The sequence below is a fragment of the Paroedura picta genome, chromosome 4 (assembly GCF_049243985.1).
Source record: "Paroedura picta isolate Pp20150507F chromosome 4, Ppicta_v3.0, whole genome shotgun sequence".
Classification (NCBI taxonomy): Eukaryota; Metazoa; Chordata; class Lepidosauria; order Squamata; family Gekkonidae; genus Paroedura; species Paroedura picta.
Window position 1 is genome coordinate 28895583 of NC_135372.1, and position 70044 is coordinate 28965626.

Here is a 70044-nt window from a genome sequence, read left to right on the forward strand (position 1 = left end):
CACTGGCAAACCACCCCGTATTGAGTCTGCCATGAAAACGCTAGAGGGCGTCACCCCAAGGGTCAGACATGACTCGGTGCTTGCACAGGGGATACCTTTTATGAAACATGCATGTCTCTTCCTTTCTCCATTGTGCTCGGGGCAGCATGCATGTCTGTCCGTCTTCCAAGGTCATCCTCACAATAACCCTGCAAGGTGGGTTAGGCTGGAAAAGAACTCACCCAGCGAGCATCAGAGCAGGTATCCCAGTTGAACGCTCTAGCCATATGACACCTCAGGGCTTCCCCTACCAAAGTGTGGCTCAGGCATTGAGCAACAAACCACGGAGTGAAAGCAGTAAGAGCCAGCTCAGTGGGGAAAAGCAGCCCTAAAGAGAAGCAAGCCACGGGGAATAAACAAACGTGGCAGAAGCGGAATTTAAAGCCAGCTGTAAAAAAATAGAAAGTGAGTAAACAGGGCAGGAGCTTTCTGTAAAGCTAAAAATCACCACTGCCAACCTCCAGGGGTCGCCTGGAGAGCCAGCATGGTGCCATGGTTAAGAGCAGCAGAGTCTAGTTTGCAGAACCAAGGGAATTTCCACACATTAGCTAAAATAGCGTCATGCCCGTGGAATGGCAAAGTGCAACATGAGCCTTCGGGGAGGGCGGTATATAAATATTAATTAATTAATTAATTAATTAATTAATTAATTAATTAATTAATTAATTAATTAATTAAAAGCCGCGCCTCCCGGGCCCTCCTCACCTTTTTTCTTGTCTCGCCGTTGCCATCTTTTTACCTTCCTCATCTGCTGCTGGAAAAGTTGTAAGAGAGCAACGTGTCTTATACGTTTCACGCTTCCACCTGTCAATCAATCCAGGGAACCAATCCCCTTCCTCCATTTTTTGAATCAATTTAAAGACCCCACGATGCCCGCTAACTTTTTTGTAATTCAGATTTATCCGTTGCAATGCCTATGCATGGAATCATAGATGCGTAGTGCTTTTGAGCGTCACTTTCGAGAGCCACACCTTGTGCCACCAACAAATGTTTCTCTTTATTCACCACTTGGGGGCCCCCACCGGCTTCACTCCCCCCTCCACATCTGTCTCTGCTCAAGGTCTTTTATTTCTGGCATCGCCTACATGCATATCCACCTATTCGGTATTCCAGGCACGTCACCATTTAAAAAAAGAAATTCCCGTCCCTGGGAGAGGGAGGCGAGTGCAAGGGTGGAATGATACAGACAACTTTAGCGTATTTGAGCCTCCATACCTTCCTTCTGCTGGTTGCCTGCTGGTTGCTTTCCGGCCACTAGCACTTTTTAGGGTGGTGAATACACTTTATGTGATTCCCAAAGAAGCGCCTTAAAATGGAGGATGTAGCGAGCTGTCAGCTGGCCAGATGCTGGATGTGGGCAACTTCATGTGAAGGGGGGTGGAATATAACACCTACATTTGACAGGCATGACGCTACATTCAACAGGTGCGGAAATCCCCCAAGTTTGATTCCCCACTCTTCCACACGCAGCCAGCTAGGTGGCCTTGGGCCAGTCACAGTTCTCTTAGGTCTTTTGGGCAGAACAGTTCTCTTAGAGCTCTCAGTCCCACTGACCTCACAGAGTGTCTGTGACAGGGAAAGGAAGGAAAAGGAGTTTGTTTGTTTGTTTGTTTGTTTTGGACTCCTTCAGGGACCAAAAAGCAGGGTACAAAAACACTGCTCTTCTTCCAGAATCCAGACTGCAGAGATCGCTTCCTGTGGAGAAAATTGCCACTTTGGATGGTTATACCTCGCTGAGGTTCCTTCCCAAACAAGGTGGCTAGTTCTGGGTTGGGAAGTACATGGAGAATTGGGGGGAGCGGGGTTTGGAGTTAGATTTGGAGCAGGAGTGCCAGGATTTGGGGCAGGGAGCGACCTCGATGGTGCATGGTGCTATGGAATCCACCCTCCGGAGCATCTGTTTTCTCTAGGGAGACTCTGGGCATTTTGCATCGAGGTCAAAATATCGAGATGCCCCCTACCTGCAATAGCATGCCGTCTCTCCCCTCCACACTTTAAAGCCTTCCTGCCACGCCGTCTCATGTTTCCCCCTTCTCACGTGCAAAAAGCAAAAGAGAGAGCAATGCGTTCTTTCACTCTCCGCTCCTTGGCCGGCTAATCAATGGGGCCAACCAATCAGAGGTTTGTGAGTCTAGCCCTTTTAAAATTGAAACTTACACTTGGCAATGCGTATTCAGTCCTATGTAAATGCATTGCCTTGTTAGTTAAAGCCCCCCCACACACACACACAGCCAGCCAGCAGAGGGTGCAGTGAGGGAGGCAGATCCCCTCCGCCATTTAAACCGGCTCAGACATTGCATGCCATTCCACAGTTGCCAGACTCCTCTCTCTCCCCGCGTACCTCTCCGAGATAAGGAGTCCTGGATGCTGGCTTAAGAGGTCCTTGGGGGGGGGGAGGGAAGGAGTCCTGGGCGACTGTGGAATGGCGTTGAATGTCTGAGCAGCAGGGGAAGAGAGGAGAAGAAGAGACGGGGGTCAGAGAACCGAAGAGGAAGGGAAGGATGCACTTAGTTAAAAACAACTAAAGAGAGACTTAATGCCATTTTAAATGATGGGGGGGGGATCTGCCTCCTTCGCTGAGCAAGAAATGGAGGGGGAGGGCGGGAGCGAGGGCGGGACAAAGCTGAGCAGGCTACATCGCATTTCACCCTCCATATCTCCTTTCCGCTGGTTGCAAGTTGGTTGTTCGCTGCGGGATTGTACATTTTAGGATGGCGAATCCACTTTTTGGAATCCCCAAAGTCACAAGTTAAAATTGAGGAAATCGCGAGCCGGCTGCTGGCCTGTCTCTGGAGGTAGGCATTGTGGAGGGGCCGGGACATGCCACCTACCTTCGGAGGCTGTACGGCTACATTTCTTGCGTGCGGAAACACCCAGAGACTTCCAACAGGGCCTTGATCTCTCTTGGGAGCACATTCCACCAGGCAGGCTGAGGCCAGACGGATGTCCTTAGGGCCAGCCAGGGATCGTCAGCTGGTTTCAGTGCTCGATGGCAGAGCTCTCTGGCGAATGCATTCAGAGAGGTGGTCCCTCAGATATGCAGGGCCCAGACCATGTAAGGCAGTAATGCCTAGGGTACTGAAAATCAGTCTCAGTTTTTTTAATATTCATGCCATTAATTCATGGGTAATTTCCCAGAATTACAGTTGATTTCCAGACACGAGAGAGCAGTTCCCCTGGACAGAATAGCTGTGTTGGAGGATCGGCAATAAGGCATTAAACCGCTTCGGTCTCGGCAATCACCACAGCCTGAGGCATCCAAGAAGAAGAAGAAGAAGAGTTGGTTCTTATATGCCGCTTTTCCCTACCCGAAGGAGGCTCAAAGCGGCTTACAGTCGCCTTCCCGTTCCTCTCCCCACAGCAGATACCCTGTGGGGTAGGTGAGGCTGAGAGAGCCCTGATATCACTGAAGAAGAAGAAGAGTTGGTTCTTATATGCCGCTTTCCCCTACCCGAAGGAGGCTCAAAGCGGCTTACAGTCGCCTTCCCTTTCCTCTCCCCACAACAGACACCCTGTGAGGTGGGTGAAGCTGAGAGAGCGCTGATATCACTGCCCGGTCAGAACAGTTTTATCAGTGCCGTGGCGAGCCCAAGGCCACCCAGCTGGCTGCATGTGGGGGAGCGCAGAATCAAACCCGGCATGCCAGATTAGAAGTCCACACTCCTAACCACTACACCAAACTGGCTCTCTCCAGCGCTACAGTGTGGAGAGGAGGGGTGGCGACAGTGCGCCAGCCAGCAGCTGCACGCAGGCGCAGAGCATGCGGCTGCTGGCTGGTGCACCACACCCACCCCTCCTCGCAACGCTGCAGCACTGGCCTCCTATGGGATGCTTTGGTGGTCGCCGAGGCAGCCGAGCCTAAGCACACAACCGTATACCACCCTTTTGCTGAACCCTGTCTTCCCAAACACACCAGCACACCAGAATTTTCCAGCCTGGACTTGGGCACCTGAGGGACTGCAGAACTGGGGGGGGGGGGCTCTTAATTATTCCCTGGCCAGAAGGACAACCCATGCATCTTATGCAAACCCATGATGTGGCTAGGTGTGGCTAGGTGTGCAAATGAAAATCACTTGATTTTCACTGAGAGCCAGCTTGGTGTAGTGGTTAGGAGTGCAGACTTCTAATCTGGCAAGCCGGCTTTAATTCCACGCTCCCCCCACATGCAATCAGCTGGGTGACCTTGGGTTCGACACAGCATTGAGAAAACTGTTCTGACTGAGCAGGAATATCTTGCCTGTCATCTTGGTGTAGAGCCAGCTTGGGGTGGTGGCTAGGGGTGCGGACTTTGTGAGCCGGGTTTGATTCTTCACTTCCCCTCATGCAGCCTGCTGGGTGACCTTGGGCCCCCCACAGCACTGCTAAAGCTGTTCTGACCGAACAGTAATATCAGGGCTCTCTCAGCCTCACCCACCTCACAGGGTATCTGTTGTGGGGAGAGGAAAGGGAGGGCGATTGTAAGGGGCTTTGAGACTCCTTCGAGTAGAGAAAAACGGCATATAAGAATCAACTCTTCTTCTTCTTCTTCTTCTTCTTCTTCTTCTTCTTCTTCTTCTTCTTCTTCTTCTTCTTCTTCTTCTTCTTCTTCTTCTTGCTGAGCACTCACTTGGTGCACCCTGGGCGCGCTGCTTATACCCAAATTAATGAGTCACACTGCTGCAATTTGAAATTATTGTGATTGGGAGGGGGGACCTTCTGTTTCAAAAGGGCTGTGGGGAGGGTGCAGTGGTTGGTTTGCGGAGCATGGAGCAAGACATGTTGTTGTGAGATCCTGACCTCTGCCTCCAGCGTTCTCACCCAGGCAAGATCTAATACGAGCTCCGAGCTCTTATCCAGCAGCTGTAATTTTCAGCAAAGGAGAGGGAAGTAGAGAGAACAGGAGTATTTCAGACTGAACACAACCTGAGCACAAAGTAGTATTACCATCAAATTAGAGTTTGGCTCCTTGGCTTTAGAAAAACCAGGACATTTCCCCAAGGACTGTTCAGCAATGAAGCCGGGGCCCAGCAATTTCTCCCCTCTGCCAAGACAATCCCTTTGGGATATACTCTGGTGGAGTTGCAACAAGCACATCAGTACAAAAATGAAACCATCAAAAAGAGGAGGGATTTCTTTGAATAGAAAGTGTTTGGAAAGCCAAGTAATGCTTGAGTAAACTGGGGAAGGGGAGACATTCACATGCAGAAAGGTCTCCTGCTTGGAGGTGGGGAGGCTATTAGTTTTTAGACAGATTGGCTCTGTGAGCCATGGCCCTTTTCTCCAGCTGAAAAAGCCTTCCCCTGACAATGGATGGATCTGCGGGATCCAACCAAGGATGCTTGGCCAGTAACTTTAGCACAAAAAGAGAGACTCAGGATCTCCGCCCTGTGTCTAAGTGCACTTAATTAAATGTATTCTAACCATTTTTAAATCCTGCAGCTCTGTCTAAAATCACTGAACTTTTAAAATCCAAAATTGTCTCCAAGAACCTTGGAGTGACGTTCATGATTTCCTGCCACTCCTTTTGCCATCCAAACAACAAACCTGTGGTCAGCCTAAGAGAGAGTGACTGACTCACGGTCATGCAGCGAGTTTCATGATGAAAGAGGTATCATTCAATGAGGGGCTTCCCAGTCATAGGGTCATGGAACCATAGAGTCACGGAACCACAGAGTTGGAATGCAGTATAAGCCACAAGCAGCCTTTCTGAACTTTTTACTTTAAGAAACCTCTGAAGCATTCTTTAGGCTTCAAGGAACCCTGGAAGTGAGGTCAGGAGACCACTCCTCCCTGCCACGCCGCCCAAAAGTCACGTCACTAAAAATGACATCTCCCAGACCTTCCCACTAGGATTGTGCTCTTCGGCTTGGTTCGGCCTCCTCAGCGATCACTGAAGCCGGATGCAGCACATAGAAGGCCAGTGTCATGGTGTGGAGAAGAGAGGCAGTGGCACACCAGCCAATGCCTGCATGCGGCCACTGGCTGGCGTGCCACCACCGCCCCTCCTCTCTGTGCCGTGGCGCTGGCTGCCTCAAGCTGCGGTGAACCAAGCCAAAGCCCACACCCCTACTTCCCACCAGATGTGAAATCAGAAAAGAAATATTTTATTTATTTCAGCTTCCAATCGCCTTCCCTTTCCTCTCCCCCAACAGACACCCTGTGAGGGAGGTGAGGCTGAGAGAGCTGTGATATTCCTGCTCGGTCAGAAAAGCTTTATCAGGGCTGTGACTAGTCCAAGGCCACCCAGCTGGCTGCATGTGGGGGAGGAATGAGGAATCAGAAGAAGAAGAGGAGTTGGTTCTTCTATGCCACTTTTCTCTATCCGAAGGAGTCCCAAAGCGGCTTGCATTCACCTTCCCTTTCCGCTCCCCACAACAGACACCCTGTGAGGTGGGTGAGGCTGAGAGAGCCCTGGTATTTCTGCTCTCTCAGAACAGCTTTATCAGGGCTGTGACTAGCCTAAGGTCACCCAGCTGGCTGCACATGGAGGAGGAGTGGGGAATCAAACCCGGCTCGCCAGATTAGCAGACCGTGCTCCTAACCACGACACCCACTTACTGCGGATCCTCTCCTCTGCCGCCACCATGGATCTCTGCCTAGCCCATTGTTCTATCCTCCTGCTGGTTCCCAAGGCAACAAGGACTGCATATAGGAACAAATGTTGATCCATAATTTGTAGGAATGGGGACATCCTTCCTTTTGATGAGGTGTAAATGTTTTCTTTCCTGGACTGCTTCATAATATGGGGGGAGGGGGACTGCTATACATCTAAAATGTTCCCATATATTGGAAAATATTCCTTTTTACATACAGACCTAAGATTGGCTAATATAGCCTAGCTGGATACAAAGTGTTAAAAATAAATTATTCTTATAAAGGTGACGTTCCGTCCCTGCATATCCTCAGCATCCAGTGGGCTGCCTCTGTTACCAAGGATTACATTTAAACGGCCCGAGCCACGGGATGACCTTTGGATTTTCCACCCTGTTTTGGAGAGCCGTTTACACTGGGAGTCATCAGCTCGTTAAGTGAAGAAGAATCCCACAAGATAATTATGCCATGCATAAAAGTATGCTTGTCAGTGAGGAGGCTGATCCAAAGTTCCTACAAATTGACTTCACTGGGGAGCGGTAGTGTGCTTTCACACTAATAATTATGGTTTCTCATTATGGGAGCATTCCCAGGGAAACTGTTGTCGGCACCACAGCATTGTGAACTTATACACTCAAGTGGATCACACGGTGTCAATCTAGTTATCAGGCTTAAAAGAGATACTTCTGAAGGTCTCGGATCCCAGTGCTCCAGCCGTTCCTATCCCAAATGGATTACACTGATATTGCAAAGAATCAATTTTTGAGCAAATAACCTGCCGCTCAGAGCAACTGAGCCGGTGATTTTATAGAGAACTGTGTTTTTCCACACATTCACACACGCACCCCCATTTCTTTGGTGCGGAATTAATTGGCTGAGATCAGTGACTGTCATCCAACCGGTAGCTACTCCTAAACTGGCAGCCAGGGTGGTGTGAGAGTGGTTGTTGTGAGCTATGAGCCGCAAACTCGTGGGTTCAAATCTCAGCTCAGTCGCAGACTCTTATACAGATGGATGTGCCATCAAGTTTCAGCTGACTTACAGCTAACCCAGCAAGGGGCTTTCAGGGCAAGTGAAAAGCAAAGGTGGTCCATCTACTCTCTGGCTTCCATCTCTCAGCTTATGCATGCCCTGGCATGAGGTAAGGAGCATTTACTGACTTGGTTTACGAGGCTGCTGCATGGATTATGAAGAAGCTGGATCAGGCGTCACATGAGAAACCACACCTTATACTGAATCAGACCCTTGGACTGGCAACAGGTCTCCAGGGTCTCAGGCTGAGGTTCTTAATATCACCGTGTGAGTAGAAGGCTAGGAGAAGAAAAGTAGAGCCAGACACTTCGATGTCCTGAACTCCTAAGGAAGTTAAACCTTGGTCCAGTACAGAACCTTTAGATCAGGGGTGGGCAAACTGTGGCCCTCCAGATGTCCATGGACTACAATTCCCATGAGCCATCTGGAGGGCCAGTTTGTCCACCCCTGCTCTAGATCAAGAGTTCCCAATGGCAACCATTAACACTTGCCCTGGTGCCCGCCAAGTGTTTTAAAGTGGGCAGGGCCAGGTTGGGCATTTCTACAGCAAGGCCTCTGATTGGAAATGCATATTTAAAAAAAAACGTTGCTTTGGCAGCAGCTGCCACCACAGCACAAAGGTCTTCACTCTGTGACTGAAGGTAAGCTATGTCAGCCATTTTGTGACTGGCTCCAAGACCTGCGGCAGCCATTTTGTGGTTGCATCCTGTGCTCTCACGGATTCCTGTGGCAAGGAAATTTCATGACCTCACATTTTCCTCCACCCACTGACCATGTCAGCAGGATTGAAAATTCATTTTCCATCCATAGTCCATTAGCCTTCTCTCTCCCCCCCCCCCCCCCATTCCAGATCACATGGTTAAAAGTTGCCACTTTGAAATCTTCCAGGCAGAAGGGCATTTTGCCACATTCCTCTGACACTATATCAGAACTCCAGAGGCCCCCTCTGATTCAAAAGGGATGTGTTCTATTTGGGGGCATTTGGGCTCTGACTAAAAGATTTGGCCACTTCTGCCAGCCAAGGAACTAACCAATCAAAGGAACATGTTAAGGTCCAACCAGATTGCTCTGCTTAGAGCCAATTGGATTGCTCTGCTTAGGGCCAATCAGAGGTAGCAGCCGGCTGCCTGACAGGTATAAAAGCGCATGAGTTTACCTGTTTGTCTCTGTTCAGTATTTGGAGTTTGTTGCTAGAGTTGCTAAATAAAAAGAGCTGTTCTGAAGAATTGGAGTCTGTGTTCACTGAACCTGCAGACTTAATAGGTTGGGAGTTCTGGCTTTAGAGGCAAGCCTGTTAACTGCTGGAACACAGTGTTCGTCATTAAAAGAGTCTCCAACATTGTCTTTCTATGATGTGATTGGGCCTTATCAGACAGGAAAGGAGGCAGCCAAGGTGGTGGAACACATTATGGGTTTATAATATTTGCCTAGAATATTTGCCGCTTTGAGGCTCCTTTGGGTAGTGAAAAGTGAGGTATACAAACCAACTCTTCTTCTTCTCTCCCAAGATTCTAGACCTGGGATCCAGCATCTAGTTCTGCAGTTCACACTTATCCTTATCCTCGGTTCCTCTATATATTTGTGAAACAGCCTGGGGGGTGGAAGATGTCCGGCTGTCCAAGTTGAAATAGGACCAATCAGGGTGCAGCCAGCTTTGGTCCTGCCCCTGCAGCTCCCACCCTCTGTCCCTGGACTCTAGCCACTTTGCTCTCAGATGCACCTCAGTGCCTGGAGCCAGCAGCAGGCAAGGGGAGAGGACCCTGGGCAAAGGGTCATGGTGGAGGGCCTACTAATGAGTGCCTCCCGGCGGTTAAGCAGGGCCTGCTAATGACGGTAGGGCCTGCTAACAAGGGCCTTTCGGCCTGCTGACTGCCTGCTAACAAGCTCTGTCCTGAGCCTGCTAACGAGCTGGCCAGCCCCCACCCTCCCTACTTGATCCGGCTGAGCACTGCGGCCCATAGCCACCTTAAGCTGCCTGGACGGGGGCCAGGGGAGGGGACCCTTTCAAGGCCCGTTCTTAGGAACGGGCTTTGAAGCTAGTCTTGCTATAACATCAAATTTAAGTCTCATCTGAGTTTGCTGAACTGGTTCTGTCACAGGGATTTTAAGTGAATCAACGTAGAACACTTTGCATTTACTTAGGAAGGAGTTCATGCAGCCAGCTGAGTGACCTTGGGCTCACCATAGCACTGATAAAGCTGTTCTGACCGAGCAGGAATATCAGGGCTCTCTTAGCCTCAGCCACTTCACAGGGTGTCTATTGTGGGGAGAGGAAAGGGAAGGCAAATGTAAGCTGCTTTGAGACTCCTTCGAGTAGAGAAAAGCGGCATATAAGAACCAATTCTTCTACTTTTTCTTCTTCATCAAGGACTTACCGTAGCCTCCCCTTCATGCCTCCGACTTCGCCTCTGCCTCGTTCAGGGACAAGTGACTACTGGCATGTGTGTTGAACTGGTGTGGAAGGAGTGGCCCAAGGACAAGCCCACAGGGGACTTCGCCCCTTTTGCAGTGCAGCAGCATGAACTATTGGCCCACAAGGGCTGCCTGCTCTGGGGGAACCAAGTGGTCATGCCACCCAAACTCCAGGCTGCATGATGGCCACCCCGGGATAGTTTGCATAAAGGCTTTCATAAAGGATCCATGTTTGGTGGCCTGGCATTCACAGGGACATCAAGACCTGGGTAAAACGCTGCACCCCCTGCTAGACGAACTGCCCCAAGATGCCACAAGCTCCTGTCCAGATTTGGGAGTTGACTAGGACGCCTTGGTCCCGCTTACGTTTTGACTTTGCTGGCCCCTTCCAGGGGCAAACATTCCTCTTGGTAGTTTATTCCTTTTCCAGTTAGCTTGAGGCGGTGCCAGTTCCTCAATGAATTCCAAAATGGTCATAAAGGCATTATAGAGACTTTTTGTGACACATGGGCTGCCAGACATGCTGGTCTCAGACAATGAGGCCCATGTCATGTCCAAAGAATTCCAGGCATTCACCTCCAGCCAGCTGATCTGGCATGTCACCTTGGACCCTTTCTATCCCTCTACCAATGGCATGCTGAACGAATGGCTCAATCCACAAAGGACACATGCAGGCAGATCATTCATGGGGACTGGCACCAACGCCTCATTGAACTCCTTTTCCACCAGCATATCACCCCTCGGCTGCCATCGGCAGAAGCCCAGCAGAACTACTGAAGGGCCACCACCTGTCATGTCTCTTAGACTGGCTCAACCCAGACCTCACTACAACTCACCCTCCCGGGTCCTTGTGGGTAGCCAAGTAGTTGTGAGTTCCTGAATTGTGGACTAGATGACCCTGCAGGTCTCTTTCAACTCTATGATTCTATGATTCCAAATTCTCATGCTTGCTTTAACAAGAACATCAAGGGACTGGCTCCTACCAATTTGTGTTCCTGCGAGGCCATCTGCGTCCTTTGTCCTAGGCCACAGCACCTGCGTTCATTAGATGGCAAACCCACAACAATATTTTATTCCCCTCTTGCCTGTCCCCATGGCTTCGTCCTTCCTCTCAAAGACCACATGAGGGGGTCTTTGCTGTTGTGAAGAATGCTTGTTCCAATTTTAAAAAATGGTGAAAGCGGAACATCAAAATACCAAGAAGCCTTTGACATCCGAGCCCCAGGTGGAGAACAGAACAAGCAATGAGAGCTAATGGCCAATTAAAGCATTCCATCCGCCTTTTAAACCATCGATTGCATTTAAATAAGTTTGCAAATCACCAAATTTCACCACAGGTGCCCTTTTGATGTCTTTAAAGAAATGCAGATTGCCAGGAAAAGGGGAAGGAGATGGATGGGCTCCATCAAGGAAGCTTGAGGAACCTGAGCACAGCTGTTAAGGACAGGGCAGTCTGGAGATGGTGGCCTCAGGGTCACCATAAGTCAGAAGCAGTTTGATTCCACATCATACACACACACACAAACAAGGTTGCTTAGAACTTATCTGGCTGAGTGAGGCCTGGCTACCAAGAACATCCCAGAACCCCCTTCCCCTCCTAACATTCTCCTCTTGGACATCTGGGTCTGACTGTCAACATGGAAGGGTAATGTGAGAGAGAGGGCACTGAGGTTGTTTTAGATCAGGGGTAGTCAAACTGCGGCCCTCCAGATGTCCATGGACTACAATTCCCATGAGCCCCGGCCAGCGAATGCTGGCAGGGGCTCATGGGAATTGTAGTCCATGGACATCTGGAGGGCCGCAGTTTGACTACCCCTGTTTTAGATTTTAATAGATTTTAATCCGAGAGGGGCGGTCTTATAAATCTTATAAATTGAACTATAAATAAAATAAAGCACACACAAAAAGGCAACAATCATAGTTGGGGGAAATGCCACCTTCTATCATTTTTTTCGTTCTCAGTTACAGAAATGGACCAGAATGTAAACATGCTCAAAATAGAAGCAACAGCCTGGCAGCCTACCATACAGGGCTGTTAAAATGATGACAGCAAAATGTATTGATGAGCTTTGAACACACACACACACACACAAATACAAAAAATACAAGTACAAATACAAATACCAGTATCCACATGGTAAATATGGTGTTTATTATCGGGTAATAAATGACAAAGAGACAAAGAAACTCAAAAACCGTCACCAATCATGCTGTTTTAGAATTTTTTTTAATTTTTGAAACATGTTCATTTATTTAGAAAGATTTCTATGCTGTTTTCCCCAAAACTTACTTGAGTTGGCTCACAAAGTAAAATAACAATACAACAAGTACAACAACAACATAACAACTGCCAGAATCAAAACAAGCCAGGGAAACAGAAAGTGAGATAAAACCAGCAGGAAAATAATCCCCAACAGCCTAAATGACCTGGTTTAGCAGAGCATAGGTGGGTCCCAGGTAAGCCCCAAGGGGGGAGAGCATTCCAAAGACAAGGAGCCACAATGGGAAAAGCCCCGTCTCCAGTTGCCTCCTGCCTCACCTGTGCAGGTAGGAGTAGAGAAAGCAAGACTTCAAAAGAAAATCTTAATTGGTTAAGAGCAGCGGCCTCTAATCTGGAGAACTGGATTTGATTCTCCTCTCCTCCTCCACAAGCAGCCAAGCGGTTGACTCTGGACCAGCTACAGAACTGTTCTTGCAAAGCAGTTCTGTCAGGGCTCTCTCAGCCCCATCTTCCTCGCAGGGTCTCTCTTGTGTGGAGAGGAAGGGAAGATGATTGTCTTTGACTGGGGTAGTAAAAAGTACGGTATGAAATCCCAGCTCTCCTTCCTCTTCTTAACTGGAGGGCTGGAAATTGCATGCATACTTGCCCTTCCCCAGTCAGAAGGCTTCCAGGCTGCGGTGGCAGCTCCAGTTTGGAAATACCTGGAGGTTTAGAAGGGAATGTAGGGAGGGAAGGGACCACTGTAGAGCATAGTGAACTAGAGTCCGCCTAACAAAGCAGCCATTTTCTCCATGAGAAGGGCAATGAATGAATGAATGAATGAATGAATGAATGAATGAATGAATGAATGAATGAATGAATGAATGAATGAATAAGTGGCCTATGTAGTCTGGAGATTAGTTGCAATTCTATAGGACCTCTGCCCCCACCTGTAAGACTGGCAGACCTACTCCCAAGACAGTCCACTGACAATGATCAGAATAAAAGACAGGTGACCATTTTTTTAAAAATCTCAAAAAACTGGTGCTGTTTATCTAATCAAGCCGATTAGAGGGTTTTTTTTAAATAGAAGAGTTGTTTTTTACACCCTGCTTTTCACTACCCAAAGGAGTCTCAAAGTGGCTTACAATCACCTTCCCTTCTTCTCCCCACAATAGATATCCTGTGAGGGAGGTGGGGCAACAGTGGTATCAGGACTGTGACCAGCCTAAATTTACCCAGCTGGCTGCACGTGGAGGGGGAGTGGAGAATCAAACTCAGCCCCCCAAATTAGAATCCTCCCCTCTGAACCACTACACCAAACAGTTGAATATCATCCAAGAAACAGAAATGAGATTACTCCCGCCCCCACCCCCAAAAAAGAAAGACTTTGAGTCTTCATGTGAGTAAAAATGCTTTTCCCTGACATCTGAGCTTTACCAGAGAAGGAGTCAGCTAGACTGTGGAGATCCACTAGCAGTTCAGAGGTGCTGCCTCGCCCGATTATCAAACAAAGGATCAATGGGTGAATCTGCACTGGGCATTTTATCCCCGCTGACCCCAAATTAAAGGAAGTCATCTATTTGCAACACAGTATCTCTATGGAAGGATAGGAAGAATTATGATTTAAGTTACCTAAACTTACCAAATGTCAATTTCTAAGAGAAAACTGGTAAAAAATATTTTACCGTTGCTATATTACACCTAATGTTATAAAACTGAGAATGATTACAATGATATGTGTTGGAAATGCAATGTGAAAACTGGTTCTTTCTTTCATATGTGGTGGAGGTGTAGTAAAGTCTGTAAATTGTGGGCTAAACTTCACTCTGTATTAGAGACAATATTAAACTTTTAATTGCCTATGACAGTGATCCCCAACCTTTTTATCACCGGGGACCACTCAACGCCGGGGACCACTCACCGGGGACCACTCAACGCCTTTTACTGAGGCCCGGGGGGGGGTAGTTTACTCCTCTACTCTCAACCACTGCCCTAGTGCTCTCTGATCGCTATGGTAATGTTTAAACATCCCTTCAAAATAAGATACAGACACGCCACAACAATGAACATAAGGAACATTTTATTTTCATGGAAATTTTAACTCATGACAATGGGAACCCTGAGCTTGTTTCTCTGCAACGAGATAGTCCCATCTGGGAGTGATGGGAGACAATGACACCCGAAGTGTGTTGTAAAGGGCCGGGGGGGATGAAGTAAAGGGCTGGGGGGGGAGAGAAGGCGTCCTTTGGGGCCCACCTCCAATTAGTCGAAGGACCGCATGTGGTCCGGGGCCCACAGGTTGGGGATCACTAGCCTATGAAACCAGAATATATATTGTTAAGTATCTTCCCAGAGGACCTACCACATCAAGCCAAGGTCTTCTTTTTCTATGCTACAACATCATCGAGAATGATTTTGGCCAAGGTATGGAAAGCCTCAACTTTACCGACATTATCGACTTGGCTTGATAAACTGGCAGAACTCTCAAAAATGGCCAAACTAACCAGCCAAGTAAACAGTAGAATAACACAAGAATTCCAAGTACGATGGCATTATTACATAGACTTCTTGAACAACACAGAGTAAACTATGGGGTCAGGGAACCAAAATTATACCTCTTCAGGGGATGTTTATGTATACTGTATCTAATTTCTGTCTTTTCTGTACTTTATAAATTTTAATAAAAGAACAATTACAAATTAAATACACTGAAATTTAAATGTTAAAAAAGAAAGTCATCTACACGTTATTCGATTTCCATTTTGATATTCACTTTAAATTTTCCCTCTACAATGTCTATGATTGATCCACAGTGATACTACCTTTATCCCACAATATCCAGGAGCGGATCTAAGTTGCTACATTTGAGGAAACCACTCCGAGAGCCCCAGTATTAAGTGTAGATCTTTTGCTGGATTAACTTCCTGCCTGGTGCCTCCAATGCTGATGTAGCAAAGCAGTCTGTGGCTGATTGGTCAGGGCATCAGTTCTAAGACTGCCTGGTTCCCGGTTGCCATTTCATCACAATATTTATTTTTGCCCTCATTTGGGGATCTGTTCTAAAGTGACTGCGCTCCAAAAGCCCACACTTCTATGAGCAAATATTTCCTCTTGGATTTACTCTCCTCTCCTTGTTCTCTGTGAGGCTCCTGCCTCCCTCCCCTCCTTTCCTCGTTCCTGCAGGAAACAAAGATAAGCAGCCTCCTGCTCCACTTGCCCTTCCACGGGAGTCAAAAGGCAGGAAATAAAGCACTTTCTAGCCTTGTGCTCCTTTAACCCCAGCTGGAGCTTCACCCGACACCCCCCCCCCAGAAAACGGGAAGGATACCGAAAATTGGGACGATGCAAATGCAGAAGGGCAATGTGTTTACAATCGGGAAAAAGGAAGACTGTAGATATAGAATCATAGAATCATAGAGTTGGAAGGGGCCATATAGGCCATCTAGTCCAACCCCCTGCTCAACGCAGGATCAGCCCAAAGCCCAAAGCATCCTAAAGCATGGGTTCAAATTGACCAGAATTTGGAAAGATTTACAGTGGAAGAAAATGTGAGTGCAGATTCTACCAAGGACAAACATTCAGAGTTTTAAAAATATCATTGCCCATGTTTCCAAATCTCTCCCTCTCTCTTTCGCTGCTGGTTTTGTAAATTGGTTGTGTACCGAGAGAGCATGGTTTTCATATAGACCTGTCATGGCACCATGATGGGCAGCCAAGCTGAGAGTGGGAATCAGGTTTCCGCAGCTTGCTGGTCTGGAATGCAAGGTCAGGTTGCAGCACAGAGACGGCATCTCTTAAATTGCAGTCGTTTTCCGTTCCATGTCTAAGAGCTAGAGAATGGTCCTTAGTCAATCCTAAGTCAGGGTGCCAGAAGGTGGTGATATCCGGTCCAGGCAAGGCTCGAGCCAGTGGTGAGCAAAGCAAAGTGTGCAGCTTCCTCCACCAGAAGCACTGCCACTTGAACATTCTTCTTGGGCCTCCTCTTGAGAAGACTCAGCTGTTGGGGGAGCAATAAGCCTGATGGCTCACGGCTGGCCTAGAGAGGGCTTCTATTCGTGCTCCTGGCTCTGTCTGCTTGCAAAATGGCAGGGCTCAGGGGAAGCAGGCCCGCTTTCTGGTTCTCCCCCTGCTCTTCTGCGGTCTCTGGCTGAATTGCCTGCTCTTCCAGCTCCCCCGGTTGAGGCGCTTCCCCACAACTCAGATCGTCCTCAGCAGCTGGCTCATGGCACATACATTCATGTATGATCCTGATCTATCAAGACACAAAAAATTATGGGAAATGTAAACATTTTGCAAGAGAGACTGTACAGAAATGCAAACTCCTCTTTAATCCCGAGACAAAGAGAACAAAAGAACATAAGAGAAGCCATGTTGGATCAAGTCAATAGCCTGTCCAATCCAGCATTCTATGTCATATTGTGACTAAAATCCAGGTGCCATCAGAACTCCAAAATCCCTCAAGCACAGGGGTGGGCAAACTGTGGCCCTCCAGATGCTGGCAGGGGCTCATGGGAATTGTAGTCCATGGTCATCTGGAGGGCCACAGTTTGCCCACCCCTGCCTAAGCACCTAGCATGGTTGCCCCCCAAGCAACAAGAAGACAGAACCTCACTGCGCCAGATGTAGTGCTCCATCCCTGGGGCTCAGAGACCCTGATGGGCCTGTGCTCCATCCATTGAAGCTGCCTCTGCTTTTAGCCACGACCACTTCTTGCAGCAGGGAAGGCCATGTGTGAATTACTGGTTGGGTGAAGAAGGGCTTCCTTTTCTCTGTTCTAAGCCTCCTGCTCATGGATTTCCTTGAACCCAAGGGTTCTTGTATGGTAAGAAAGGGAGAAGAGGACTTTTTTCTCCACCTCCTCTATCCCAGACTTATGTAAGCCTCAGTCATGGCCACCTCGGTTGTTGTTTCTCCAGCTAACCTCTTTAACCTTTTTTCTTCGGGAAGGTGTTCCATCCCCTTCATCCTTTCAATGGCCCCTTTCTGTCCCTTTTCCAAGGCTATACTATCTTTCTTGAGGCGCGCTGACGAGAACAGAGCACAAGACCCCCAAATGAAGCTGCACCTCTATTTCTGCAGGGGCAGTGGAAGACTGGCTAATTTGTTTTCAAGAACTGGAACAACCAAAGGAAGGACACGTGAGATCACAATTTAAAAGCAACTTTTGTGATTGATTCAACTATCTTTTTTTTTTAAAGGAAGGATGTTACAACACTAAGGAAACCTGCTCCGCCTGCCCTGCTCTTCTCCTCACACCCCTAGAGCCTGAAATCCCTCTTTTTCGGCTGACAGCTGGGTAAAACCATCCTGCCTGGGCCTGCCTTTATCTCCAAGCAATTTGCAGAACAAACCAATGGAGAGAGGGTGCGGCCACAAGGAGGGAGCCAGACGGAGACACCTCAGCAGCAGCAGCAGTGGCCCAGCCCTCGGAGAGTCTGCAGCAGTCAAAACATCTGTCCAAGACCCATTTGCAGGCCGCAGCTGGCACTGGGCAGGGGCTGCAGCTGCCTCACCGTGGCATCCTCGCCCTTGGCCAAGTGAGTGAGCAAAGAACAACAGGGATAGTCACCTGGGTGTGCTCTGGAACAAACAGCCCTGTTCGAATAAAGAGCATATTCTGGCAGATTGAAGTTTGGGTGCAGGAATCAAGGGTTCGGGGTCCAGCAAGGCAGTGTGGTTTGCTGAGGTTGCCAACTCTGGATTTGGAATTCAGGAATTGAGCCTGGAAGGTGGAGACTCTGCCCTCCAAAGCAGTTATTTTCTCCCTAGGATCCAATCTCAATAACCTGAAGATCAGTTTTAATTTTGGGAGGCATCCAGGCGATCAGATGGGTGCCATTTCAGCCCTAATTAATCCCTCCACAAAACATTCACAATAAATCCCCTAGGTACATGCATAGTGGACGGCTTCACGGTGATTCATTCAGACGGATGGAAAACAGAGAGGTGAACAAAACATTTGATGACCTCAGAGACCCACAGCCCTCCATTGATTTCTTCTGAGATCACAGAATGTTCATGAACATTCTAACACATGGTGAGAGTGGCTTTGTCATAGCATGTTGAAAGTCACTGAAGCTGCTATGGCAAAAGGTAGGTCAGCCAGGCTAGGGGAGTGGAGGAGTGGAGGAAATGCAATTCCCCTAGCCCACCAGTCAAATCTGCTCTTCCCCTACCCCGGCCACCCAGGGACTCTATCCACTTGTATTTGTAGCCTACAAAAACAGAATTTCCAAGCACCTGGCAGGCTGTTGTCCATGGATAATACTAGCTCAGGGGTGGGTGTCACAAGTTGTACATTATTAGAAACAACCACCCAAATGTTAACTTGGCAGGCAATCATTGGAAAGAGTCCAAAGTTTCTTGCATTTCCAAATCACTTGGGGGACAGAAATAAATCTCTCTAACCTGCATAGCGCAGGCCTCCTGATCCCGTCAGATCACAGAAGCTAAGCAGGGCCAACCCCGGCCCTGTTATGCCTGTGGGCATTTGGCCACTGATGCAAATGAGGGTTTCTACCAGCCAAGGAACTAACCAATCAAAGGAACCTGTGAAGGTCCAACCAGATCGCTCTGCTTGGGGCCAATTGGATCGCTCTGCTTAGAGCCAATCGGATTGCTCTGCTTAGGGCTAATCAGAGGCAGCAGCTGGCTGCCTGAAAGGTATAAAAGTGCATGAGTTTGCCTGTTTTTCTCTGTTCAGTAGTTGTAGTCTGTTGCTGGAGTTGCTAAATAAAAAGAGCTGTTCTGGAGAATTGGAGTCTGTGATCACTGACCCTGCACACTTAATACCTTCTGTCCATTCCTTACCCTGGAGTGTTTCTTCGGAGCTTTGAGAGATTGGAGAATTCGTTTTCTCCTGCAGGAGACAGATCATCTTCCTTCCTTCTGAAGGATGGCTCCGTAGCAGGCAGATCCTCGGCTTCCGAAGACAGCATCACCTGCATTAGGGGAGGAGACTGTCAGGGGGCACACAAACACCAGTCAAAAACTACAACCCAAAAGGGGTGGTGGTGGGGAGAATACCTTACAGCAGGCTGCTTCCCCAGGCCACGTGAGGAAAATCACTCTTCCCTGAGATCCCCCCTCCCCCCAAGAAATAGATCAAAACAGAAACAAAGGCAGATTCCACAGCTACAGAGAGTAAGGTAGGATGATGTTTACCGAGCCTCTGCTTTGGCTAAAAAAATTAAAAGCTAGGAAATCTCTCCATCTCGGCCACTGACTGAAATGCTGCAGTGTCACAGCATGCTCACAAACATTCCAAGAGGGAGGGAAAGAGAAGAGACGGCAAGTTAAGCATGAGCAGCCTGGAGCACAGTGAGAAGCAGCAACCTGCACTTGCTTGTGAGTTCGCCCAGTGACAGGCCACAGACAAACTAGAATGACAGAAGTCTTGAAAAGAGCAGGTGATAAAGGAGATAGCCCTGTGGACTTCAGGGGTTGTCTGAAACACAACCTGACTCTTCAGACCTACACAGGTGCTTCATTGTACCAGGTGATCGGCAAACTCTGAAGAACAACAAGTCCTGCCAGATCAACTTGGGTTTCCTTCTTTGACCAGGTGACTGGGCTTACTACATCATGGAAAGTCAGTGGATGTTGTTTGCTTGGATTTCAGCAAGGCTTTTGAGATGGTTCCCCAAGATTTTCTGATGGGTAAAATGGAAGACTGCAAACTGGATTTTCAGATGGCTAGTTGGAACTGGCTAGAAGACCACACCTAAAGAGTGGTTGTCAATGGTAAGGCATCAGAGTGGAGAGCAATGAGCAGCAGAGTGCCACAGGGCTCGATACTGGGTCTGGTACTTTTCAACATTTTTATCGGTGAAAAGGTGGAGGGACTCCTCATTAAATTTGCAGATGTAAAAGTTTAAAAGTTTTAGCTGCTTTCTGGTCTGTGACTATATAAATAAACTTGAATTTGCGGATGACACCAAATTGGGAGGAGTAGTGAACACCCCAGAAGACAGAGCTAAAGTTCAACGAGATCTGAACACACTGGAAAAGTGTGCAACTGAGAACAAGATGCCATTCAATAAAGAGAGGTGCAAAGTTCTACATCTGGGTCACAGAAATGAGAAGCAGGCATCCTGGATGGGAGAGACACTTCTGGGCATCAGTGTGTGGGAACAAGATCGTGCGGTACTTGTGGACTGTAAGCTAAAGATGAGCAGACAGTGTGATGCGACAATAAAGAAGCACCTAATTACAAGGTCCTGAAGCCTGAATGTTATAGCACGCCACTCAAGGAGGGGGAAGCAGGGGAGACCCCTGTTAATGATTAACAAAATGGTGGCATAGCGGTAAATAACATTTTAATTTGGGAATCCCTCACTGGGAAACTGCAAGTCAAGATGCAAAGGATCATGTATGGTTCATGTACGGTTCATAAGTTCAATGTAAACCGCCCCGAGCCTCCGGGGAGGGCGGTATATAAATATAATAAATAAATAAATAAAATAATCACTGTAAAGGTAGATTCAGAAACTGTGCAGTGAAGAGATGTGAAATTTAGATCTACTCCTGGGGTGAGAAAAATTTGAGCTGAAAATGTTGCTTTGTTCGATTCTTTAAGAATGCTGATGCAGGAGTTTGCTCTTGGGCAGAAATTATCTTGGTTAGGTACAAATCAGAATATAGATCCCTGAGTCTTTATATCCCAGAAGGTGAGAGGGGAGGTAAAGATATGGGATATAAGGACTCAAAGATCTGCATTCTGACTCATACCTGATGAAGACCAGGTTCACTCTCAAAGGCTCATTTCTAGAAAATTATTTTGTCTTTAAGGTGTAACCAGGCTCAGTTCAAGATGTTCTATTGCCAACCCCCAGGAAGTCCGGAAAGGATGCATTGTTTGTCCTTGGAGCGGAAGGAGGTGTTACAAAGCCCTCGTTGTTCTCTTCTCTCCCACATTTCTTCTTTTGGGAGCTCTGCGCTTTTTCTGCCTAATGCTAGGGGAACGTCCTTCCACTCCCCACTCAGACAAGAACTTTAAAAGAATTGCAGCAGTGGCATCTCCCTCACACACACACTCACACTCATACTCACACACTACTTCCTCCAAGTTGCTACAACTCCCTGGCAAGAGAACTGCCACTCCCAGAGGAACACCCTCCTTTCTGTCATCATGTCAGCCAGTCGAACTCGTCCGCCCTCCCACCTGTCAGCCCAGCTGCTCCAGCCTTCCCACTAACATGGCCAGCTGCCAACTCCACCCAGGGCCTCCAACCTGACAGGTCAAATTCTACACCCAGCAGGTTCTCACAGGTCACTTTTTTGCTGGATTATGCGAGATGTGTAGTTTGCATGCTTGAACAGAATACAGGGTATGTCCTGCAGGGGGCATTGGAGGAGAAGCGTAGTTAGCATAGTTAGAATAGGAAGGAGCTTCCTGATGTTTTTCATGTAATCTACTCCAACGTCCAGATTGGCTCACTTGGAGATTTCCTGCTCTCCTGAGCACATTTCCTTCCAGCTTGTTTCCAGAACAGAACAGCAGACAGGATGATCGCAGACGGCTATTAGACAGGGAGTCGGGAATCTCTCTCTCCTCTCTGCTGTGTTTTTCTTCACAATAAAAAAACACTCCTGCTTGCAAATCTGCCAGCACATTTGTAATTCCCAGCATTGATGGGAGTCAGGCAACACCCAAGCATCCCTTGCCTAAGATGTGACAGGTCCTGCCTTTGCTGGGGGATCCTAATTCCCTTCCTGGGCCCTTGTTCCCCCCAGCTGCCCAAGTGGAAGTTCTGAACTGAAGTTCAAAGTAGAAGTTCTGGACTACTTCCCATGGGGTTGCTCAGTCCCTCCTGACCACCAGTGGAGCAGGGGGCAGCTGCCGGATTCAGCTTGCGGAACTCCTGGAGATTTTGGAATGGAGCCTAGGGATGCAGGGACTTCAGCGGGGGGGGGGGGAGCAGTGCCTCACAATCCACCTTCCAAAACATCAATTTTCTCTCATCTGTAGTCTGCAAGGGAACTGTGATTCTGACTTCCCTTGGAGGCTACCCCCTTTTAATGTCACAGGCGAGGCTGATGCTGGGGTGGAGAGGTCAACCGCTTTGCCCCACTCAGGATATAGAAGCCAAGGCCTTCCTAAGAACCCCAGAAGAGCCCTGCTGGACCAGACCAATAGTTCATCTAGTCCACCATTCTGTCTGTCACAGTGGCCAACCAGTTCCTCTGGATAGCCAACCATAGGATAGAGAGGCCTTCATGAGAACATGTTATGTTGTGAATTGCATTGCGTATAAAACAATTTTGCCATTGCAAAACATTACAAGAATATCAAAAAAGCCCTGCTGGATCAGATCCAGTCCAGCATCCTGTCTCACACAGTGGCCAACCAGCTCCTCTGGAGGGCCAGCCACAGGGCACAGAGGCTGAAGCCTTCATAAGAACATCAGAAGAGCACTGCTGGATCAGACCAGGGAGGGTCCATCCAGTCCAGCATCCTCCCTCACAGAGAGGCCAACCTGTTCCTCTGGAGGTACAACACCAGGGCAGAGAGTCCGAGGCCTTCCTCAGGACATCAGAAGAACCCTCCTGGATCAGACCAGTGAGGGTCCATCTAGGCCAGTATTCCACTTTACGCAATGACCAGTCGGTTGGGACCACAAAAGGGCACAGAGGCTAAGGCCTTCTGCTGAGGTTACCGCCTGGCACTGAGATTCAGAGGCTCAGTCCCTCTAAGTGTGAAGGAACTTAGTCCCTCTCAGTCACCATGCCGTAAGATCAACAGTTCAAGCTTCCCCTCTACACATAAACTTCTGTCTTTTAACCAATTCATACACAATGGATGTTCAAAATCAAATGCTGAAACAGAGGGAACTGAGGGAAGAACGGTGTGAAGAAAAATGAAAGATTCATTTCTCAGGCATGGTAGGAGTCTTCAGACAGTTTTCATAATCCAGCCTAAATAAAAAACAACCTACCTCACAGGGCTGTTTTGTGGATCACACCGAGATCATGTACTCGGGAGCACTGAGGCTCAGTTGAGGCCCAGCTGCTGTTGCCAGTGATGGGTCAGCCTGGAGTCGCCTCCCGTGAACGGCTCCCACACCAATCCGTGGCAGCGGCACTTGGAACAAGAAGTTCCCCGTTTCCTTTGGCACCCTTCATCAGTCCCAGCTGCTCCAAAATAGGGCAGAGGATGGTCCTCGCTGCCAAGCCAGCACCCGGCAGGGAGCTCACTGAGAAACAGGCTCCCAATCTCCCCATCGGCTCCTCCTTGGCCTTCGTCGCCCCTCGCCATCTCTCACCTCCGGCCTCGGCTCTGCTTGTGAGGGAATTATCTGAGGAAGAAACAAGAGTTTGGCTCACAACATCGCACAAAGCAAAGGCACATGGCTGGGGGGGGGAGGCCACATTTGAGCATCTAAGTCAGGGGTGGGCAAACTGTGTCCCTCCAGATGTCCATGGACTACAATTCCCATGAGCCCCTGCCAGCGAATGCTGGCAGGGGCTCATGGGAATTGTAGTCCATGGACATCGGGAGGGACAAAGTTTGCCCACCCCGGATCAAAGTTGATTAATCAGACCAGCAAGTGGGTTAAATCCGCATACATTTGCAGTCAAAGCAAAACCATAGCAACCAGCAGTGGGAAGGCCACCAGTTTGTTTAGAGATGACATGCTACAATCAGACTGTAGGCTTGCCAACTCTGGATTGGGGAAGTTCCTGGAGATTTGGTGGAGTGAGCCTGGGGAGAGTTGGGCTTGGGGAGGGGAGAGACTTCAGTGAAGTCTAATGCCACAGAGCCCCCCCACCCCCACCCCCCCCGCCGCCCAGCAGACAATTTATTCCGGGAACTGATACCTGTGCTCTGGCCATCAGTAATAATCCCAGGGGATCTCCAGGCCCCACCTGGAGGCTGGCAACCCAAGATGCCAACCAGGCAGCACACAGTGGGCTTCTGGACCTCAGATTATTCCTACCTTAGGCTACTTGGGATCACACCAGACAAAAGAAGAAGAAGAAGAGTTGGTTCTTATATGCCGCTTTTCCCTACCCGAAGCAGGCTCAAAGTGGCTTACAGTCGCCTTCCCATTCCTCTCCCCACAACAGACACCCTGTGGGGTGGGTGAGGCTGAGAGAGCCCTGATATTACTGCTTGGTCAGAACAGTTTTATCAGTGCCGTGGTGAGCCCAAGGTCACCCAGCTGGCTGCATGTGGGGGAGCGCAGAATCGAACCTGGCATGCCAGATTAGAAGTCCGCACTCCTAACCACTACACCAAAGAGCTACTGATGCTTCTCCCCCATATTCCTCTTCCAGTCAAGGACCCTCCACCTTCTCCCTTCCTCTCTTAGAACATTTTTGTGAAACAGAAGGAGAAGAAGCGGTACTTTTTCTGTCCCTCGCTTTTCACTGCCCGAAGGAGTCTCAAGGCGGCTCACAACCAGCTTTGGCAGCTGGGGGGGAACGAGGGCCCAGGAAGGGAACTGGGATTCCCCAGCAGAGAAAGGACCTGCCACTTCTTGAGCAAGGGATGCTTGGGTGTTGCCCCTGCCCTGGCTTCTGCCACTGGCGACCAGCAATGCTGGTGCCTTGTTGGGAATTACCTCTTCTCAGCCATTATCTGTTGCCTAACCTACCAAACACCCATTTAAAAACGCATTATTTTAGTCAAATAATCAAGCTAATTGCCATAAGTCCAATGGGCCTCAGCAAGCATGCAAAATGTGTCCCTCCTGGCCCTTGAGGAGTATCGACCGTGGTTCTTATGCCCATCAGAGGCAGCAAGATGCCTGTCCCTTTCACTCAAAAAGATTTATTTACCAGAAACCCTGGGACATGGATTGAATGATGCCATAAATAAGTGGCACTTATAATATTTAAGAACCAAGCTGGAGTCCAGGGGTACTTTTAAGACCAACAGAGTTTAATTCTTAATTAATTATTGAGTCTCCCGGACTTTGTTCTATTGCTTCAAACCAACACAGTGACCCACTGGAATCCATAAGAATATTTTAGTCAAACATCCACCCAAAATAGAAATTTGACCAGCAGCAAAGGGATCAGAACAAAGCAGCAGCCCTAGGCAAATAGGGACAGAGCATAAGAACAGGGCAGGGGGATCCAATTTGTCTCCCTTTCTATAACCTTCCGAGGTATCAGGACATTACCTCCCCAGGTGGAGGTTCCAGACATTCGGCACTGAAATAGAAGGCCAGTCACTGGACAGAGGAGCTTTGGGAGGCAGTATTTGAAATGCACAGAAAAACGCCGGATCTCATCTCAGAAGCCATAAAATACACTACAAGATTTCTCCCCTGCAGATTCATGACAACTTGTTCTCCATGTCTAAATCTGCAAACTTTAGAGCTGGCTTTCTTACTTGACAGAACTGGAGGATTTCCCAAATGGGTGGGAGTTCATTAGTTTTTAAAATCTTTATTTAATATGTTAAATATTTATAGGGTGATGGGACCATATAGGGCCCTGTCGATTCGTACCCCCCTGACCAACGATGGGCCTGGAGGGGGGAAGGGGAGGGGCCCCAGGTGGGCGTGTCCACAGCTCTGCTTCCAGGGCCGGATTTTCCTATAGGCCAGGGGTAGTCAAACTGCGTTCCTCCAGATGTCCGTGGACTACAATTCCCAGGAGCCCCCTGCCAGCGAATGCTGGCAGGGGCTTCTGGGAATCGTAGTCCATGGACATCTGGAGGGCCGCAGTTTGACTACCCCTGCTATAGGCTAACTAGGCTTCAGCCTAGGGCCTCAAGATCAAGAGGGGCCTATATTCCACATTTTTATAAAGGTTAGTACCAATCACAATATGTTTCATTTAACATATAGATATATATATCACAGTAATGATGTATTTTATTATCTCTCATGTAATTTACAAACTTAAAAATGGGAGGTGAAAGGGCCATATAAGTGGAATAGCCTAGGATAGCAGTCCCCAACCTTCTTGTAGTCGAGGACCGCCTCCGAGGGTGGGAGAGAGCCGGCGGCCTGGCCACAGCAGCTGCACGTAAACACGCACACGCAGTTGCCGCGCATGCACGTTTTTGCCACTAGGTGGCGCTAACGCGCATGCGCAGAACAGCCTCACGTGCGCGTTTTCGCCAGAAGGGGGCGCAAACACGCATGCACGCGGCTCCGTAGGCGCGCCAGCAGGTGCAAACGCACAGGTGCAGCAGCTCCACGCCTATGCATTTGTGCCTACCGGCGCCCCCCTCTTCCCCCCCTCCCCCCGTGGACTAGTCCCCGGTCCAAAAAAGGTTGGGGACCACTGCTTTAGATAAACTGTTTAATTCAGACAGGTGGTGCAGCCGAATGGCAGAGCTGATTAGTGATTCAACCTCCCAACAGATGGATCTTGGGAGACCCGGGTTCAGTCCCGGCTAGCAATGTATACCCATGGAGAACGCTCAAAAGGCAGTTCTGTCATTAGGGTTGCCATCCTCCAGGTGGGACCTGGAGGTCTCCCAGAATTACAACTGATCTCTGGATGACAGAGACCAGTTCTTCTGGAGAAAAATGGATATTTTATGTTGGCAGAGTTTAAACTGGAGAAGGAGCAGAGCACCAGGCTGCTAAAAAAATAAGAGTTTTCTTAAGAAGAGAAACAACTTTGTACAGCGAGAGAGGGGGGAAAGGCCTGACTAATGGTTCTAGCTGTTGTTTGCAGTCATTCTGCTATTCTGGAGGCCAGCAGGAAGAAAATATATTCAACGGAACAGGAAGTCTCTGACTGAGCCAATCTTCAGAAACCAAAATCTCCAGGGTTTTCCCAACCCAAAGTTGGCATCCCTACAGAGAATTTTATGAATTCCTTTCCTTCATCTGTTGCTGGATTCCTCCCCCCCCCCAATCCCCCATCTCCTCACACTTTTAAAAAGGATGCCAAATTTCCCCAGCTCCCCTTTGGTGCGTTTTGTAGGAAGGATGTGGGCAGAGCGACCTGCTCAAAAAAACCTCCAGTGCTAAAGTTCAAATACATTTTAAATATCAGCTGACATATTAAAGCCCTACTTCATCAAAGGCCACCTTAAGTGAACTTTTATGGCTAACATTTTCCAGCTCCAGGAAGGCAGCAACGGCAGGGAAGAGCTGACTCAGCCTCCTACTCACGACAAACTAGCTGCAAAGGCATTTTTTTTTAAAGAGGGGCATGGATGGGGTGGGGGAGGGGTTGTTTTGGCTGTTTTGCTTCGCACAAATCATTGCCAAGGACCTCCTCGCCCCCAGATTAATATTTATGGAGGCAAGGGGATCCCCGGCCTTGCCAGAAAAGCATTGCTGTCTTCTGAATGAACACACAGCTCAGAATCTCTCTCCGAGATTCCAGGTTGGGATGTTTATAAACTAGGGTTGTCAGAACCAGGTTGGGAAACACCTGGAGATTAGGGAGTGGAACCTGAGGACAGGGATCTCCACGGGGCATAAAACCACCCTCCAAAGCAGCCATTTCCTCAAGGGGAACTGATCTCTGTAGACTGGAGATGAGTCGGAATTCCAAACAATGCCCAGGTCCCACCTGCAGGCTGGCATCTTTAATCGCTCCTAGTGGAGCGGATTAAATAATCCGGCAAGGGTCCTGAGGGCGGGACCTGTCCGTGATGAGGAAGGGTGCCGATAGGCCCCTTCCTCCGGACTGAAGATCCGCCCCCCTTCCAGCTCACCCCGCAGCCGCCTGCGAGAGGGCAGGTTGACGCCTCACCACGCCACCAGGACGGGCCGGCGGCGGCCGCTCGCTCAACACCTCGCCCTCCGGCCCGCACAGCCGGGAGCAGCCCGTGACGCCACGCGGCGCTGGAGGATGCGGCGGCGTCCGCACGCTCACAGACCCACTTGGCCGCCACCCTATGTTAACCAGCGGCCCGCCCACTGGAGGAGGCTAAGGGCCCGCTTGCGGGCCCGCAGCCCGTGCCGCCCCCAGCCCGGCACGCTGCGAAACAACCGCCCCAGCGACAGCGGCCTCACCTCCAGCTCCACTGCCTCCATTCAGGCCCAGGTAGGCCACACTGCGGGGTGGGGGGGGCAGGACAAGCTGGATCCGGCTCACACACCGCCCCACGCCCGCCCTCAGGTCCGGCCCCTGGCCCAGCACGCCTGGAGAGCCAGGCCCTGACAATCCCGAGCCCCGCTAGTGCCCGCTGTCTTTAGAGTACAGCGGGCTTATTTCCTAGTCCCTATTTTAAACCAGGAGTTGTGGGTGAGAAGAAAGAGTGAGGCTTCCCAGGTCTTCTTTGGCCCCCAGCAGGAGGTGGGAGAATTTTCAGGGCAATCATAAACAGAAGCGACAGCTTCTAATCTGGTGAACTGGGTTTGATTCTCCGCTCCTACCCCACATGCAACTAGCTGGGTGACCTTGGGCTCGCCACAGCACTGAGGGCCATTGTGCACGAGTTTAATGTAGCAGAAGGCTTTCATACTGTAAACGCTACTAATTTGCAGTTCCGCAAGACGTCGCACACAATCTACAACACTCCTGCAACAGTTCCGTGAAAAGCAATTCATTGTAGCGCTTCTAAGGAAATTGGGAAAAGTGGATTCACCCTCCGAAAAGCGCTACACTCTTGCGAACAATCTGCAACACTAGCGAAAAAGACCTGTGCATTCTCATTGTTGCGGTTCCAGCAAAGTCCCTCCCACTGGCTCTCTCCTCCAAACTTCCGGCGAAGCGATCGCCATTTTTTTTCCTCGGAGCGAGCGGGGAAAGCAACGAACCAGCAAGGCTTCATTCACCCAGCGAGGCTTCTCCGGCTACAGTCCCTCCACAGAAGTGCTTTAAAGTCCCCAAGCACAACACAGCCCCCTGTTTGCCAGTTCCCTTTAATTTCGGCCGAAAATGGCGCCCGTGCGGGGGGGGGATTTTTTTTTTACACGGGGGAGCGTGGTAACAATGAATCGCCAGCTCATACGCCAGCTAGATGGGTCTCTCCGTTGCAACGAATCAACGCATATTCGTTGCAACGTGTGTGTGTGTGTTTTTTTAACCTGTGCTTAAAGGGAAAGGGCCTTTTCCGGAGCATGATAACAACCGCCCATTGGCTGATCGTTTGATTGACGGCCAGGGGCAGGACCTAAGCACAGAAAAAATTGCTTCCTTTCTAGCGATTCCTGCGAGACCGGAAACCTGTGGGGAACGAATGAAATGCTACTGGATTCCAATTCAAATGCAGGTATGCGTAATGCTGAGATTCCACTATTTTAAATAGTGTTTCCGCTTTGTGAAACCAACTGGCAACATTGGTCCTTGTGCGGAAACACCCTGAGAAAGCCCCCACTGATAAAGCTGTTCTGACCGAGCAGTAATCTCAGGGCTCTCTCAGCCTCACCCACCTCACTGTGTGTCTGTTGTGGAGAGAGGAAAAGGAAGGCAAGTGGAAGCCACTTTGAGACTCCTTCAGATAGAAAAAGCAACATATAAGAACCAACTCTCCTTCTTCTTCTTCAGTAATATCAGGGCTCTCCCAGCCTCAACTTCCTCACAGGGTGTCTATTGAGGGGAAAGGAACAGAAAGTGAGTGGAAGCCGCTTGGAGACTCCTTCGGGGAGACAAAAGTGGCATATAAGAACCAACTCTTCTTCTTCTTCAGTAGTATCAGGGCTCTCTCAGCCCCACCATCTCACAGGGTGTCTGTTGTGGGGAAAGGAAAGGGAAGGCGAGTGGAAGCCACTTGGAGACTCCTCCTGGGCTGAGTCTGCACCAACATGTTTTTTTGGGCTCGGTCCTGCTGATTTCTGTTCAAATCAGACTCTGATCTTGCCAGAGATTTACAACAATCATTTCCCCCGACAGGAAAGAGCATTAATGCTGGGTATGTTAACTTGGTGGAAAATGCACTCTTGCCAATGCTCAGATTTAGAAACCCCCCTTTCTCCCCTGCCTGGGGTCTTTCAAGCTTTGCTGCATGAATCACTCAAGAGATGTAGCTCTTCAGTGGAATGTCCGTTCACCAGCTTATTCACTCATGAACCCTGACGCCTGCCTCCGTTCTGAGATCACCTCTTTGGCATTCAATAAGATGCAACCAGCACAAAATGACCGCACTTCCAGTGATGTCACAGAATACGAGAGAACATTCCGGAGTCCCAGCGAAGGGGGGGCGGAGTCAACAATAGATGGGGACCAGGCAACACCACTCTTTGCAAGAGAAACAAAAAAATGTTGTGTAGTGGAGGGTGCTGCCCAAATGTTGGGGTGGCAGGAGACAGGGCAAGTGAAGGCGAAAAGCAGGCATTTGAAGGGTCAGTGTGCAGAAGGAAGGAAGAAGAAGAAGAAGAAGAAGAAGAGTTGGTTCTTATATACCACTTTTCCCTACCCGAAGGAGGCTCAAAGCAGCTTACAGTCGCCTTCCCATTCCTCTCCCCACAACAGACACCCTGTGAGGTGGGAGAGGCTGAGAGAGCCCTGATATTCTTGCTCGGTCAGAACAGTTTTATCAGTGCCATGGCAAGCCCAAGGTCACCCAGCTGGATGCATGTGGGGGAGCGCAGAATCGAACCCGGCATGCCAGATTAGAAGTCCGCACTCCTAACCACTACACCAAACTGGGTGTAGGCAGGGAGGCAGGCAGGAGGAAGGGGGAGGGTGCTACTCCTGCTTCTCCTCTCCTTACCAAAAGGCCTCTGTGACACTGCTGGTCTCCATTCCTGCAGAATGGCCTTCCCGAGGAGACAATAGAGCCAAGCGTGGCAGGGTTGAAGAATTGCTGCAAAGAGAGTGGGAATATGAGGAAAGCTGGCAATCTTAGGTCCCAGCCACTAGTTTAGCTGGTTAGGGGGGGAGCTGACTAATTCTTGTATGAGAGGTCCATCAATTGCTATTTAAAAACAAGGACTAGATGGAGCCTCCATGTTCAGAGGCAATATATCTCTGAATACCATTTGTAACAAGGAAATTTTGGCCTCTATGACCTGTTTTGGGGCATCTGGCTGAACACTGTGAAATAGGATGTGGACCCATCAGTTTGATTTAGCTTAAAAATACATAGCTGGAAGGTACCTCAAGGGTCATCTAGTCCAACCCATGCACAAGGCAGAAAATTCACAGCTACCTCCCCACTCCCCCAGCAAGCCAGAGGAAGGCTAAAAACCTTCACGATCCCACAGTGGGCATCAGCATTACCCCGGGCATGGAAGAAAGGGCCAGGAGCTCTGAGCTCTGGCTTAGGTTCTTGAAACTCCAGTGGGAGGCCAATGCCCTCCTTCTAGGGCAGCTGCTTCTTATATAAAGAGTGTGGCTGATAAAGTCGCACAGATGGGTCGCCAAGTTGGTCTGAAGCAGCAGAACCAAGTCTGAGTCCACCTTGAAGTCCAACAATGTTTTATCCAAGGTATGAGCTTTCATGGGCACGGTTTGTTCAAAATACAAGCAGACTAATCAGCAACAGCATAAAGGGAACAGACACCTAACCTCGGAAGGGAGGTAGGTTTGAGAGCCAGAGAATGTGGGGCAAATGGCGTTAGATTTAAAAATTAGCCAACCCAGTTCTATGACAGAGCCAACTTGGTGTAGTGGTTAGGAGTGCAGACTTCTAATCTGGTGAGCTGGGTTTGATTCCACACTCCTCCCCTTGCAGCCAGCTGGGTGACCTTGGGCTCACCACAGCACTGAGAAAGCTGTTCTCACCATATCAGGACTCTCTCAGCCTCACCTCCCTCACAGGGTGTCTGTTGTAAGAAGAGGAAAGGGAAGGCGATTGGAAGCCGCTTTGAGATTCCTTCAAATGGAGGAAAGTGGCATATAAGAACCAACTCTTTTTCTTCTGATTCCCCATTCCTCCCCCGCATGCAGCCAGCTGGGTGATCTTGGGCTAGTCACAGCCCTGATAAAGTTGTTCTGACCGGGCAGTAATAGGGCTCTCTCATCCTCCCCTCCCTCACAGGGTGTCTGTTGTGGAGAGAGGAAAGGGAAGGTGAATATAAGCCGCTTTGAGACTCCCCCTGGAAGAGAAAAGCGGCATATAAGAACCAACTCTTCTTCTTCTTCTATTGATGCATGCTGTTTAGTCTAGCCAGACCGAACAGGGCTAGAACTCTGGGAGGGCAAGCTGGTTCATCATCTCCCTGCTTAAGCCATCACCCCAAGTGCACCTGTTTAGGAGTAGTTCAGATCAGTAACCAACCAGTGACAAGATCCTCCAGAGGCAAGAAGAGGAAACGGAGGGAAGGGGAACCTCAGCTAGAAAAACTTCAGCTTCAGTTGCAAAGCATCACTAAGCGCTGAGTCAGGAATCTGGGCAGGAGGCAAAAATCTTCACCCCAGAACCATCAGAGTTGCTCCAATCATCACCTGAAGATCACGCTCAGAAAAAAAGGTCTTCTCAACTCCCTGGATGATGGGAAAGATTTAGCTTCTCTGGCATGCTGTTGGTCCCATGAGCAAGAAGGGCAGGCAGGCACGTTGATTTCATGGGGGGGGGGGCGGGTTCTTGCAGCCTTGGAGGTTGCCAAGTGAAGCCATGGTAAAAAGTCTCTGATATGCTCAATTGTAAACTTGATCCATAGGTTTATACGAGGGCCATGGAGCACTGCTCAGGCACTATTGGCCTCATCTTGTGTTATCAAGAGGCTTCCTTGCTGGTATTTCTGAACAATTTTCTCGTCATGGGATTCTGATCCTGTGAAGGTTCAAGGGGGTGGCAGGTTACAGTGGATAAGCGATAGGGTTGTGAGTGTCCTGCACAGGGTTGGACTAGATGACCCAGGAGTTCCCTTCCACCTCTATTATTCTAGAACTAAAGCCCATTTTATAAATAAATAAAATGGACGCCAGGCACCAATCCTATGGGAAGCGGCGGCAGCGCAGAAGGATCAAGGGTGGGCTAGTTGGGGTGGGTGGGTGCGTGAGTGTGGGGGCGGGGCATCCCTGCTCCTTTCTCAACGGGGAGGAGAGGTCACCGGGAGGACTCACGGCTCGGAGGTCTGCTCCTTCTGTGTGGTGAGTCTCCTGGTGGCTGAGGTGAGGCCAAGCCAAGCAGCCAATGGGGAGCCGCGCCATTGGCCGCTTGGCCCTTGAGTGCCGCTCCGAGGGGGGAATCAGGAGCCGCTTCACGGCTCCTGATTCGCCCCTCCGAGTTTTTATCCCGGACAGGGCCCGCCCTAACTCTTCCCCAGTTGCCCTTACCGCTTTATTTTATCCGCTCCGCAGGAGCGTTTAAAGATTCCAAGTTAAGCTGACAACCTCCTTGTGTCACCACTAGTCCAATTGATCTCTAGGCTATCACCCAAATCTCCAGCTATTCCCCAACCCAGAGCTGGCACCCTATCCCAACAAAATCAGATCCCAACAGGACCTTTATGGCCAACAAAGATGTCCAACTCACGCCTTGAATAAATCTTTGTTGGCCTTAAAGGTGTTATTGGAGTCTTGATTTTGTTGCGCTACTTCAGACCAACATGGTGACCCCTATCCCAAGTTTTAACTAAACTCCTTCTTCCCCCAAATATGCCCTAACTTGATACATATTACTCACCAACCCCCCCCCACACACACACACAAAAATCTACCAGCAAGGATTCTCACCCCTTATGCGGAACACATCCACATGGGGGAGAAGGTGGCCAGCACAGATTCCTTTTCCCCCACACATGTACACGCCTTCCTTGCCTCTCCCTATACTGCTCATTTTCCTGATGTCCCTGGTCCCTTCCCCCTCCTTCTCTCTTACACATACACACACACACAGACAAAGACTCTTTCCCCCCCCCCATTCCTTCCTGCCCACTTCCCCCTTACCTATTGCTTCCATGACCTTGTCCCTGGTCTCTCCCCACTCTCAGACAGTCACACACACACACACACACACACACACCAAGATTCCTCCTCCACTTCCCCTCCCTTCCCCCTCCTTACCACTTGTGGCAGGAAGGCGCCATATTCTCTGCCACCTCAGTTGGGTGACTGGGCTGGGCTGGCCTCTGTGGACAGTTCCTCCATGAGTGGTTGGCCTCTGCCACCACCACTGCTACCCCAGACTCAGCAAGTGGCACCCCTGAGGCTGAGCCAGCCTCCTCGGCCACTGCTACCACCTCTGCCTGCCTTCATGCCAGCTGCCTCCCATGGTCTTCTGGTGTGCCTGGGGGTGGGGAATGACGGACATCATGTCCATGAGAACTTTCATTTCACCGAGCACACCAGAAGATGTGTTCCACATAAGAAGAAGAAGAGTTGGTTCTTAGTGCTGTGGCGAGCCCAAAGTCACCCAGCTGGCCTCACATGGAGGGGGAGTAGGAAATCAAACCCAGCTCACCAGATTAGCAGTCAGTGCTCCTAACCACTACACCAAGCTGGCTTGTCTGGAAGTTTGCAACCATGTTGAATAACTTCCTCACCGACTCTTGTTCAACAGGGTGCCTCTGGGAATCCTTTTACTATTTTCCAGACACCTGGTAAGTAGAAATCATTTTTCTATAGAAAATCATCACACGCCTGTAGGACAGAATACACAAGTGGGATTTATATGCTCATGAGCTGCTTTTTATATGGAACAGATGGGTTGACCAGCCGTCCCACTGAGTGGGTCGTCAGCACCCAAGCTGTGGAACTGAACAGAGCATCATCTTTCTACTGTAGTTTTATCAAACCTTTCCTCCAAAGAGCTAATAAAGTTCTGTCCCACTTTTCCTCCAAAGAGGATGATTCTCTCTTCCCACCTATTATCCTAAGAGCCCTGAGTGGTAGGCAAGCCAAAAAGACAGCGACTGTCCCAAAGTTACCCTGTGAGATTCATGGCAGAGTGGGGATTCTCAGGTCCTGGTCAGACACTACTCCACTTCCTGATGGACAGCCATCCTGACTCTCCCTTGGAAACATTTGCGAGATGGTTGGAAGCCATGATGGTCACCTGAAACTCACCCCCTCCAAGATGGAGGTCCGGGGGCTGGAGAGGAAAGGACTGGGAGAGGAAGTGCACTCGCCCTGCCTGTACGTTGTGCAACTTAGACATAATCTTTGACATCTCCCTTTCAATGGAGACTCAGGTCACTAAAGCAGCGCAGCTGGCCTTTCCCCACTTTCACCCATGTCCAGCCAGTCCTCAGGAAGCTGCACTGGCTCCCAGTTGAATTCTGAATGAGGCTAAAGGTTTTGGCATTAATCTTTAAGGCCATTCATGATCTGAGCCCAGCATATCTGAGGGACCACATCTCTGACTATACTCCCCAAAGAGTAATTTGCTCCACCGATTCCAACAGACTAATGATCCCTGGCCCTAGAGAGGTATGTTTGGACTCGACCAGGGGCAGGGCCTGTTCTGTTGTGGCCCCTGTCTGGGGGAATGAGCTCCCGGAAGAGCTGAGGGCCCTGCAAGACAGAGGTCTTCCACCAGGTGTTTGGTTGGGGCCAATGAGGATATCTACCAGCCCCCCCCCCTACACACACATACACACACACACACAATACACTCCCTGAATGCGAGAAGCAGTTAGTGGGCAGGACATTTTATTCTGAATTTTACTGAATTTTATTGTTTTGTTGTTATATTATGGATAATGTACATTTTGTATGGTTTTAAATGGGGTAAACTACCCCAAGTTGGCTATGCTGGTAGGGGTAGTTATAGAAATCAGATAATAAATAAACAAACTAAAGGTGCCAACCTCCAGGTGGGGCCTGGGGATCTCTTGGAATTCCAACTCATCTCTAGACTACAGAGATCACTTCCCCTGGTTGAAATGGCTGCTTTGGAGCCAGGGAGTCTGTGGCCTTGGACCTCCCTGAGGCCCTTGTTCTCCCCAGGTTCCATCCCCAAATCTCCAGGATATTTGTCAACCCTACCTCCCCACTACCAAAGGCTGGGAGAAATCCAGCCACCCTTCATCACGCTGACTTCACTTCTAGATGGTCAAGAATTGATGTTCGGTCTAGTTTTCATTTTCAAAAATCCTCAATTTTGTTTTTCATTATGCTTTTGTGTTTGGAAATCCTGTCTATGTACTGATTTATAAGGAGAGGCAGAGAAATCTATAAGCAGCATCTGCCTACAAATACAGAAAGAAGGAAATCTTCATTTAAAATCAATCTTACAGATGTTGCTTTTTGCACCTTGAGATCCACAGAGTCAACGCTGACTCCTTTTGTGGTCCAGTAGATCTGCCGGGGCAAGAAAACTGGAAGTCCAGGGTTCTTCTGATACTACAAAGTGATCCCGCCACATGTGGGATCTGAGTCAGGATACCGGCCCTGGAGCACACCAGAGGTGGATCATCCCTTGAAACACAAATTTGTGTGCCAGCTCTCTGATCAACTGAAATGCACCCACAGTTCTTCCATCTGCATAGCCCCACATCACTGCCTGAGCAGGGACTTCTGCTCTGATAGAGGAGGATTGCATGGAGTTCTCCCAGAATCATCACTGATTTCCGGATAGAAGAGCTCCATTCCCCTGGAGAGAAAGGCAGACTCCATGGCATTGTGTTGAGGTCCCTCCCCAGGCTGCAGCAGCAAATCTCCAGGAATTTCCAAACCTGGGGACATTCCGCACAAGGACCAATGTTGCCAATTATTCACAGAATGCAGAAACGCTATATTAAATAGTGGAATTTCGTCATTCTGCATACCTTTTTTTTTAGTGGAATATAGACGTCCCAGTAGCGTTTCATTCATTCCCCACAGGTTTCCGGTCTCACTGGAACTGCAACAAAGGAAGCTATTTTTTTCTGCGCTTCTTCCCGCCCCTGGCCATCAATCAAATGGAACAGCCAATGGGCTGTTGTGTTCATGCTCACGAAAAGCCCCTTTCCCTTTAAGAACTGTTTTTTTTAAACCAAACACACCCATTGCAACGAATCTGTGTTCATTCATAGCAACGAATATGTGTTCATTCATTGTCTCAGAAAAACCTTTTTTGCAGGCGTAGGAGCTAGCACTTAATCATTTACACGCTCTTCAAGTAAAAAAAAAATCCCCCCCCCATTGGTGCGATTTGTGGCCGAAATTACGGGCAGAGTAGAGCAGGGGGCTGTATTGTGCTTGGGAACTTTAAAGACACTTGCAGTAGAGAGCTTTGTTTTACTCTTAAGCACTTCTGTGAATGGACTTTAGCAGAAGCCTCACTCGTTCGTTGCTTTCCCCGGTCTAAGGGGGAAAAAATGGCGATCGCTTCTCCAGAAGTTCGGGAGTGAGAGTGGGGGAGGGACATTCTTTCTACCGCTACATTAAGAACTCACATGTCTTTTGCTGATGTGTTGCAGCTTGTGCTCAGTAGTGTAGCGGTTTTTTCAGGGGGAATCCACTTTTCCTGATTTCCCGAAAAGCGCTACAATGAAGCGCTTTTTGCGCGAGTGTTGCAGGAGAGTTGCAGATTGGGTGCGACGTCATGCGGAACGTTGAATTTGTAGCGTTTTCCAAAGGTAAGACTTCTGCTACATTTAAGTCGTGCGGAATGACCCCTGGAGTTGGCAACTTCATTCATTCATTCATTCAGTCATTCATTCATTTGATTTCTTGGCTGCCCCTCTCTGACAGCAGTCTCGGGGCGGCTAACCACATTAAAATCCCATGCATAGACAATGTTAAAAGCAATGATCAAATAACTCCTAACATTTGAAAGCTCAATAACCTTTTAAAAGGGTCCAACCCCATGGGGTCAGAAGTATCCTGGTTTAGATTTTATATAGAAGTACACATGGGAGGAGAGGGGGAAGGGGGGGATTTAGTTATCCATCTATGCTGGCCTTGGGCTCTACCTTACACCTGGCCTGGTGGAAGAGTGCTGTTTTGGCAGCTCCGAAAGGGCCCGGATGTCTGCCGGCAGCTCATCCTACCAGGCCCAGGCCGGTCACACTTCTTTGGGGCCAGAAGTTTGCAGAGCGCAATGCCCTTCAGGGTATGTACTCGGATAGGCGGCAGGCAGGTAGGTAGGTAGGTAGGTAGGTGACAGATGATACATTGATAATAGCGAGATGGAGAGATAGGAAGAAGAAGAAGAAGAAGAAGAAGAAGAAGAAGAAGAAGAAGAAGAAGATGATGATGATGATGATGATGATGATGATGATGATGATGATGATGATGATGATGATGATGATGATGATGATGATAATATAAGAGACAGAGACAGAAAGAGGGTGCCATTTTGGCAAGGACCAACATCGAGCTCAGTTTTATTTATTTGTACATGCCACAGCTCAGAGCACTGGCGTACACAGATCAGCCTCACAACACCCCTACGAGGGAGGCCAAGCTGAAAGAGGAGCAGGTACATGGGGGTCCACAGCCTTAGTTTAACTCAGCAACAAAGGCCCAGGGGAGTTAAAGCAGCCGGAATTTTTTCTCCACTTAAAATCATTAAATTTCCTTCAACTTTTCCTGGAACATCCTTGAACCATAAAAGTACTTCTGATACTCCAGAATACGGTTACCAACTCTGAGTTGGGAAAGACCTGGAGATTTGAGGTTGTGGAGACTGGGGGTTGCCTTGAGAGAGGTCCACAGTGCGGTATAATTCCCTCCCCGAGCAGCCATGTTCTCCAAGGGGATGGATCTTTGTCACCTGGAGATGAGTTGTAATTTTGCTAGACCCCCCAGGCCTCTTCTGGAGATGGCTCCTCTGCACTAGAAGCACACTCGGGGGGGGGGGTGAGAAATTCAGTGGGCAGAATGTGAGCGGGGGGGAAGGTGGGGGCTGAGCTGTAGCTCACCAGAGTCCCCTTAACCTCAGTGAACACATGAATGCACATGAAGCCGCCTGATCCTGAGCCAGACCCCCAGCCCATCAAATTCAGTATTGCCTACTCAGACTGGCCGCTGCCCTCCAGGCCTTTCACATCACCGGGTCATTGGAACTAGGGTTGTGCACTTTGGCTCGGTTTGGCCACCTCGAAACCCGAAGCAGCACGTAGGAGGCCAGCGCCACGGCGCAGAGAGGAGGGGCGGAGGCAGCGGTGCATCAGCCAGTGGCCGCACGCAGGCGCAGAGCTCTGTGCCTGCGTGCAGCTGCTGGCTGGCTTACCACCGCCACCAACGCCCCTCCTCTCCGTGCCACAGCACTGGCCGCCTCGGGCTGCGGTGATCGCCAAGGCAGCCAAACCAAGCCGAAGCGTGCCCCCCTAATTGGAACTGGAGATGCTGGGGTCTGAACCTGAGACCTCCCACTTGCCAAGCAGAGGCTCTACCACTAAACCACTGCTTAGTGTATCCTGGAGGTCTCCTGAATACAACTGATCTCCTTTCCCCTGGAGAAAAGACCCTGCTGGGCTCTTTTCCCTCCTCAAACTCCCCAGTCTCCACAGCCCGAATCTCCAGGAATCCTCCACCCTGGAGCTGGCAACCCTAAGGGACAACTGCAGCGGTCCATTGGCCAGTTTCTTGACTTTGAGCCAGGCCAGGACTTGAGCCGACAAGCACCCCTTGAGGCCTACCGTTCGTCGCTGATGAGCAGCAGGACGGAGCCGTTCTGGATTTTGGCCTCCTTCACGGTCTCATGTTCCCCAAGCTGCCGGGCGTTGTAGTGGAAGGTCTTCTTCCAGGAGGTGACGCCCTCCCTCACCAGGTAGGCCCGCAGGTCCATCATGTTGTCGGTGGGCCGCACGGTCAGGGGCAGCAGCACGTCGTCCTCAGCCACGTGGACCTTGATGTGGTACCTCTTCCAGCGGGAGAGGCTTCTCCGCAGGGTCTCCATCTCTCCTACCTTGAGAGACGCAGCCGCCAAGGCAGGCAGCAGACACATGGAGCTGGAGAATGAGGGAGAAACCTCCCCGGCAGAGTTTCGGGAGGAAACACCACCCTGTGGGGCTGGCCAAACCAGTTCCCAGCCAGCTGCCGAGCAGCATGTTTTACATTCCGCGGAAGAGCCTCATCTCCGAGAATCATCAGCCGTTTTGCACAAGGAACCTCTGAACACGTGCAGGCATGAAGCCGGAAGGTTCAGCCCCCGGCCTCTGCAGGTCATGAATCTCAGGGGCCAGGAGTCGCGTGACATCTCCTAGCTAGGCTCAGCCCCGGGGAAGTCCTGGCACAGCAGCAGTGCATGAGGAGCCAAAGGACCACGTTCAGACCCGACGCTTTCAGCTAAACGTGCCCAGCTAAGCAAGGAGGGGTCGTGGCACCTCTCCCAAAAGCCACGGCCTGTCCAATGTCCCCGGGCTGGAGAGCTGGGTCAGTGTGTTGAAATGAGCCCTGTGCCACCTTGATGGACAAACAGGAAGTATTACAGCATCGACTGCATGTATTTATTTATTTATTTAAACCGGTAATGAGGAGGGCTGCTCACGATTGCAGCCGATCTCCAGGCGACTGAAACCACTTCCCCAGCAGCTAGAGACAACAGCCCCTTCAGAGGACGGACTCTGCGGCAATGGACCCTGTGGAAGTCCCTCGGCGATCCCCGAAACCCAAGGTAGCACGTAGGAGGCTAGCACTGTGGCCTCCTACGCACCGCCTTGGGCTTCTGTGATTGCAGAGACAGCCGAAATGAGCCAAGGCACACATCCCCAGTTAAGAAGACCATGGCAGGGGAAACAGCCTTGAAGCTAACAAATTCAGTGGATCTCCTCTATGACTTTTAGGTCTTCCGCAGAATGCCTTGGAAGCTTTAATGCCCATTTTGTCCAGACTGATGCCTGCATTTTTGTCCATTCTGCATAGGGACAATCCCTTTTCTTTTTGTCCTGGGTTAGAATAGATAGTGCTGAGCAAGATGGGCCAGTGGTTTGATTCAGCACAAAACTTCATATGCAGGAAGACCATAAATGTGGGAGGGGGGGAGGACGGATGAGAGATAACATCCCCAGGCTTGGAATGCCCAATATGACATGGAGACCCCAAGAAATGATAGTAAAGTAAAGGTATCCCCTGTGCAAGCACCGAGTCATGTCTGACCCTTGGGGTGACGCCCTCTAGCGTTTTCATGGCAGATTCAACACGGGGTGGTTTGCCAGTGCCTTCCCCAGTCATGACCGTTTACCCCCCAGCAAGCTGGGTACTCATTTTACCGACCTCGGAAGGATGGAAGGCTGAGTCAACCTTGAGCCGGCTGCTGGGATCGAACTCCCAGCCTCATGGGCAAAGCTTTCAGACGGCTGCCTTACCACTCTGCGCCACAAGAGGCTCTTGAAATGATAGTATCGCCCGACTAAAAAGATCAGAAAACGGCAGCTTTGGAGGGTGGACTCTGGATTGTACCCCATTGAGGTCACTGTCCTCCTCCCAAATCTCCAGGAGTATCCCAACTTGGTCTGGCAACTCTACTCCTCCCCCCCACACACACACACATCAGTTGCCAGGGAGGACCAGGCTGTTGGAGTGAACGACTCAGCCTGCCTGGAGATTAGGGAGTGCCACCTTGCTCTGTGTTTGTATCACCCAGAACGGGACGGCTCTTTGTCCCAAGCAGGGAGCTGCCCTCTGACCCTTCTTCCCCCTTTGTCCTCTCCCTTCACTTCACATGGCCTCGGGCTTCAGTGATCAGCAAGGTGGCCAAGCTGAGCTGAGCCGAGCCGAAGTGCACATCCCTAGGCCCGGCAACTCTAGTCAGGACCCAGAAAGGCTCCCCAGAAATAAAAAAAACAAAGCTGCTGGAGGATGCCCATCACAACAGGGATTTTTCCCCCCTCTTTGGTCCCTGTGGGTAGTTTTCCTTTCCCAAACCGGCATGCTCATCATCCTTCCATGGCTGACGTTTTTACCCCCAAGTGGAGTTGGAGCCCCACTGGGCTCCCCCCTGACTCCACCCGGCATCTCAGCCTAAGCCAGCAGAAAGAAGAGCCCCTTTGGAGAGTGTTTGTGGCTGTTTGTGTCAAGAGATGCCCTGGAGGGGCCTCATGCTGGAGGAAGGCACCGCTGCTCCCGGAATGAGTGACAGGATCTGTCCCCGTGTTTTTACAGTTTGTACCTCCTTTAGGGCATATTCTCATCTATCCACAGGCTCTGTACACAAGGCTGCTAGTAAACACACGAAAATTACATCCAGCTCTTGCTGTGATGATCATGCCGTAGCATCCCTGTGGGCTTATTCATTACCAGGGAAAGCAAAAAGGGGCTCATGCAACAAGAAACAAAAAGCAACGAACCTAGCCAACAGGCGGCTAAGACCCAAAAGGCTCCACAAAACGTAAATGTGCAAATTATATTAACATTTATTGTGCACTACTCATAAAGTCAAAAACACAGACAAAGTACACAAGCTCTTCCTTGAAATCATCTCATATCGCCATCCAACGCTAGACCTAACGCATCTTGACCCCAAAGTGGGTCTTCCTCAGAGGTCTAAATCTGAACCCACACGTGACAAAGGAGAGGATGCCAAGAGCAGCCAGTGAGATCAAAGAGCTTTCATCTGGGCACTGAACCTGACCCACCTCAGAACCTTTTAGCAACTTTGGAGAAGGAGACTTACACACTTGATAAATTCAAATGAGTAACCGTGTTGGTCTGAAGTAGCACAATAAAATCAGAGTCCAGTAGCACCTTTAAGACCAACAAAGATTTATTCAAGCAGGGGTAGTCAAACTGCGGCCCTCCAGATGTCCATGGACTACAATTCCCAGGAGCCCCCTGCCAGCATTCGCTGGCAGGGGATTTCTGGGAATTGTAGTCCATGGACATCTGGAGGGCCGCAGTTGGACTACCCCTGATTCAAGGCGTGAGCTTTCGAGTGCAAGCACTCTTCATCTTGAATAAAACTTTATTGGTCTTAAAGGTGCTACTGGCCACTTGACAAATGGACATCTATCCATGACCCTGTCATCATTTATAGAAAATAAACTGGGGAGAGGAAGGGAAGTGACCCACATTGAGTCTCTGAGGTAGAGAAAAGCAGGGAAGAAAATCCAACTCTTCTCCTCCTCTCCTGTAATTGGAACAGGAAACAAAACTAGTACAGATGGCTTTTCCTTTCGGTGATATGTGCCAGCTGATATTTATCTTCTTTCGTATCTTATATTTCCAATACCTCAAAAGGGCATCTCTGTTGAGGATTTGGAGAATGCATACATTAATTTAAATGTAATCAAATAACAAAGCACGGGGGCGGCACATCTCTGACTTCACCTCTGCCAGGAACGCTGGGGAAATGCTAGGGGCCCAGCCTCCAGCAACCATACCACCCAACCCCACCCCCGGCTGGGCAGGGGAGGGCCTGGCAACCAAAGGAGCTACAGCCTTTACCCCACTGCCTGCAAGAAGGGGCCATTAATAAGGATTTAGGTAAGATAGTGGGAGGAATGTTGCAGATCTTTTTGGCCCTTCCGGCAGACCAAATATCTACTGCAAGCGCAAGGAAGCCAAGATTTCCAACCACAATTTGTAGGTTAAAAGGGGAGATTACTGATCAGCTAAAATTTCTTTGATTGCCTTAGGAATGAGTATTCAAAGGTCCATACTGAGCATTTCCTTTATTTAATGGTGGGTTGTCAAGTCACAGGCAATTTATGGCAGCATAAAGAACCCAGATGGATCAGAACACTGAGGGTCCATATCGTCTCACACAGGGGTCAGCCAGTTCCTCTGAAGTCCAGCAACAGGGCAGCGAGGCCAAGGTCTTCATAAGAACCTCAGAAGACCCCTGCTGGGTCAGACCAGGGAGGGTCCCTCTAGTCCAGCCTCTGGTCTCAAACAGAGGCCAACCAGTTCCCCTGGAGGGCCAGCACCAGAGCAGTGAGTCCAAAGCCTTCCTAAGAACATCAGAAGTGCCCTGCTGGGTCAGACCAGGGATGGTCCATCTAGTCCAGCCTCCCGTCTCACACAGGGGCCAGCCAGTTCCTCTGGAGGTCCAGCCACAGGAAAGAGAGGCTGAGGCCTTCTCTGATAAGAGCCTCAGAAGAGCCCTGCTGGGTCAGACCTTGGAGGGTCCATCCAGTCCAGCCTCCCATCTCACAAAAGGGCCAGCCAGTTCCTCTGGAGGTCCAGCCACAGGAAAGAGAGGTTGAGGCCTTCTCTGATAAGAGCCTCAGAAGAGCCCTGCTGGGTCAGACCATGAAGGTTCATCCAGTCCAGCCTCCCGTCTCACACAGGGGCCAGCCAGTTCCTCTGGAGGGCCAGAGAGGCCTTTCCCTGATAAGAACCACAGTAGAGCCCTGCTGGGTCAGAGCAGCAAGGGTCCCACACAGGGGCCAGCATGAGGCAGAAAGGCCAAGGCCTTCCCCTCATGTTGCCTCAATAAAATCCTGTTGAGTTATCAAGACAAGAGACCATCAGAGATGTTTGCCATTGTCTTACTGTGCAGAATGATCCTTGGAGGTCTTCCATCCACTATTATTATTGCTCCAAAAATCAGCAATATAGAATGATTTTAACATCAACCATTTTACAGTCCTTTGTACTAGAAAATAATCTTTACACCGCTCTGCGGTATAAATAAAGCAGTAAGGGGTGTGGGGGTTGGCATACCGGATTGACAAGCGGACTGACAAGTGGAGGGCCCAATTGGTAGGCGCAAAGCCTACCTTGTCAGTCTGAGGTCAAGGGGCTAATCAGCAGCCTCTTGCAGTGCGGCTGCCGATTGGCCCCTTGGGCAAGGACTGACCACCCCCAACGTAGGCCACCTTCAGCCCACAGCCACCATTACCGCACTGCCCGCCGACAAGCCAGGTAGGCCCCGAGGCCCCGGCGATGGGCAGGAGGTGGGCGGGGGGCCTCGGTCCGGCCAAAGGGACAGCCCTGCCGCCTTGCGGACGCAGCGGGACTGCCCCTTTGCCCGACCCAAGGCTAGCACCCGCTGTATTTAACATACAGCGGGCTTGCATTCTAGTACTTGTATAATTAAAGACCCCCCTCCCCACATACACAAACAAACACATATGGAGCATTCTCCATAATAAATCAAAAATCAAATGGTTGACTTGTTGCCAGAGTTTAAATATGTAAATTGTGAAGCACTTGCTGCTTAAAGAATAAATAGGTTAATTGAGAACAGAAATAGCTTTGTAAAGAGAGAGAGAGAGAGAGAAGAGAAAGAAACAGTCCTAACTGTGTAACTGTTTTGAGGCATTCAGGGAGAAAATGTGCTCCAAGGAGCAGGAGGTCTCCAATTGAGCGAATCAGGACAGAGGAGGTGATTACTTGAAAAAATATCAGGAAGTGCCCGGTCTAAATGTGCTCACTACGCACCTCCTCTGATACACACTGCAGGTCTTGCAAATTCCAAAATTGCTGTCATCCTGTTATTCTATACTAGTGATGTGTGCCTCGGCTTGGCTGCCTTGGTGATCACCAAAGCCCCAGGCGGCACGCAGGAGGCCAGCGCCGTGGCACAGAGAGGAAATATCCTCTTTGGGTGAGCTGAAGCGCATATCCCTAATTCCATGCATATTTCCCTACAAGCTTGACAGCTGATTAATCATCAATTTAGACGTAAAAGGAATTGACCAGGCTGTTCAAAGCTAATCTATCATCAGTCTGAATCATATAATGATAGAGTTGGAAGGGACCTCATGGGTCATCTAGTCCAACCCCCTGCACTATGCAGGACACTCACAACCCTATCGCTCATCCACTGTCACCTGCCACCCCCTTGAACCTTCACAGAAGCAGCCTCTCCGTCATATGGCTATCCAGTCTGCTAAGGGCTTTAAAAACCAGAAAGGGGAGATATGCAAAGTGGTGCATGAGTGTGATTCATCTACCAGCATAACCCACCCACCCACCTCCTGCAAATTTTCCTTGTATGTGTAGCATGAGAGTTGCCTTCCCCTCCAAAACACGGAGAGAGGAAGTTCACTCTGCCAACAGGGAGAGGAAGTTCTCAGAACAGGGAATCTTGCAGCCCACAGTGGCTTCAGTAAGGCATGGAGTAGGGGTGAGCACTACGGTTCAGTTTGGCTGCCTCGGCGATCACTGTAGCCCGAGGCAGCCAGCACCATGGGTGATGGCAGTGCGCCAGCTGGCGGCTGCACAAAAGTGCAGAGCTCTGCGCCTGCCTGCAGCCGCTGGCTAACATACCTCCGCCACCCCATCTCTCCGCGGCACTGGCCTCGTACGCACCAGTTTGGGCTTTGGTGATCGCCAAGGTGGCTGAACTGAGCCAAAGCGCATAACCCTAGCATGGAGTCACTTGTGTGCCAAAACATCAGCTCTTTATTGATCACACACAGCTGAACTAAAGCAGCAACCCACCACCTGAATTTATATACAGTCCAGAGGTTCCTGCCAAAGCCTGTGATTGGCCCTAAGCAGAGCCCTCTGAGTGGATAATTACAACGACCAATCGCTGGCTGGATCCTGCAAGCTAACCCATGGTAATTATGCATCTCTGATGCTAGCGCTAGGATCCAAGCTCCTGATCTCTGCAACATACACAACACCTGGGGTTCATCTTGGCCACTTCGAGCACACGCCTTATTTGATCAAAAAAGTGCAAAACCTTTCAATAGAAATCTTTCTTGATCACTGGATCTTTCTTCAGGGGAAGCCTTACCTGTTGAATTTCTGCCAGAAAAAGGAGAAAGACAACTGTGTGATCCTGCCGGTTCATTTTCCACTCCCTTTCAACCTACTGTCTTCAGATTTTGGAAGTCCACCCCCCCCCCCAGCTATCTCTTGAAAAATTGAAAGCTCGCAAAGGCGAGTGCGACTTCCTTACTGAATATCTCCTGCCAGTTCCAATTAATTTTGAATTTTTCATTAAACCATTATTAAAAGCAAGAAGACGGCCCCAAGAAGGGGATCTGACTCAGGCAGTATATTAACTACCCTCCTCTTGCCTAAGGACTTCTTATGATCTGTCCAAAGCAATTATGTCAGGCCAGCCTGATGGGTTCACATGTTAACAGGAAGTAAGTGCAGCAGTGGGGGGGGGGGGGGCGGGGAGGGGCGGGAAGGGGTTAGGGTTGCTTGATGTTCCCAGTTATTTTAAATCAGGGGCTTCTTGCAGCCATCTGGATATCACTGCACAGCTGAGTATCCCCCCTTTCCCTGGAAATGCCACCTTGCAAAATTGCGCCCTGGGGCCCTACCTACACAACCACTCACAGGAATAAAAACAGAAAGCATCAATGGAATTAAACTCACATTGATCAGTACCTCCCACAAAATCATTTTAAAATAGGCTGTACAGCAAAGATTAATCAACACAGACGTTTGGACCATATACTACGAGCCTTGAACTCGAAAAGCAAAAAAATTCAACCTATTAATGGTACTCAAAAGGGTAAATCATACAGGCAGAGATAGCACACCATTACTATGAATTATTCATTGTTAATCAAGTGTTCAACACAAACATTTTGTTAAATTTCTTTGCAGAGAATTGCTTTATAAGACGATCTTATATAAGCAGCTGGTCCATTCACATATCACAAACTATCAATACATACAACGATTAGCCTGTGACCCTCATGCTGATGGCCCCCCCAGGCAATTGCACAGTGGGCCTATGTGTTAAGAGACAGCCCTGGTCAACCGTCTTCTCTGGCAGGCCTGGCAGCGGTGTCCCCGTTCAGTTCACTGGATGGGGGGTGGGGGTCAGCGGTGAATCCAGTTCCTCTGCAAACTGATGTCAAATAAAGGAGCCCTCTGCCAAATTCTCTGCAACACACCAAGAATGCAACAATGAAGATATTTAACATGTAGTAGCATAACTTTGGAGAAAGCACAACTTAATACAGGGATTGACATCAATTGTAAATAAAATTCCTATTGGGGGTCTATAAAAAATAACCATAACAAAGCTAACACGACTAATCACATCTTCCCATAGATCAGTGGTTCTCAACCTTAGGGTCCCGACACCAAGTGGGGTCACCTGGCCCTTCCGCGGGATCACCAGTTTGGTGGCTGCGGCAGTGGCGGAGGCCAGCAACAGCAGCAGACGGTGGTGGGCAGTGGCAGCGGTAGCAGGTGGCAGGCGGCAGGCAGTGGCGAGCGGCGGGAGGCAGCAGTGGCAGGGGGGTGGAGGCGGCCAGCAGTGGTGGCAGTGCCCACCTCCACACACCTGTGTGCGCATGCACACCTCTGTTCGTGTGCGCGGCACCCCCGCCGCAGTTGGGGTTATGGCCGTAAGGAGGTTGAGAACCGCTGCCATAGATCATGGGGGGGGGGCTCTCCAGATGCCCATGGACTACAATTTTCATGAGCACAGGCATGTGCTAGCCATAGACATGTGGAGAGCCACAAGTTTGGCCACCCCTGCCATAGATAATCCAGCACATCAACCTAGAGGTCCCCAACATGGTGCCCACAGGTGCCTCCCGAAACGCCTATTGGCACCCAGCAAGCATTTTCTGGCAAGTGAGTTGGACCTGGTGGACCTCCTGATTGGCCACCAGAGATCAGATTAAAATGGCGATCTTCCACCAGGACTTTGGTTAGGGCCAAAAGTCCAGTGGCACCTTTAGGACCAACAAAGTTTAATTCTGGTTATCAGCTTTTGGGTGTGGCTCCATGGTTAGTTTGTTGCCCCCCCCCCCCCGACCACACACACACAAAGACACAAACTCGGACATATATGTCTTGTTTCAGTGTATCTGAAGACTTGTGCATGCATACAAATGCATACACTCAAAATTAAACTTTGTTGGTCTTCAAGTTGCCCCTGGACTCATACCGTGTTCTGTTGCTTCAGGCCAACAGAGCTGTAAAATGCGGGGGTCCGTAGGAGGAACGCCAGGCTACTGGCCAAATGAATGAACTGGTGATCTCAGCAGTGAGTCCATGTTGTAGCAGGCGACAACAAGACTGAGAAATGCCTCAGAAACCCCAACTAACATGGACAAAGCAGACAACAGGCCTCCCAACTCGTGCGTGTGATTGGCCAGCTTAGCATTGATTGATTTAAACTGACTGGACCTCAAGCTCAGTCCTCAGCAGATCCGCATACATAACACCCCTCCCGCCTTAGAGAGTCAGGAGACGGTGGACAAAGTCCTGCAGATAGCCAAGTGTCCTGTGAGTCTGTGAGGACTGACGAAGTTCAGGAGCTGGAACCAGCTGAGGGATGTCCCGAGGAATGATCGGGGCCACTAGAATGCAGGCTGAAGGGACTGTCTGTCGGAGGCAGCTGCAGGAGCAGGTGCCAGGCACAGTGATGGGGTAATAATTGGGGTCTCCCAACGCCCGTTTGGCACTGCCTCAAGAATGCCCTGTGCCAGGAGCTTGTCAAGCTCTCCATCTATGCAAGGCTTTAACATGAAGCGAACCCTCCTGGCCATGAGGTGGATGGTGCCACTTGAGGGTCAAGAGCCAGGGAAACCGGCAGACCAGGGTAGAAGCTGAGCGAATTATCAAAAATGGCTGCAAGCTCTCTGCATACATCCTCTAAGGGCGTAGCCTGGAGGTGATGGATTCCGTTTATGGTGATCCCAAGCGGCTCTACCCAGTCAAGGCCGAGGAGATTAGTGCGCTCCCCTTCGACAGACCAGTGTCAAGCGGCCAGGAAAAATCTTCATAACTAACACACGTGAAAATTGCCCACACCTTGCACTGGGATGAGGCTGCCCTGAAAATCCTTAACATTGTAGTCTGGAGGTCACAGAGGCATCTGAGGGTTGCACTGGATATGATTGAAAGTGACAACCAGACTCTGCAAAATTTTACAAAACATGAAGAAAGTGAAGCAGCAGATAATTCTAATTAATTTTTCTTAGCACAAGAGAAGGGTTTATTTGTCCAGGAGGGTGAGCTGGGAGGGAAGTCAAATTTTAGGTTGTGATTGTGATGTTTGCGTTATTTTTGTATGTGTTTTATGTTGTTGTTGTCGTTTTTGTTCAGTGGCAATGCTGTTACTTGTAGATGTTCATAATAAAATGTAAAATATATATATATATATATATATATATTTTAAGTGACAACCCAGTGTCCAGTTCCATAGTGCGGGAAGGCCCCTCTCTGCTCACCGAAAGATGGATCGTCTTTGGCTGCTCTGCGTCAAATTGATGCATTGTGTGGGTGCTGGCTTTTGCATGATGTCGGTGACTGGATGTAAGAGGCTCATGCTGTGAAGTTAAAGTCCTCCTTGTTTCTTTGTGGCAGAACTTGATCTCACCAGGTTGGGGATGGGAAGATGTGGCAGCGTGTTGGGAGCGATGTGCCCCTTCTTGTTGCAGGCCCTGCAGTACACATAGCAGAACTGGCAAGAGCTCCATGAAAGCTGGGCCCCACAACTGACACAGGATCTGGAGGCGGGCATTGGGAAGTGGCACGGGCAAGCAGCAGTGGCATAGTCCACCTCGATCTCACCTCACCCTCACCCCGCCCCTCCAGGCCGAAAGGAAATCGGCCGCAGAAGCAGCCGATTAGCTTGCAGCCCGGCAAGCTTCTCTTCCCGCCCCCTCCCAAAGCAAGAAGCTTGCCGGGCCGCAAGCTGATAGGCCGCTTCGGCGGCCGATTTACTCGCAGCCTGGCGAGCTTCTCGCTGTGGGGGGGGGGCGGGAAGAGGGAGCCGCGGCCCAGCACCGAGGCCTTCGCGGCCCGGCACTGGGCACGGCCCAGCACCGGGCCACGGCCCGGGGGTTGGGGACCACTACTCTAGCGCATCTTTGAAGGTGAGCCCTCTTTTGGAGAAAAGCCAGTGCTGGATCTGCTCGTCCCAGAGGTTGCAGACAAGGCAATCCCATAGAACCTCCTTGAGATTAATGAACTGGCAATCTCGAGCAAGGTTGCAGGGGGCAGTGATGAGGTCAGCAATAGACTCGCCCTCTTGTTGGACACATTGGTAGAATGCATGGTGGAAGGCGATATCTCCCGGCTGGGGGTTGGTTGCAGTGTTCCCAAATGTACGAGGCGAATCCCTTCCAGATCTGCAGTGTCTATGTCATATGGGGAGAAGAGGTCTTGTGCGAGGTCATGGGTGGCACAAACTCAGAACAACGACCATTTCCTGGCCCTGTTGGTGATGCTGCTGGCCACAAGGCAGTGATGGAAACGCCTCTCGTAGGAAGGCCGACAGGTAGAATGGCTGAGACAGAAGGACTCAGACTGGCCCAAGGTAGCCATTGCATTCATTAGCTGAGTCTGCTCCCCGGACAGCAGTCAGACAGTCCCTTCACCGGAGGTCGGGCACCAAATGAACAACGGGTTCTACCAAAGGTTTGTACTTCCATGGTGACAGGGATCAATAACTGGTAGAAATCCAGTGATTTCAGCTTCCAATTTGTCGCTCCTTAGCAGCAGAGCTCCACTCCAGTGATTCAGCAGTTGTAGGCGATCACTTACCAGGGTTCTGTCCTTAGCATCACGATCCCATCCTCATCGCTGGTGCAAAATATGTGGGTCCATAGGAAGAACACCAATAAGAGCCTCTTGTGGCGCAGAGTGGTAAGGCAGCCGCCTGAAAGCTTTGCCCATGAGGCTGGGAGTTCAATCCCAGCAGCCGGCTCAAGGTTGACTCAGCCTTCCATCCTTCCGAGGTCGGTAAAATGAGCACCCAGATTGCTGGGGGGTAAACGGTAATGACTGGGGAAGGCACTGGCAAACCACCCCGTATTGAGTCTGCCATGAAAACGCTAGAGGGCGTCACCCCAAGGGTCAGACATGACTCGGTGCTTGCACAGGGGATACCTTTACCTTACTATCATTTCTTGGGGTCTCCATGTCATACCGGGCATTCCAAGCCTGGGGATGTTATCTCTAGTCCGTCCTCCCCCCCCCCCCATTTATGGTCTTCCTGCATATGAAGTTTTGTGCTGAATCAAACCACTGGCCCATCTTGCTCAGCCCTATCTATTCTAACCCAGGACAAAAAAAAAGGGATTGTCCTTTTAGGAAGAACACCAGGCTACTGGGCAAACGAACGGCTCTTTATTGGTGCTCTCACCAGTGAGTTACGTAAAATATGTGGGTTCGCAAGGATGAATGACAGGCTATGAGGCCAACTGCTCTTTATCGATCTCAATTATGAGTGCATGTTGAAGGAAGCAACAAGAAGACTGAAACTCCTCAGAACAATCCTGCTATATATACGTTTGTCCAACAAAGACATTTCCCATGGTTGAGCCTGACAGGCTCAGAGGCGCTTGATTGGTTTTAAAGGATTGCCTCCCATAGCTGGGAGCTTTGAAGCACCTTGGCTGCTTTTGAGGCTGCTAGAATCCTACCTCGGACTTCAAGCTCAGTCCCGTGCAGATTCACATACACAACACCCTTCCCCCCTTAGATAGTCACCTAAGAGGTGATGGATGAAGTCCGGTAGTTGCTGGGGTGCTGTGTGCGTCTGTGTAGACCGGTGTAGCTCTGGTGTGGGAGACGACTGCATAACACTTTTTGTAGACACAGGAGCCCTGGGAACCATGGTCTCTGCTTCAGCTGGCATCTGTGCCAATGAGTTCTTGGTGGTGACAGGCAGGAAGGGCTGTCATGCATCCTTGACTGCTGGGCCCAGCAGTGCCTCTCAGGTGGCAGGTCTGGGATCCCAGTGGCGTACCTAGTCCACATGCCAGTGGAGGTTGCAGCTGTCAGAGGCTTGGACGCTATAGGAGACGGGTCCAGTTACCTGTGTGACAGTGGCTGGGATCCAGTGGGAGCCATTGCTGTAGTTCCGGACATAGACCAGGGCATCCAGGGTGAAGGCACGGGGTTTGGTGGAGCTCTATAAATCTCTAACCAGGTTGCATCATGGTTGGGATGCAGCCAGTCTAGGAGGATGCAGACTCTCCAGCCTATAAACAGTTCCACCATGCTCTTCCCTGTTGTTGACTTCACTGCTGCCATCGCCACCTCCACCAGGGAGAACGCTGTCACCTATGTGAAGAAGACCGCCACCGACACGGACGCCACCGACACGGACTCCCACGATGTATGCCAAGGCCGAGAGCCTTGGTACCATCGCTAGAGTGGTCCTGGCCACAGCAGGAGAGGCTGCAGACATGAAGAAGAAGAAGAAGAGTTGGTTCTTATATGCCGCTTTTCCCTAAGGAGGCTCAAAGCGGCTTACAGTCGCCTTCTCATTCCTCTCCCCACAACAGACACCCTGTGGGGTGGGCGAGACTGAGAGAGCGCTGATATCACTACCCAGTCAGAACAGTTTTATCAGTGCCGTGGTGAGCCCAAGGTCACCCAGCTGGCTGCATGTGGGGGAGTGCAGAATCGAACCTGGCATGCCAGATTTAAGGGGCCTCTTCTGACAGCTCAACAGATAACATCAAGACAAGCCCCACCGTTCCCTTGATGTCTGTTGTATCCTATGTATTTCCAACAATAATATCCACTGCACTAACCAGAGTATTGAGGCCAACAACCTTTAATCCTGGGTTAGAGAGGGGGGGACCGGACTCTGGGGGCGTTCCCCATCTCACAGCCTGCCTGTTTGTTGAAGAGTGGAACAGTGCCGATGTTACCTGGTAAATCAGGTTCTCCTCCAAGAATATTTGGAATTTGGCTGAGGTGAATTGTGCCCCATTGTCAGAGACGACCATGTCCGGCAGTCCATGGGTCACAAAGAGGTGCTGCAGGGCTCTTACGACCACAGCCGATGTCATCGAGGGTACTGGAATGACCTCCGGCCATTTGGAGAATGAATCCAGCATGACCAGGAACGTGTCCCTGGAAAGGACTGGCAAAGTCAACTTGTTGGCGGGACCAGGGATTCTTGCCTGGCTCCCATGGCTGCAGCAGCACTTGAGGCATCTCGGGGCAGCATTCCTGGCAGGTCTGGCAGCAGTGGGCCCAGGACTTAATGTCCTTGTCAATCCTGGGTCACCAGACATAGCTGTGTGCCAGTACTTTTAGCCTTGTCTTCCTAGGAGTCCTCGCTGATGTCCTCTTGGTGGATGGCTGTAGTTGGGCGCGTTCCTCATGAGCACTGGGGCAACACGTGGCCCAGGACTGACCTGGTACTGCGGGCGGCTGCTTCGGCATTGGTGGCTTCCTCCAGTGCATCTTTGTAGGTCAGCCCCTTCTTTTTGTGGCCTCATCCTGGAGGCCATAGGTGAAATGACCTCTGAGAGCCTCCCTGAGTCTGGAAAACTGGCAATCTCGAGCAAGGTTGTGGAGGGTGGCCAATATAGTCAGCATTGGACTCACCCTCCTGCTGCATTCATTTAAAGGACACATGGCGGCAGGCAATCTCTCCTGCCTGGGGGTTGCAGTGTTCCTGCAGGTGCCGGAGAATCTCATCTAGGTCTGCAGAGTCCACGTCATCTGGAGTGAAGAGGTCTTATGCCAGAGCATAGTTACCTGGGCCACACAAGCTCGGGAACAATGACCATTTCCTCGCCCCGCCAGTGATGCCATGGGCTATAAGGTAGTGGCGGAACCACTTCTCGTAGGCTTGCCAAGGTACCAGGTGGCTGAGATCGAAGGGCTCAATCTGGCTGAAGGTAGGCATTGCATTCATTCTGCTGAATCTGTTCCCCAGCAGCGAATTCAGCAATTGGTTGGTCCCTTCCCTGGAGAGCAGGTACCGCTGCTCTCAAGTTATTCAGTGGTGGTTTGTCCCTCCTTGGCAGCAGGGTTCCTCCCTACTGATTCAGCTGGTGGATACTCCCCCACCCCTCAGAAGGCTGAGCTTGGCACCAGTGAACTTCAGCGGCTACGTCTCCCCCCGGACAGAAGGGCTGCATGGCAGCTTTGTCCCTCTGTGGAAGGCAGGGTTTCGCATTGACAGCTGGGTCCCCCTTGGATGGGGGACCTCCGCTTCTGCAGTAATTACAGCTGTAGATCGCGTACCAGTGTAGCTTGCTAGTGTTGCAACCCCATCCTCATTGCCAGTGTAAAATATGCGGGTTCACAAGGACGAACTAGGCTACTAGGCAGACAAACAGCTCTTTATGCATCTCAGTGGTGAGTGCATGTTGGAGGAAGCAACAACGAAACTAAAAACCCTGAGAACAAACCCCAAGCTATATACATTTGAACAATAGAATCTCCTGCAGCTGAGCCCGATTGGCTTAGGGGCACTTGGCTGCTTTTAAAAGGATTGGCTCCCACAGCTGGTAGCCTTGAAGTGCATCAGCTGCTTTTGAGGCTGCTAGAATCCTACCCCAGACCTCAAGGTAAGTCCTGTGCAGATTCACAAACACAAGTGCATGTTGTAGCAGGTGACAGCAAGACTGAGAGCCCCCAAGAGAACCCCAACTTATATACAGAAAGCAGACAATTGGTCTCCCCTGCCGTGCGTGGAATAGGCCAGATTATCAGTGGTGGGTTTAAACTGATTGGTTAGTTCCGTGTCTGCTTGGATCCCTGCCTTGGATTTCAAACTCAGTCCTCAGCAGATCCACATACACAACAAGGGCTACTGCACATACACATGCACTCACACCCACCCTTGTCGACCTAGGTCCTTGCCCACGTAGTATTAATGTGGCAAAGTGACCCTAGACAGCTGAAACAGCAATAAATGAAGAAATACCCTTGGAATTAATCCATCTTTAAGGCGTCACTGGTTTTCCATTCCATCACCCTGCACACATACTGATGTCGAAGGCGTAATCTAAATGTTTCTTCATGGTTTACTTAAGCTTTAAAGCAGGGGTAGTCAAACTGCGTCCCTCCAGATGTCCATGGACTACAATTCCCATGAGCCCCTGCCAGCGAACGCTGGCAGGGGCTCATGGGAATTGTAGCCCATGGACATCTGGAGGGACGCAGTTTGACTACCCCTACTTTAAAAAGAAAATGTAAAATTCCAATTTTTAAAGATCAGGTTTTTAGGGGTTTTTTAAATCAATGCCAGTTTTTCTCTGCAGGCATATAGAGTGTTTCAACGTGCTGGGAAACAGTAGCGCCGTTGTAGGGTTCAAAAAGCCAGAAAGAGAACCTGCTTCCTGACCCAACATTCAAACAAGTGAGCACAATGGCCAGTCTCATTTTAGGTGCCCTTGCCATTTAAGTTGTGATAACTGGGGAAGAAATGGAGATAGTGACAGATTTTATTTTCCTGGGCTCCAAGATCACTGCAGATGGGGACTGCAGCAAAGAAATTAAAAGATGCTTGCTCCTGGGGAGGAAAGCTATGGCATATCTAGACAGCATCCTAAAAAGCAGAGACATCACCCTGCCAACAAAAGTGCATTTAGTCAAGGCTATGGTATTCCCAGTTGCAATGTATGGCTGCGAAAGTTGGACCATAAGGAAGGCCGAGCGTCAAAGAATTGAGGCTTTTGAACTCTGGTGCTGGAGAAGACTCCTGCGAGTCCCTTGGACTGCAAGGCAAACAAATCGGTCAGTCCTAGAGGAGATCAGCCCTGCCTACTCCTTAGAAGGCCAGATCCTGAGGATGAAATCAAATACTTTGGCCACCTCATGAGAAGGAAGGACTCCCTGGAGAAGAGCCTAATGCTGGGAGCGATCGAGGGCAAAAGAAGAAGGGGACGACAGAGAATGGTGGCTGGATGGAGTCACTGAAGCAGTCAGTGCAAACTTAAATGGACTCTGGGGAATGGTAGAGGACAGGAAGGCCTGGAGGATCATTGTCCATGGGGTCGCAATGGGTCGGACACGACTTCGCAACTAACAGCAACCACACTATGGTCACTATGGACAGGAAGCAACAACAACAATTGCTATTCGCTTGGACCATTTCTAACTTTCCAACCGAAAGGGAGGACATTTTCATCAGTTTTGTAAAAAAGATCCTATAAGAGGACGGACACCCAGCTGCCTGGTCAGCCTGCATCTGGGGCTCCTTCTCACACCACAATTCAATGACGCCTTGAAAATTCAGCACATTCGGGAAGGCCACAGTGCCCTGGAGCACGCCCTGAGTGTACGTTCCCAGGTGTTATTTACAAATCAAATCCAGCCTAATGGACTCAACGCTTTCTCCATCTGAAAGACAAACAAGAGGCCAGGCAAGGAGAAAAACACATTAGGAAAACAAGCAAAGCAATTTAAGGAGGGGGCAGACCCCTGAGACAATCCAGAGATGCCGAAAGGAGAAATCAAAGCACCCATATTTATAGAAGCTTGTTCTTTCTTCTGTTTTCCATTATTAGAAACACAGACACAGAACTGGGAGGGTCCTGAAGGGTCATCTAAGGACAAGAAATTCACAACTACTCCCCATCCCTGTCCCCCAGTGACCCCTGCTCTATGCTCAGAGGAAGGCAAAAAACGTTCGGGGGGGGGATTCCTTCCTAATCCCAAAGTGGCAACCAGCATTTCCCTGGACATGCAAGAGACGGCCACAAGAGCCAAGCACCGGCTCATGTCTTCCTGCTCCCCTTCTCACCTTCTGCCTCAGTTCCCAGAATCAGCACGGCTGCCAGGTAGCCATCTCACCTGTGTTTCAAAGCTTCCACAGAAGGACAGCCCAGCGCTGAGGAAGCCTACATTACAGGGGAAAGAGGAAAAAATTAACCAGCACACACACAAATGGCCTGTGGGCTCATGGTTCCCACTGAGTCTGCTCAATTTCCCACCACAGATTTGTTCAGAAGTCCCATCTTTTACTCTGGAAGCGTTCAGCTCCGTTCAGAATGAATAGGATTGCCAGCTACTGGCTGAGAAATTTCTTGAGGTCTGGGTGGGACTGGGCCTGAGGAGGGCACGGTTGGAAAGGACTACACTGGGGCGGGGGGGGGGGAGTCAAGGCAGCCATTTTCTCCAGGGGAACTGACCTCAATCCTCTGGAGAGTGATTGTAATTCTGGGAGACCTCAAGGCCCCTGCTGCAGGTGGACACACCCCATTGTCAGTCAAGGCCCTGCCACCAGCAGGAAATGGGGTGCAGGGACATGGAGGACATTGGTGCTCTCTAAGAATCACTAGGACCGTTTATGCACTGGGAATTTCACTGCCCCAGCTCCCGTGCAGGAACACAAATCGGGGGTGGATGAGGTGCACCAGGCCAAATGCTCCCCCGTGTGGGTGCAGGAAGAAGTGGGGTAACCTGCCACAACTACAATTCCAGCCTGCAGCCTGGCATGAAACCCCCAGTGTATAAACGGTCTAGGAGTCCCCAGAAACTGTGTAAAACCAGAGAATTCCTGGAGAGGGGACATCACACCATTGAGCTGATGGGCATGGGGGTATTTTTCTCAGGGGCAGGGATCCCACACCCATATGGCAGCCCTAGTACAGACATAAGGTGTTTTCCCACATACTAAATAATCCAATTCTATGCCGCAACTGGATTTAACTTCAAAATCCATTTACAAACAGTCACTGAGATTGAGATGGCATTATTTAGCAGGTGTGAAAGTGACCCAAAATGCAAAATCAGAGTTATTTTAAGCTATGGTTACCAACTGTGGATTGGGAAATTCCTGGAGTCTTGCAGGTGGCGCCTTGGGGGGGGGGGCTAAAATGTGGAGATGGGAGAGAACTGAGCAAAGATGTGATGCCAAGCAGGATGCAACTTGCCAGAAAATCTTGCCTTGACAAAGGCAGTTTCAGCCCCTGTGCTACAGGCGAGGACCTTTGTCAAGGGCAGTGAGCAAGCACCAGGATAGCTGTGTTCATTCAAAACTTTAGGAAGGCAGCTTGGTGTAGTGGTTAAGAGCAGCGGCCTCTAATCTGGTGAGTCAGGTTTGATTCCCCGCTCCTCCCCATGCAGCCAGCTTGGTGGTGTTGGGCTAGTCACAGTCATGTTAGAGCTGTTCTCAAAGAGCAGTTCTGTCTGAGCTCTTTCAGCTCCAACTCCCTCCCAGGGCATTTGTTGTAGGGAGAGGAAAGGAAGGTGACTGTAAGCCACTTTGAGACTCCTTCAGGCAGTGAAAACCAACTCTTCTTCTTAAACTAACTATGGCGCATAAGCCAACGTCCAGCTCTAGTTTCAGATCCTGCACGGAGCTTTTATTCCAATCCCAGGTCGATTCAGTCCCTGCCCTCTATACAGAATGCGATTTCTGTTTGGATTTTGGGCGATTTAAATTTTCCTTCTGCAGCAAAAAGGATTGATCCGGAGTGACCCTACCTTTATTGTGCGATATTTTAATGCTCAATATTTTTCAAACCCGGATTGGGAAAGCAAGCTCCGTGGTAGAGAACCTCTGATAGGCCAAACCTGGTCATGTGACAAGCTTGCCTTAAAGGAGAAGCCCCTAATTTCTCTCAACTTTTGTCGGTCCTGGATTTTTTCTCCTTTCTCTGCCTTTTTCGATCCTCTCCCCCCGCCCCCATCCAAGAAAAGAAAGAGGCTCCCTGCTTGGCTCCTCCCCCCCCTTCAAGAAAAGAAAGAAAGAGGCTTCCCCTCCCCCCCTCTTCCCCTCCCCCCTTCTGAACTACCCTAATCACGTGCAGAATACTTTCCTGTTTCAATGGGGAAGGGGGGGAGGAAGAGGAAGACCCGAGTTCAAATCAATCTGAGTTCACCAGGATTGACAATGGAATAAACAAAGTAAGTGCAGACTCTGCCCTGGTTTGAAAGACCCTGACTCTCCACTGACCTGACCCAGTTGACTCAAGCTTGCCAGATCGCCAAAGATAAGCAGGGGCAGCCATGATTAATATTTGGATAGGAAAGGGCCAAGGAAGCCCAGAGTCATTGTACAGAGGCAGGCCTCTGAACCACTTCCCCACCCCCCTCTTGAGCGGAGAGATTCGCATCCTGAGCAGACCTTAAAATGGGCAACAGCTGGTGCAAGACCCTGCTTGGCTCCAGACAGCTGCTGAGCAGGGCTTCCTGAGTCAATGAGCAGACGCTCACCTGCACAGCTTAAAGCAGGGGTAGTCAAACTGCGGCCCTCCAGATGCCCATGGATTACAATTCCCATGAGCCCCTGCCAGTGTTTGCTCATGGGAATTGTAGTCCATGGACATCTGGAGGGCCACAGTTTGACTACCCCTGGCTTAAAGGGAGCAGTGCCTCCTTAACACATCTTGCCTAGAAAACCTTGCATTGGTCACCATGAGTCAAATGCAACCTTGTACCATTTTCCACCACCAGCAATTAGCCCTCATTAGTAGAATGACCCAGATTCAGGCCACCAAATGCACTAGAGTTCGCCTCATTAAGCCCTGGCTTCATCTTATGTCTGAACTGAGCTTTAAACTTGAACCGCACACAGCAATGCAAAAGCTGCTGGATCAGAACCCAGAATGTCCCTCTGCAGGAGCATTATGGATTTTCTCCAACAGGCCACAAGCAAGACATGAAGGCGACAGCCTACTGCTGCTGTATGTCCCTTGGAGGTGGACTGCCTCTGAACGTGGCAGTTCTGTTTAATTATCAGTATGAATGTGATCTGGTCCTGATTGAAAACTAAAAATCTGGAGCTAACCCTGGTAAATAGGGCCAGCTGGAGCTGCAGGATCCAACACATTTGGTGCAGCATCCCATTTTCAATAAATGCACACAAAAGCTTCTCCCCATCTTGAAACTTTGTTAGTCTTCAAGGTACCAGTGGACTCCAACTTCAGATCAACACAGCTGCCCATCTGAATCTAAAATCTTCTTCAGATGGTTTTTCCCCAGCGGCTGGTGCTGAGAGGTAGATTGCCTCTGTATATGGAGGAGCCATTGAGACTGCAACATCCATTAAGCTGTCATGATGAATAGCCATCTGTCCTCCATAATTCTACTCTCAGAGCTTTCCAAACCAGCCATCTTCTGAATTCCACAACTGACACCTTGCAAAACCCTTTCCCTGAACTTTGAGACTTGGAGCCTGGGTGTAGTAAGGAAATCCCTACAGTGGATACAGTCCAAACCCGTATCTAGTTCTGTGGCCATCTGGATACCTCTGGGACAGTTTCCACACTGGGAACTTCACTGCACCCGTGTGGGAGCAGAAACCCAGGGCGGACAAGACATATTCGGCCAAACGCTCCCCTGGGCAGGAGCAGGAAGTATCCTGGCAACCTGTCCCAACTCAAACTCCAGCTTGCAGCTTGGCACGAAGCCTTCAGTGCAGAAACGGTCTTGGTGTCACAAACCAAGGAGACTAAATGTCCAAAGCTGTTTATTAAATCCAAGGAAGGGACATCAGGCCACTTTGTGAGAGGAGAAAATTGCTTTGAACAAGGTAACCCCCCTTCCCACAACAAATGCACATTTTGCCCGCCAAGATTCTTTCCCACAAAAAACAAGCTTTTGTCTACAAAGGGAAAGTTAGAACAAAGCTATAACACCTAGCTGCCAGCAGCCGGATGAAACCTTTTGGTTGAAATTATAATATGCAAGCTTACAGAGATAGCACCGGGAAGGACGGAGCCAGCTTCCCTGGCGGAGTCAGACTCCAGTTGCACCAATGGCAAAAGAACCTGAGAATTGACTGGAGGGAAGCTTCCGGGAAACCAAAGTGTGAAGAAACCAGATGCACTCATGTAGCCTAACTGAGGCATGGAATGAGAGGGGAGCACTTGGGAGGGCCACGTACTCACTAGGCTCACCAGTTGTCTACCTTGGCTCCTCCACCCCTCAAGAAACTGAGGAGGAGGGCAGAAATAACTGGAAAATGGATCCAATAGGTTTGCTCTAGGAATTCCTCCTTTGGCCTTAAGCATATAGCTTGGGGAAATTTCTAAAGCACTGGTAGTGAAATCACATCTAGACCAAAATCCATCCGCCCAAGAAACTGCTCTTCTTCTTCTTCTTCTTCTTCTTCTTCTTCTTCTTCTTCTTCTTCTTCTTGTTATTATTATTATTATTATTATTATTATTATTATTATTATTATTATTATTATTATTATTATTTCGATTTATTTCCCACCACTCCCAGATGGCTCGTGGCGGGTAACAGTGTCTAAAACCCCATTAAAACTCCCATTAAAAGACTTTAAAATGTCACAACATGGCGGCACAATAATAAGATCCCCTTCCTAAAAAAGCCCTGGCTTCATCTTATGTTCTTAAATCTCCGGTGGGCAGCCCTCAAGTTCACTCTTAGCAAGGAAAAGTTGCCAACTCCAGTGGGTGACCTTGGGGGCTTAGAAGACCACGGTTTGGTTTTGCGTTTCTCCTAGACTCTGGTGTGTCATTGCGTCTTCTCAGTGACATTGCCACCTCTCCCAGGGGAATGGACCTGCCATACAGAGGATGGAGCAGAGTTGTTCTCTCTTTCTCCGGAGGGACAGACCAGAATGAATGGAATGAAATTAATTCAAAAGAAATTCCGTCTAAACATTCGGAAGAAGTTCCTGACAGTTAGAGCGGTTTCTCAGTGGAACAGGCTTCCTCAGGAGGTGGTGGGTTCTCCATCTTTGGAGATTTTTAAACAGAGGCTGGATAGCCATATGACAGAGAGGCTGATTCTGTGAAGGTTCAAGGGGGTGGCAGGTGACAGTGGATGAGCGATAGGGTTGTGAGTGTCCTGCATAGTGCAGGGGGTTGGACTAGATGACCCATGAGGTCCCTTCCAACTCTATTATTCTATGATTTTATGATTCTTTGCTCTTCATATATTTTTTTATTTTAAAAAACATGGTAATAATAGAGATACAAAAGAAAAACAGGGAGAAGACAAACAGAATGAGGAACAGCTTAAAATCAATATAAATGCATTGTGATGCATGTAAAGCAGCAGGAGAGGTTTTAAATACGAAGGTATAAGGAAGTAGATTCTGAACAAAAATATTCCTTATTTTTCATTCTTTTAAATGTCTAGCATGGGCTATGTAATCAAGATAAACTTAAGACTATGGTTATAAAATACATGTTATGAAATTTGAAATTTAAAATGTTTGAGACCACGATTACAGTCATTTACAAAAAATGTCCTGAAAACTAAAATGCAGAGGACATTGGGGAGAAATATCATCTGTTCCATACACCTAGTAAAGTATATGCTCCTAAGCAGGGGTAGTCAAACTGCGGCCCTCCAGATGTCCATGGATTACGATTCCCATGAGCCCCTGCCAGCAAACGTTGGCAGGGGCTCATGGGAATTGTAATCCATGGACATCTGGAGGGCCACAGTTTGACTACCCCTTCTCCTAAGGATAGAGCTCCGAACTGCTAGCTGGAAGGGGGGGGGGATGGGAAGTTAACTCCAATGAATAGCCATGTTTTAATGTGTTGGGGATTTTAAGGGTTTTGTGGTTTTACTATTTTATTGTAAACCGCCACGAGCCTTTGAGAGCGGTGGATGGATGGAGGGACGAATGCTGATCTCTGATGATGCATTCCACCTGTTGCACAGAACATTCAAATTTTCTGCTCTGTCCTTCACTGAAAGGGGCTGATAATAGATCTATGCCCCCCCCCCGGGGACTCGGGATTTGGACCCAAAGTAAAACATCATCAGGACCTCCTCTCCACCCGCTAGTAGTGGGAGGGGGGGGGGAAGTTGAGCTGCCGTTCTTTGCCATGCCGGTAATATTGGTAACATTATTATTGTTTTAATGGGGTTTTAATGGGGATTCTGGGATGCTGTTACCTGCCATGAGCCACAAGGGAGTGGCGGGAAATAAATCTAATAATAAGAATAAGAATAAGAATAAGAATAAGAATAAGAATAAGAATAAGAATAAGAATAAGAATAAGAATAAGAATAAGAATAAGAATAAGAATAAGAATAAGAATAAGAATAATAAAGGTGCACCTTGTTGCCAGCCAGATGTTAGAGGAGAGGTAGAGCTTTGACCCAAGGAAGCCCTTCCAGAGGGGCCAAAGTCAGTCGGTGACAAGGTTGGTCTGGGGAGGAGAAAAAATTCTTTTATTTCCTCCTTCGAAAGGAACTGCGGGCAAAGACCCACCAGGATCTTCCAGACTGTGGGGCCTCTTGCTGAGGCAGCCACGAGAGACTTACACATGTGCCACGCCCACCGGGGGCTGCTGGGAAGAGAAAAGATTGCTGCACCGGTAGCAAACGCACCAACAGAAATAAAGCCCTTCAACACGGGCGAGGTTTCTGTAATAAGAATCATAGAATCATAGAACCATAGAGTTGGAAGGGGCCATACAGGCCATCTAGTCCAACCCCCTGCTCAATGCAGGATCAGCCCAAAGCATCCTAAAGCATCCAAGAAAAGTGTGTATCCAACCTTTGCTTGAAGACTGCCAGTGAGGGGGAGCTCACCACCTCCTTAGGCAGCCTATTCCACTGCTGTACTACTCTGACTGTGAAAACTTTTCCCGATATATAAGCAAGGTTCAGACCCGATCTGGGTCTCACCCTAGCAACACTGCTGTTTCTCAGCAACTGAGGAGAGAGAAATTGGGGGGGGGGGCATGAGCCCCTGCTTCTCTTGTGGTTTTGACTAAATGCCAGAGCGTCACTTCATCTCCTCAGCAGCTGGCTAATCCCCCCATGGCTACAGGGCTACCTAACCCCTGGTGGGGGGAAGGGATGGATCCCCCACATGCTGTTGTCGGCCACCCCTCCAAGTGGCAGGGGGAAGGAAGTGGGGGAGGGAGACCCACATGTGGTGGCATTTGCATGGGCCAGATTTGGGAGGGTGATATAGAAACCTAATTATTATTAATAAGGATCAGGATGGTGATGTACTTAAAAGAAGCCCGTACAGGAAGTGATGAAGAGAAGCTCTAGGAATCATCCAAAATTCTATGGTTTCCAGCAATTCCTAGAGCTAACTTCCACAGTAGTTCAAGGAATCCTTTTCTTTACAGGAAATTGTTTGTTTTTACCAGAGAGTTGCCAGCGATTCCCAGTCCAGAGCTGTTCCCAGTCATTTGTGTACATGAGGGTGTATTTATTTAAAATAACCCTCCCTTGGCATTGTGCTCCCCCCCCCCCAAACTCTCATGCTGGTTGGAAGGAGTGGTGCCTAGCAACCCTACATGGTATTTATCCACAAGAGTTTTCAAAGCATTCTAAGACTGAAATCAAGTGGATAGCCGTGTTGGTCTGAAGCACCACAACAAAACAAAATCAGAGTCCAGTGGCACCTTTAAGACCAACAAAGATTTATTCAAGCACTTGAAAGCTCACGCCTTGAAAAAATCTTTTTTTGGTCTTAAAGGTGCCACTGGACTCTGATTTTGTTTTATTGAGACTGAACTGATGGGAGGAGTGTTCAAGGCAATGCTTGCCAACAGTTGGAAGTCCAGGGAGTGTGGACATTGGTGTTGGCATAACAACTTCTCAGAAAAACTCAGATTCTCTCTAGGAATTACCATTCCCCCCTCCCCAGAACTGATGTCACGGCTCTCTAGGAATTGTCAAAAACTCTATGGTTTATCATAGAGTTTCTGGCGATTCCTAAAGAGATCAGGTGTCTGTTCTGGGTCACATCAGCAGGAGCGGTTTTTTTTTCTTCTCTTGTCAGTTGCTGGAGTCCTGGTGGAAAACATCTATAGGAGATAGGACATTTCCCACCCCGAGCAGGAATATGGCAACCCTAGTTCAAGGGCCCACAACTCCCTCTTCTTGCAAGGCATGGTCCATCATCCCTCAGTAGAACTTTGAACTAAGACTGCCAGCTTGGGTTGGGAAAACTTTGAGATTTTGGGGTGCATTCTGGGAAGGGGAGAAACTTCAGTGGGCTGTAATGCCACAGACTCCACATTCCAAAGCCTGAGGAGGACAGAGGCATGGTGCCGCAGAGGCCCAAAGCATCAATTTTCTCCAGGGTGGGGGCGGGGGCAGATCTCTGTAGTCCAGGGATGAGCTGTCATTCCAGGAGATCGACAGGCCCCACCTGGAGGCTGGCATCCCAACCTTTTTCTTTTTAACTGAAAACTGAAAAATTCTCAGGGAGTTAGATTCTGTTGCCACCAGTAAGACATGAGGGGTGTTTTGGGGTTAATTGTAGCAGATAGTTTCAGAGGTCAGCCATGTAAGTCTGCAGCAGAAGAGCCAGATTTGGGTCCAGGAAAACCTCAGGGACCTGCAAGATTGGGGGGGCGGTGAATTCTTGAGAAATTCCCTTTGTTGCAACTGAACAACTGAGCTGAGAATCAGAGACCATGAGCTGATGTTCACCCCTGACAAAGGTTATCAAGTGGTCTTGGACAGCAAAATTTGTCAAGACTCAGCTCCTCCTCCCACATCAGCAATAATATCAGCCTACCTTAAAGGGCTGTTGTGAGGATTAGAAAATCACGCACACAGTAATTTGCATTGTATTGCGATGACTCACCTTCACTCCAGCTCCAACTGGAAAAGAATAAAGGATCTTTCATATTTCTTCCTCTTCATCCCAATAGTTCTGGAAGCATTCGTGAATGACGACTATTCCAGATGAATGTAGCTTATTTTACATTTGAGGTGGGGACAGAGATGGAGCACAGGAGAAATAACATGGTTTTTAAAAGGAACCCAATTAGTTAATAAACACTGCCATCTGGTGGTAGCACAGAAAACCACATGGCAGTCTGTAATCCAAAATGTGTGAAAGGCCAGAGAACTGGCATGAGCAACATCAGGCCAAACAGAATCAAGGTCCCTATCTTCAGGTGTGACGCTCCCAAGACCCTTAACCCCAGGATCTGACCCTCCCCTCCCCAAGTGGTTTCACCGAAATCATGAGATATCATAGTCCCTTTGTATTGATCAGGTCCCACCTGGAGTCTTGTGTGCCATTCAGGGGGGGCTCACTTCAGAAAGGACGTGGGCAAAATGGAGAGGGTGCAGAGGAGAGTAATGAGGATGATCCAGAGCCTGAGGATCAAGTCCTTTGAGGAAAAGCTGAGAGACTTGGAAATATTCGGCCTGGAAAAGAGGCAGAAATCTTCCTGTTGGCAGCAGTAATGGGCTTAAACGGTGTGGAGAACAGTACCGGCTAGATATCAGGAAAAATATTTTCAGAGTAGTTCAGCAGTGGAAGGGGCTGTCTCAGGAGATGGGGAGCTCCCCTTCACTGGTGGTCTTCAAATAGCAGCTGGACAGAGACTGATCCTGGATGCTTGAGGCTGATCCTGCACTGAGCAGGGGGTGGGACTAGATCAGGGGTAGTCAACCTGTGGTCCTCCAGATGTTCATGGACTACAATTCCCATGAGCCCCGGCCAGCAAACATAGTCCATGAACATCTGGAGGACCACAGGTTTACCCCTGGACTAGATGACCTGTCTGACCTTCCCCACTCTAGGATTCAAGGACTCCAGAGTTTCCTCCCACGAAATCAAATCATACACATCCACCCAGATCCCCCAAAACAGTAACCAACAAGCCAACACAAGGTATTTCTTTCCTGTTTAACAACCGGACCTTCCCACATCACAGCAAATAGCCAGCCAAGGAAAAATTTCTGACACTCCAGATGCCAAAGGGGAAAACTCCTCTCCATGAAAGATATAGGTTTCACCTGCACCCTACATTTTTATTATTTTCACATGCCAATGCCAAGATCCCTTCCCTTCCACACCCCAAACTAAAGGGTCAAGAAAGTCACCACTTGAACCTTGAAAACCTCCCGTCCCCATCCCCGTCCCTCCTCCCTACTTCACAGCTGGTTCCTGACCCTCTCCTCTCCTACCAGGGCCCTGCCCATTATGCCTTCCCCAGTGGCTTTGCCTACCAAAACAGATTTTTCATTGCCATGTACAGCCCCTCCCCCTTTGTTCAGTGTAGTGGTTAGTTTGGTGTAGTGGTTAGGAGTGCGGACTTCTAATCTGGCATGCCGGGTTCCATTCGGCGCTCCCCCACATGCAGCCAGCTGGGTGACCTTGGGCTCGCCACGGCACTGATAAAACTGTTCTGACCGGGCAGTGATATCAGGGCTCTCTCAGCCTCACCCACCCCACAGGGTGTTTGTTGAGGGGAGAGGAAAGGTGAATGGAAGCCACTTTGAGACTCCTTCGGGTAGAGAAAAGCAGCATATAATAACCAGGCCTTCACTCCCTGGGCAACTCAGGAGCTGTTTGGGCCCCTCCCTCCAGCTTCGCAATGGGCAGGCTTCCCCATGCCAGGCTGCTACAGAGGATGGATCCCTCCCACGAACCAGGGCTGCTGTCCTACACAAGAAGCTCCAGTTGTAAACAGCTCTTCTGCTCCCCTACTTTCCTCGCAATAACCCTGTGAGGTTGGTTGAGAGTGATAAGCCTGAAGTCACCGGAGAGCAGAAAATGGAACCCCTGCAGCTTTGAAAGGCTTGTTGGGAAAGCACAGCCAGCCCGGAACATAGTAAGACTGAGCATGGCTGGGCATGGACTTTGTTTTTTCGCCAGCCCCGGGTCAAAGTGCTGGAAAATACCCAAAGCACCTCAAAGCCAGGCAGGGTCTTGGGGGGGGGGGACGCTCTTCCCATGCCTCACTCAGCACCTCCTATGAGGCAGAGGTCTCCAACCTTTTTATCACCGGGGACCGCTCAACACCGAGGACCACTCACCGGGGACCACTCAGTGCCTTTTACTGAGGCCCGGTGGGGGGGGGGGTAGTTTACTCCTCTACGCTCAAGCACTCTCTGATCGCTATGGTAATGTTTAAACATCCCTTCAAAATAAGATACAGACACGCCACAACAATGAAGTGTGTTGTAAAGGGCTGGGGGGGATGAAGTAAAGGGCCGGGGGGGTGGGGTGGGAAGGCGTCCTTCTGGGCCCACCTCCAATTAGTCGAAGGACCACATGTGGTCCGTGGCCCACAGGTTGGGGATCGCTACTATGAGGTGTTCAGGGCAACATCTCTCCCAACATGTTACCACAACAGCCCAGTGAGGAAGGCTAGCCCCACCGCCAGAGGGCCCGAGCCCAAGGTCCCCAAGAGGACTCCGTGGTCTTGGAAGGCTTGAACTGCAGTCTCCCTGATCCCCTGCGCTAGGCTCACTCACCTCCCGGACAGAAGAGACTGTCCAAAGGGCAGCAGGGAGGGCTGGCAAAGGAGAGAAGACAGTTACGTTCAGGGCCTTTCAGACCCCTCCCCGCCGTAAAAACCTAGTGGTTTGTAAAATTATGCAGAAGGTGGAAATACCTCTTTTTCCTTACTTCTCCCCTCTCCCCAAAAAACCCAACCTTCAAAGGCATCCAGTGTAATTGAGGGGCAGCAGGATCTGGATAGAGGCAGGAGAGACCCTCCTCATGCCACTCAGAACTGACATGCAGAATTCGTAGCTATGGGATGTGCCAACTGAAACTGGCTAAGATGGCTTTGAAAAAAGGCAGGACAGATTCACAGGAGGAAATTGCAGGGGTCACTAAGGCTCAGAACCTGTACTCTGGGGCTCTGGGCTGAGGTCTTCACTTCCTACCCAGCCCGTTTTTAAGTGGAGATACAGGGGCTACAACATGGAGTCTTCTGCATGCCAAGCAGAGACTCTGTTGCGGAGTCATGGCCCTTCCCTAAAGAAACGACATGCAAGGTGTGTGTGTTGGGGGGGCATCAAGTGAATATAAGTTTAAACAGAATGTTGTGCAGAACCAAGCATTTTGTAGCATGGGTTATTTGGGGTGCAAAGATGCTTATGCACAGCTTTGAACCCAACCACTGCTTCAGTAATGCATTCCATGAAAACCCAGGATACCACACCCCAAAATGCAGAAGAGTTGGTTCTTATATGCCACTTTTCTCTACCCGAAGGAGTCTCAAAGGGGCTTACAATCCCCTCCTTTCCTCTCCCCACAACAGACACCCTGTGAGGGAGATGAGGCTGAGAAGAATTGGTTCTTATATGCCGCATTTCTCCACCCGAAGACAACTCAAAGCATTCCCTTTCACATTCCCTTTCCTCTCCCCACAACAGACAGCCTGTGAGGTGGGTGTGGCTGAGAGAGCCCTGACATTACTGTTTGGACAGAACAGCTTTATCAGTGCTGTGGCGAGCCCAGGGTCACCCAGCTGGCTGCATGTGGGGGAGCAGGGAATCAAGCCTGGCTCCCCATATTAGAAGTCTGCACTCCTAACCACTACACCAAGCTGGCTCTTGGTCCCTTTGCCCCCATCTTTGGAGCAGGCTTAGCAGCAAAAAGGCAAAAAGAAGCCAGCGAAAAGGCAAAAAGGAGCCAATGGGAGACCGCCCAAACCTGATGACAGCCAAGGAAAGTTTCCCTGGAAAGTTCAGCTCAGATGTGAAGGGAGAGTTTGAGGCCTGAAGAGGTGAAGTGTCCCCATTCTGCAGCAGCAGGCAGCCAGGAGGAACCCCTTCCCCCCCTTACATCCATCAAGGTGTGCACAACAGGGGTGGTAACCCAAATTGCACCCTCTCTGCTTTGCCAACAATGGGACTGTTTCCTCAC

The 70044-nt window shown here is 49.7% G+C and overlaps 1 protein-coding gene and 1 long non-coding RNA gene across 3 annotated transcripts; both read right to left on the minus strand.

Moving 5' to 3' along the window:
- Positions 1–12220: 12220 nt before the first annotated feature.
- TINCR (TINCR ubiquitin domain containing) lies at positions 12221–39927 on the minus strand. 2 transcript variants are annotated; one of them, XM_077332105.1, is made up of 4 exons: positions 39580–39927; positions 23194–23553; positions 19067–19197; positions 12221–16508 (listed from the first exon to the last, which is right to left on the minus strand). In XM_077332105.1, exons 1-2 carry the CDS (start codon positions 39885–39887, stop codon positions 23550–23552), a joined length of 312 nt encoding a protein of 103 aa, XP_077188220.1. In that variant the 5' UTR covers positions 39888–39927; the 3' UTR covers positions 12221–16508; positions 19067–19197; positions 23194–23549. The 2 variants fall into 2 exon arrangements, 1 of the variants encoding a protein (XP_077188220.1); XR_013229971.1 differs by lacking the exons at positions 23194–23553; positions 39580–39927 and adding an exon at positions 19421–19593.
- A 7250-nt stretch (positions 39928–47177) lies between these two features.
- On the minus strand, positions 47178–59549 carry LOC143836721 (uncharacterized). The gene is made up of 3 exons (XR_013230684.1): positions 59418–59549; positions 57261–57357; positions 47178–47680 (listed from the first exon to the last, which is right to left on the minus strand). It is a non-coding gene; the product is annotated as an uncharacterized LOC143836721 (long non-coding RNA).
- Between the last annotated feature and the right edge of the window lie 10495 nt (positions 59550–70044).

What these genes read in the sequence shown, in the direction of transcription:
- TINCR (XM_077332105.1), bottom strand. Translation starts at nt 39,887, where the DNA reads ATGTGTCTGCTGCCTGCCTTGGCGGCTGCGTCTCTCAAGGTAGGAGAG.